The sequence below is a fragment of the Notamacropus eugenii genome, chromosome 5, assembly GCF_028372415.1.
Source record: "Notamacropus eugenii isolate mMacEug1 chromosome 5, mMacEug1.pri_v2, whole genome shotgun sequence".
NCBI classification, from domain to species: Eukaryota; Metazoa; Chordata; class Mammalia; order Diprotodontia; family Macropodidae; genus Notamacropus; species Notamacropus eugenii.
In genome coordinates this window covers 3,900,038-3,972,126 of record NC_092876.1, presented here as the reverse complement: position 1 = coordinate 3,972,126, position 72,089 = coordinate 3,900,038, and the positions used below count along the sequence as shown (strand labels likewise).

General features: G+C 40.5%; 2 protein-coding genes across 7 annotated transcripts in view; one reads left to right on the top strand and one right to left on the bottom strand.

Annotated features, from left to right (window-relative positions):
- LOC140508172 (uncharacterized) overlaps nt 1-7,968 on the top strand; it is a 32,714-nt gene extending 24,746 nt beyond the window's left edge. For both annotated transcript variants that reach the window (XM_072615951.1, XM_072615950.1), the window contains 2 exons: nt 1,218-1,313; nt 5,159-7,968. In XM_072615951.1, coding sequence (XP_072472052.1) covers nt 1,218-1,313; nt 5,159-6,159 — 1,097 coding nt within the window. In that variant the 3' untranslated portion in view covers nt 6,160-7,968. The remainder of the gene's footprint in view (nt 1-1,217; nt 1,314-5,158) is intronic.
- Nucleotides 7,969-41,765: 33,797 nt separating this feature from the next.
- LOC140508164 (uncharacterized) lies at nt 41,766-71,760 on the bottom strand. 5 transcript variants are annotated; one of them, XM_072615937.1, is made up of 6 exons: nt 71,532-71,758; nt 70,132-70,281; nt 54,292-54,439; nt 52,587-52,713; nt 50,573-50,668; nt 41,830-46,657 (listed from the first exon to the last, which is right to left on the bottom strand). In XM_072615937.1, the coding sequence occupies exons 4-6, from the start codon at nt 52,618-52,620 to the stop codon at nt 45,186-45,188; spliced, it is 1,602 nt and encodes a 533-aa protein (XP_072472038.1). In that variant the 5' UTR covers nt 52,621-52,713; nt 54,292-54,439; nt 70,132-70,281; nt 71,532-71,758; the 3' UTR covers nt 41,830-45,185. The 5 variants fall into 5 exon arrangements, with proteins under 5 accessions (XP_072472036.1, XP_072472038.1, XP_072472034.1 ...); XM_072615933.1 differs by lacking the exon at nt 54,292-54,439 and having other exon boundaries at nt 70,132-71,235; XM_072615932.1 differs by lacking the exon at nt 54,292-54,439.
- Nucleotides 71,761-72,089: the final 329 nt, after the last annotated feature.

Sequence of the window (72,089 nt, the reverse complement as noted above, 5' to 3'; positions counted from 1 at the left end):
AGCATTGATCAGTTACTAGAAAGGGAAAAGTGCTGCTGCCTTGTGTCTTAGAGACAGGGTCCTCCTGCTGCCTAGGCTTTCTGTAAAAGGTCAGTACACTGGGTGCAGAGAAGGTGGAGGTTCCTGGTTGCTCCTGAAGCCAATTGCTCCTCTTGCCAAATCTTGAGAGCTTCAGTTCCAGGGTCAGATCAGTGTTGAAGCATCTCAGGTGTGGAAGTCATCCCCCATCAGTCAGTCTAGCCTCTCCCTGGACATGAATTGTGTCTGCCCAATGTCTGCACACTGCTCAGGAGGCTTTGCCCTGTACCCCCTTCTTCTTTGGAAGGGGCCAAGTGAGAAGCCTCAGTTGGTAGCTCCCAGCAGTGCCTAGTAGGGCATGTTTGTCCTTCCCCTTCCTTTCCATTGCCCCCAATTCCAGCCCAGATGGTGGGAAAGGAAGGAAGGGCATCAGCACTTCTGTTCAGCTGCTGTTCTCCGGCTGTTGTGCTCAGTGCTTTCTTTATAATGTGATGTCATTAGGTGATATAATTATCCCCATTTGACACTTGAGAAAACTGGAGCAAGCAGAGGTTAAGTGACTTGTCCAGGAGCTCACAGCTCCTAACTGTCTGAGGCTGGATTTAAACCCTGGCCTTCTGACTCCAGGCCCAGGGCTCTCTCCACTGCTCTACCAGGTGCCTCTAATTTCTAGATAATGGGTACTGTGCAGTGAGTCCTTCCTCCTATGAAGAAGGGACACTAAGACCAAATTTTCTGACTCTGAATTGGCTCCATGATGTTCTCCCCCTCTGTCCTCAAAGTTCCCCAAAATCAATGCTTTGGAAACCTTCCTTGAGGACTTCTGGGCACCATCCTGTGACCTTGCTTGCAGGCCCCTGTCACTGGCAGGAAAAACAGACTGGCCCAGAATCAGAATTTGACTGACTGAGGTTCATTGAGTACCTCAGCAGGAGAATGTCACCAGCAGAGGCAAAGACTCCCTGAACGAACAGGAGCAAGGTTTTTATAGGTTTCAGGGAGTGAGGAGCAGGGTAGGGGCCAGGGCCAAAGCTCCATTTTGCTGGAGCTCAAGGCTGATCTGGCACATCCTATTCTGGGAGAATAAGCCAGATCTGTGTGAACACTATGGAGTGATTCTCAAAATAGAGTTGATTTTCCCTTAAGAGAATTAAATTACAAGGATTTCTCCATCCTCATCTCTGATTCCCCATGCCCAGGGTTGCCAGTCCCTGGAAAAGATCTGATCTCTTATTTGGAGGGAAAGGAAGCTCCCTGGCTGCTGGAGCAAGAAGGCCTGAGCAACTCCTGTCCAGGTGAGTGAGGGGAAAGCAGGTGTGGGGTGTGGTTACAAGAGGCTTCTGGGCATGGGGGTGAGGCAAGTACTAGATCTGGGGCAGGGAGACCTCACTTGGGGTACTTTTTGAGACAGTTTTTAGCAGTGTCATCTTGGACAAGTTACTGAGCCACTGAGCCTCAGTTTCCCCATCTGTACATTGAAGGTGTTTGACATCATGGCAATTAATCTCTCTTCCAGTGATAAATCTCATATCATATAAAAATCATTGTTTGGGATTTGGAGGCAGGAACTCATCTGCAAGGTAAAAGGGGTTAGGTGTTCCAATATGAACCTTAGATCTTTTTCAAGTCCATGGAAATTTATTAAGTGCCTGCTGTGTGCCAGATCCTCTGCTAAGCACCAGGGGCATAATGAGATACAAGGCACATCCCCTGCTCTCCTGGAGCTCATAGACTCGGGGCGAGGCAGGGCAGGAAGGGAGCGGGGCAGAGAACATGCCAAGAACAATATCAAAACCTGTTATGGACAAGAGAAATTGGAGCTTATTTAGAGGGGAAAGCCGAAAAGTGAAGTAGGACTGGAAAGGCTCATTGTAGAAGGTGAGCTGTAGCTGGGGCTTTAGATAAGCCAGGGCAAACATTTTAGGCACAGTGATGGCACAGAATCAAGATGTGGAGTGTCCTGTTCACAGAACAGAAGACAGCACCGTACCAGTGAAGTATAGCATATTTGATGGGAAACTAAGGTGAAAGAAAATTAGAAAATAGGACAAGGGTAGGTGATGAAGGGAGAGGTGATTAATAGCCCTAGACAGTATTTTATATTTGATCCTTTGGCTAAAGAGCCAAAGGTTGTTGATTGCTTGATGATATGGCCAGTACAGAACTTTTAAGATGAACTTTGTCCAATGGGTGGAGGAATTACTGGTGTGGGGGGAGACTTGAGGCAGCTGGAGCAAGCAGCAGGTTCCTACAATACCTCAGGTGTGATGTGATTGGGGCCTGAACCAAGACAGTGGAAGAGTTGGGGAAAAAAGGGACTGTATGGAAGGGATGTTAACAAAGTAGAATCACAGGACTTTGCAGCAGATTGAATATGAGATTCAAGAGTGTGAATGTGTGAGAGTCAGTGAGGAGTGCATGACACCTCATTTGTGAGCCTGCACTGGTGGGAAAATGTCTTGAAGAGCATTAAGAATGTAGGAAGAGGGGAGGTTTGGGGGAAAGAAAATGAATTTACTTTGAAGAATCAGGAGAGGAGTGTTACCAAACCCCAGAGTGAGAAAAAGAGAGAGAGAGACAGCAGGGTGATGGTCTGTGTCAAAGGCTGCAGAGAAGCCAAGATGAATGAGGTTCAATGAAGGGCCAGTGGATTTAGCAGCTCTCTTTGGAGAGAGAAGTTTCCACTGAACAATGAAATTGGGGGCTAGACTGCAGAGAATTTCAGGGAAAGCCAAGGAAAGGAGTTGGAGACTCCAGGTGCAAATGGGCATCTCCAGTTTAGCCCAGAAATGGAAGAAAGATATTGGAAAATATCCCTTGGGTTGAATTAATCAAATGACTTTGTTTTGAGGTTTAGAGAGGAATGGTTTGATTTGTGGCAATTGGGAAGGAGTCCTTAGTGCAGAAATGACTAAAAAGTAGTGAAATCATGGGAAGACTGGAGAGCCTGTATGCTGAGGAAGAAGATGTGCTGGAATGGGATGATTTACACATGGAAAGGAGTTTGCTTTAGCTAGCAGAAGGAGGACTGTTTCATCTGACAGTAGTATCAAAATGGAAAAAAAAGGCACCTGATTTATGAGAGGTGAGGAGGAGATGATAGCTCTTCATAAATATCCAATATTTTTCAGTGAAATATGAGGCAAATTTCCCTGCTGAGGTGAGTTGGGGATGGAGAGTGGGAGCAAGCAGTAAGGGTTCAGGAAGAATACCAAGAATTGGAAAAGCTGCTGTGGTGGATGACTTGGAGAGTCAGTTATGTTGGTGTTCAGTCATTTCAGTCATTTCTGGCTCTTCATGATCCCAGCTGGGGTTTTCTTTGCAAAGATACTACAGTGGTTTGCCATTTCCTTTTCTGCATCATTTTGCAGAAGAGGAAACTGAGGCCAACAGGCCTAAGTGACTTGCTCAGGATCACACAGCTAGTAAGTGTCTGAGGCTGGATTTGAACTCAAGTCTTCCTGACCAGTACTCTATCCACTGTATTTCCTAGCCACTCCAAGGGAGTCAGTTAGGGAGGTGTCAAATGATAGCCTTGCTACAGTGACATTATGTAGACTAAATGTGTAGCGGACCCAGACAGCCTGGTTTTATGATTTTCTCTCTCTCCATTCAGTAGCATCTAAGTAGTAGCAAAGGTTGCTGCTTTACTTAGAATTAATCCAAGGCTCTGCTTTACATTAATCATCAACCTGTGTCCTTCCCCTGATCTTTGAGGCTCAATCTTTGGCCTGTTCTTGGAGAATCATTGGCCAGATTCCTTGAGGTTTCAGCCACTCTTAGTTTGGGGAAATGAGAGGTAGAAACTCCCAGGTGTCCTGAAGCATGTGATACTTGAGGAGCAAGGAAGAAACCTCTGTGATCTTCACTATGGAGTCTGGTCATGTTCCAGAAGGATTTGAACCAAAGGTCACTCAAAATCGACATTATAGTGCAAGAGCCAGAAACAGGATTGGGTCCAAAACCTGCATTTGCCAACTAAGAGACCAGATTACAGGGATTGAGGTAGAGGCTGGGGCCTGGTGTCAGCCCTGGGCGCTGTCAGTCAGTCAATATGCGTGAATTAAACACCTCCAGTTCTTTAGGCACTTAGGTAAGCTTTTGGAAGGAAAAAGCCGGTCCCTGCTGTCAAGGAGCTCCCATTCTGGCATAAAAACATGGAGATGGTTTGAGAAGAAGCAACAGATTGGGAACATCAGTCTTAGCTGGTCCAGGGAAAAGAGGGTGTTTGGGAATGGAAAGAAATGTAGTTCAAGGGGATATATGGGAACTTAAGGACTGAGCCTGATAATGGTTTAAGGAAGGAGGGGAGAATTAGGGAGGAAAGAGTCAAAATCAAGATAAGAACGTTAAAAATACAGGTCCACCTTGGAGATAGTCTGAGTTTTGTTCCAGAGCACTCAAGTAAATTGAACATAGCAACAAAACAAGGCACCTGAATTCTCTTGTTTCCCAGTGCAGATGAAGGCTATGTTTACACTCCACTGTTGTCTGTTACGTTTGCAATGCTGTTGTGTCTAAAGTGTCCATGCCTTAATTCAAAAACATTATTGCTACAAAAATCTACCCATCATCTTGCCTTCATGGAGTCGCAGCCTCGTTGCTAGTGGAAGCTCTTTCCCGGTGTTGGTGGCGGCCCAGGTTTGGGGATTACTGTCAGTTTCTTAAAATAAAGTGACAGTGAATTTTGCACATTGATTCTTTTCACTCGAATACTTAGAGCCCATCATGGGGTTATTAATTGGCCTATTTTCCATATGTGTCTAGTACCATGCACAGAGCATGCCCACTTGCAGGGTTGGAGTTGTAGTCTCAGCTGTTGAGACTCCATCATTCGGAGCTCATGGCCTGACTTGTGAATGTAATGAGAATGCTGGTCCTGCCATTGTTACAGGTGTTCGTGAGGATCCAATGTGATTGTGTGTGAAAGTCTTTATAAATAAAGTTATCCTGCAGATGTGAGCTAATGGCATTTCCAGATGATTGATTCTGTCCATTTAACTTTGAAGACTTTTCTCTTAACCTGGGGATGTACATTACAGATCTGTTAGTTTACTTTATCCCAAAGGAGCAAAGGGATTATAATTATATAACTGTATATGTGTCTCTGTATATATGTTTTATTGTTTGTTTGTTGCAGAAGGAGAGATTAGACCTGAAATGCAAGAGATTACTGGAAAGCCAATCATTTCTGTGAAAGAAACCCAAGAGGAAAGCTTTGTGAGTGGTTGTCCCTGTGACTTGGCTGGGAGACAAATCTGTGCTGTATTTCTTAGAATCCACGCAGGAGAGAAATCTTATGATTATCTTCATTGTGGGAAGGACTTGAATCAACAGTCATCCCTTATTAACCATCAAAAAATTCAAATTGGAAAGAAACCACATGAGTGTCATGAATGGGGTGAAGCTTTTAGAGAACACTCATCCTTCCTTATACATCAGAGAATCCACAGTGGAGAGAAACCTTATGAATGTGACCAATGTGGAAAGGCTTTTAGAAGAAGCTCTCATCTTGTTGTACATCAGAGAAGCCACACCGGAGAGAAACCTTATGTATGTCATCAGTGTGGCAAGGCTTTCAAACAGTGGGCACATTTTGCTAGACACCGGCGAATCCACACTGGAGAGAAACCTTATGAATGTAATCAATGTGGAAAGGCTTTCAGATGCAGCTCCAGTCTTACTGTACATCAGAGAATCCACACTGGAGAGAAACCCTATGAATGTAATCAGTGTGGAAAGGCTTTCAGCTCCAACTATAGCCTTACTTATCATCAGAGCATCCACACTGGAGAGAAACCTTATGAGTGTAATCAATGTGGAAAGGCTTTCAGACTGAACTCTAAACTTGCTGTACATCAGAGAAGCCACACTGGAGAGAAACCTTATCAGTGTAATCAGTGTGGAAAGGCTTTCACACAGAACTCCAGTCTTGTTGCACACAAGAGAATCCATACTGGAGAGAAAAGTTATGAATGTAATCATTGTGGAAAGGCTTTTAGAATAAGTTCTCATCTTGTTGTACATCAGAGAATCCACACTGGAGAGAAACCTTATGAATGTAATCAATGTGGAAAGGCTTTTAGAAGGAGATCTTCTCTTGCTAAACATCAGAGCATCCACACAAGACAAACTTTATGAAACTTAGGAATGTGATAAATATGGAAAGGCTTTCTCCCAGAAGGCTGCTCTTGCAGTGCATCAAAGAATCCACACTGGAGAGAAACCTTTTGAATGTCATAAATATGGACTCCATTTTGGAAGCAATATGTATAAATCTGAAAAGAGTATAAAAGTCTTCTAAATTCAGAAGAAATAAAACAGTAAGGAGAGAGAATTTTGAAGGGATCTCTAGGGGGTAGAGAGAATGAATAGGTTAAAGGGGGATATAGAAGGTTGTTTATATCAGTGGGAATCGGGAGATAAGGGAGGGAATCTCTAGAAGGAAGGATGAAAGAATAGGTTATGGGGGTTATAGAAAGGTAGTTAGATTCATGGGAATAGGAGGATGGGATGGATCCTTGGAGGTGGGGTAGGCTAGGTAAAGAGGGCCAGGTCAGGAAGGATAGGAAATAAGAGTTATGCACAAACAGAAAAACAAAGATCAGGAGTAGAATTTATTAGGAAAAACATAGTTTATATATGTGTGTGTGTATGTATATATATATATATATATATGTGTGTGTGTGTGTGTGTGTGTATTTGTATATATGTGCATATATGTGTGTGTGTATATTGTTGTGTTTGTCTTTCCTTCTCAAAGAGGACCATGGCTTCAGGGAAAAGATGACTTGCACTTGAGTTAAGGTCACCAGCCCCACTTGCACCTCAGAGCCATTTTAGTCTAGTGGCCAGATATTCTTCAGAACAACTGGAGATGGCCCAGGATGCAATGGGAGACCCTGGCCCTTTTAAGCTAAAGTCTTTTGAGGTTATCATTTTGAGTGAAGTAATGCCCATTTAGTGAATAGGCCTCTTTAAGAAGTGAGTAAAGGGATGGCCCCTTTAAAAAAAATTAAAGTGGAAGGAGAAGGCCCTTAGTGTTGCTGTCCCAAAGAGAAACCGTTACTATTTATATTCACTCTGAGCCTGGAGTGCCCCAAAATAGCCATTAAGTGAGGATTGAGCAGGATCTATTCTTGTCCAATTCATGAGCTTCAGAATGAAATGGGTTGAAAGTTTGGTCTTTGAGAAAGAAATCTAGTCAGTAAGCCCCAAGTTAACTAGTCAGCTTTCAGCCATCAAAATTCATAAAAATTCAGTCTAAAAGGCCAGCGTCTCCCCTTGCATCCTGGGCTACCTCCGGTCATCCTCACAGATATCTGACCACTGGACCCAGATGGCTCTGGAGGAGAAAGTGAGGCTGCTGACTTTGCACAGCCCTCCCTCCCTCAAATAAATGTCAACTGCAAATCATATCACCATCTCCTTGTTGTCATGGTCCTCTTCAAAAAGAAAAACACAACCTGTGAGTTGTCTGAGCTGCTTGAATGGGGACCCAGCCATTTGGGTCACGCAGCACATCCTCTCCCTGTGCCTATGCTTGTGCCTAACCTTTCCTCTCCAAAGGAAGGTAAATGCTGTGTATATGTGAATAGGTGTGTATATATCTATATATAATATATCCACACAATTATAACCTTTGGGGAGTGGGAACTAAGGAGGGAAAAGGAGTAAGTAAACAATGGAAAGCAGAGAACAAAAGGAGCTTTCAAGGAAGCAAAAAAAAGATGGACAGCTCTCAGCATGTGTAGCATTTATTATACAACCTTTCTTGAAATGAAAATTCATTGGTACTAATTTTGAATCCCCTTAGGTTCTGCTATGCACATGACCTGCTTTTTTTTCTTTTGTATTTAAGTTTTATGATATGATTTTTCTTTTCTCTATTCTGCATTTGTGTTCTGGTGTTTGAGTCTAAAATAAAATGAAAAGACAAAAAAGAAGAAAGACCCAATCACTGAGTGTTTTTGAAGGGTCTCCTATGCTCCATGTCCTCCAAGGCATGAAGAACAAGGGTACACGGAGTCAAATCAGCCCTGCTCAGATGAGTTTAGAAACTAATGGAGGATAAAACAAGTGCTTAAAGAAGTTCATAAAACTAGAAATCAAAAAAATTTAATTGAAATAATACAAAGGGACAAAATACAGGATGGCTTAACAAGGAGGGGGCCATCAGGTTGGATTTCAAGGAAAACATAGCCCATGGCCTGAGTCTTATGGATGAGAGGGATTCCAAGGTGGAAGGAAGGATGAAGTTCTAGGGAAGGAGCTGAAGCAGTACCCAGAATCCTCTGTATGAAACTGAAGGAACAGGTGACTGAATCTCTACAAGAGGGTGAGAAATGTGTCATGTAACTGGAAAGACATTTGGGCCAGGACATGTAGGATTTCAGAGCTTTAGGAGAGAGTTTGGTATTTGATCCTAGAGACAAGAAGGAGCCCTAGAATGAGTTGATTAGGGTGATCACATGATCAAATCTGTACTTGAGAAAAATGAATGTGGCAGGAGTGTGGGGAAAGACCTGAGTCTGGGCAACCAATTACAAAGATGGAGTGCAAAGTGAAGAGATTAAGGTAAGGGAAATAGATTGTCCTGAAATAAACACAGGAATGTGTCTCTGTCATTGCTGGCAAGATTCTTGCTAGAGTTCTCGTTCAGAAGCTGATCCTTCATCTGGAAGGTGATCATTTACCCGAGAGCCATTGTGGCTTCAGAAAGGGCCGAGGAACAGTCGATATGGTGTTTGCTGCCCAACAACTCCAGGAGAAATGCCAGGAGCAGAACAGAGGTCTGTACACAACTTTTGTTGATGTGACCAAGGCCTTTGATAGTGTTAGTCATGAGGGCTTATGGAAAATTGTCAAAATTTTGTTACCCAGAGAAGTTCATCAGTATTGTATGTTAATTTCATGATAGCATGCTTGCCTGGCTTCTGGATAGTGGACAATGCTCTCGTGCCTTCCCAGTAACCAAAGGAGTGAAAAAGGGCTATGAGCTTACTCCCATTCTTTTTAGCATGATGTTTTCAGTCATGTCAAATGTTTTCAAGGATGATTTTCAAGGTCAACTACTGCACTGATGGTAAATTCTTCAATTTGAAAAGGCTACAAGCCAAGACCAAAGTGGAGGGAGTGTTGGTGCATGATTTTCTGTTTGCTGTTGATTGTGCACTCTGTGCAACTTCTGAAGCTGAGATACAATCAAGTATGGATCACTTTTCTGCTACTTGTGCTAATTTTGGCCTAACAACACCTAGACAACACAGGTGTTCCATCAGCCACCACCACACCATCTGTATGTGGAACCATCAGTTACAGTAAATGGAGAGAAATTTTGAATGCTGTGGATAAGTTCACTTACCTTGGTGTAGTGTACTTTCTAGGAATGTACTCACTGATAATGAGGTTGACACACACTGCCAGAGTTAGGTCAGTGTTTGGGAGACTCTGAAGGAAAGTATGGGAGAGAAGAGGTATTAGACTGACTACTGAACTGAAGGTCTACAGAGTTGTTGTGCTGACCTCATTGTTGTATGCCTGTGAAACATGGACAGTCTACCTTCACCATGCCAGGAAACTGAATCTCTTTCATTTGAACTGTCTTACGAAGATTCTGAAGATCACTTGGCAGGATAAGGTACCAAACACTGAGGTCCTTACTTGAACTTAACTGCCAAGCATTCAAACTATGCTTCAGAGAGCACAACTCAGATGGGTTGGCCACATTGGAATGCCAAATGTATGCTTGCTAAAAAGACTACCTTATGGAGAACTCATGTGGGGCAGGAAATCAAATGGTGGTTAGAAGAGGCGATACAAGGACACTCTCAAGGTCTCTCTCAAGAACTTTGGAATTGATTGTGTGACATGGAAGACACTGACACAGGACCGCTCAATATGGTGTGCCCACATCAGAGAAGGTGCTATGCTCTTTGAGCAAAGCAGAATTGAAGCAACTCAAAGAAAATGCAGGTTGCACAAATTTAGAGTATCCACCCCAAATGTTCACACAAACTATCTGTGGTAGATCATTCCAACCTCATGTCTGATCAGCCCCAGTCGAACACATTGAAACTTGACTTTATCATGGTGATGTCACTTTGGTCTTCTTTGAGAACAAAGGACAACAACCATCCAACCGATGTGACATTGTTTACCCCATTCTTCCTTTCTCTTTCTACCAGTAGATTCCCCTTTCACACGCCTTAATTTCATTTTTTTTAAGATATCCACCTTTCCTATTTCCAACTCACATCCTTACCCTCTTTCTATACTCTTCCTAAATATCTAAATAATAAGAAAGTAATTAGGAATAACAAGTATCATTTCCACATGTAGGAATGTCAACAGTTTAACCTATGGAATCCCTTGTGATTTTTCTTTCCTGTTAGTCTTTTATGCTTGTCTTGAGTCTTGTATTTGAAAGACAGGTTTTCTATTTGAATTTGTTCTTTTCATCAGAAATGCTTATAGATCCTCTATTTCTTTGTGTTCATTTTTTTCACTCCAGAATTCTGCCTCAATTTTTCTCAGTAGATAATTCTTACTTATTAACCTAGCTCCTTTGCCCTTCAGAGTATCATATTCCACACGCTCTGATTCTTTAATGTAAAAGCTGTTAAATCTTGTGTTATCCCCATTGGGGTTCACCAACTTTTTAACTGCTTCTTTCTGGCTACTTGCAATACTTTCTCCTTGATCTGGGCATTCTGTAATTCAGCTATAATATTCCACAGAGTTTTCATTTTGGGATCTCAGGAAGTTATCAATGAGATCTTTCATTTTTTATTTTACTATCCAGTTCTACAGTATCAGCGCAGTTTTCTTTGATTATTTCTTAAAAGATAATGTCTATCTTCTCTTGTTTTAAAATCGTGTTTCTCAGATTGTCCAATAATTCTTAAATTATCTCTTCTTGATCTGTTTTCCAGGTCAATTGTTTTTGCAATGAGATATTTCACATTTTTTCAGTTTTTTTCATCCTTTTGGTTTTGTTTGTTTCTTGATGTCTCATGGAGTCCCCTTGCACAGTTCTTACTTTTGAGGAATTATTTTCTTCACTGAATTTTTGTACATCTTTTTTCCCCCGTGTGACCTGTAATACTTTTTATGTAATTCTTTGCAGTGGCAACTGATGCAGTGGATAGAATTGCAGGCCAGGAGTCAGGAAGACTCATTTTCCTGACTTTAAATCTAGCCTCAGGCACTATTTGTGTGACCTTGGGCACTTAACCCTGTTTACCTCAATTCTTCATCAAGGAGAAAGAAATGGCAAAGCACTTCATTATCTTTGCCAAGTAAAGCCCAAATAGGGTCACAGAGAGTCAGACATGACTGGAAAAATGTCTGAACAAGGAAAAAAACCTTCTGTTCAGTGCATTTTTTAAAATATCTTTTTCCACATGACGAAGTCTGCTTATGATGGAGTACTTCTCTCAGTGAATCTTTGTGTTTCATTTATCATTTGGCCAAAATTTTTAAAGGTGTTATTTTCTTCACTATTTCTTTTTTGCCTTCTTTACCAAGTTGTTGACTTTCCCCTCCTGATTTTCTTCTATCACTCTCATTTTCCCCATTTTTTTCCTCTCTCTCTCTTATTTGATTTTTTCAGTCCTTTCTGAGCTCTTGCAGGAATTGTTTTAGGGCCTCAGAACAGTTCACAGTTCTCTACGAGTCTTTGGATGTGGCAGTTTTGATGTTGTTGTCTTCAGAATTTGTTTTGACCTTTTCTGTCAACATAGTAACTTTCTATAACCAGGTTCTTTGTTCATTTTTCCAGGCTGTCTCTTGAGCTTTAACTTTACATTAGAGTTGGGCTCTGTTTCTGGGATGGAGGGGACACTGTCCCAAGCTTCAGGCCTTTTTTGCTCAGATGTTGCAGAACTAGTTCTGAGGGTCAGAACTGCTCACAAGTACTATCCTGGGCTGTCAATGGCTACAAGCACTCTTTTCTACTCTCTAACTGTGACCAGAGTTCCCATTCCCCTGTGGCTGCAAACTGTCATGTGCTAGTGATTCTCCATACCCTGGGACTGAGATCTGGAACCAAGGATGGGCAATACAACAGTCCTGTGCCCAGTGCCAACAAAGGGTCCCCTGTAATCTCCTGACTAGTTTTCTGACTCCCTTACTTTCTGTGGACTGAGGCTGCTGCTGCTGCTGCTGATTCAATCACCCCCAAAGCCTGCTGCTTTTTTTTTCTTTTTACTATGGTGCCCCTGTGTTTCTATATCCTTTGCACTGCACTCCACTCTCACCCTATTGAAAGAAACCTTTCCCGCCAACTTCACCCCAATGACCTCACTTCCAGCACATGCCACCAGTGAGGCCTTATCATTGCTGACTGGTGGTGAAGCCCCTCCCTAGGGCTGGTCAACAACAAGACCCCACCCATGGGACCTGCCAGAACAGGTAGGCCCTGTTCTCATAGCAGCCCAGTGGCTGAGCCCCATCTTTGGTACAGACCAGCAAGAAGATTCCTACTCCAGGGCCAGCCACCAGGAAGTCTGTTACCATAGCAACCCAGCAGCAAGGTGACACCCCCGAAGCAGACCAGCAGCTAAACCCCATACTTAGAGACATCAACAGGGTATTCCCACCCCAAGTAAAAGGTAGAAGGGGAGCCTACCCATCAATGAAAGCATGCAGCTAAGCCCTGAAGCCCAGTGAAAGCCAGTAGCAAGATCCTGACGCACAGAACAAATAGCTTGGGACAGTGCAGGACTCAACTGTCACATAAAAACACAAGTCACGAAACAAGCAGGAAAAATGAACAAAAAATCAAATTAAAATAGCCTGAGTGTAGACAGTTACTGTAGTGACAGGAAGGTCAAGGCATAAACTTAGAAGTGGACAATGGCATCAAAATGGCTACATGTGAAGCTTGGAAGAAAGGTCTTAGGACTAAAAAGTTTTCCTGAAAGTGCTTTAAAAGGATTTTAAGAAGCAAATTAGAAAAGTAGAAGAAAAATTGGGAAAAGAAATGAGAGTGATGCAAGAGAATCATGGGGGAAGTAAATAGCATGGGAAAAGATATTTTTAAAATTTACTGTGGAAAATAAGTCCCTTGGAAGTCAAATTGGCCAAATAGAAAAGGAAGTACAAAAACTCTCTGAAGAAAACAATTCCTGAGAAACTAGAATTGAGCATGTAGAAGCTAATACCTTTAAGACAACAAGATCTGATGAAACAAAATCAAAGTAAAAAATTATGTGAAATTTCTCATTGCAAAAACAACTGACCTAGAAAACAGATCCAGGAGAGATAATATAAGAATTATTGGACTGAAAGCCATGATAAAAAGAAAAAGCCTGGATAACCTCTTTCAAGTAATTATTACAGAAAAGTGCCCTGATATATTAGAAATAGAGGACAAGATAGAAAGGGCAAGAATCCCCCAATCACTGCCTGAAAGAGATCCCCAAATGAAACCTCCTGCAACATCAGAATCAAATTCCAGAGCTCACAGATCAAGGAAAAAGCTACACTCAGCAAAAAAGAAAAAATTCAATTATTGTGGAGCTACAGCCAGGATCACACAAGATTTGGCAGTTTCCACATTTAAAAACAAAAGCACTTGGAATGTGATATACTAGAAAGCAAAGGAATTAGGATTACAACCTACAAATCCAGTAGAGAAACTGTATTTCTATATGGCAAGATAATATTTGTAACTCTTAAGAATTTTATTGTTAGAAGAGCAATTAGCAGGAATATATGTGTGTTTGTGTATGTATGTGTGCATATAAATAGAGGGGAGGGGAATATAAGGTGACTTTGATGAGTTGATACCCCAAAAAACAAACTAAGAGGAGAAAAAAAATTGCACTGGAAGAAGAAAGAAAGCAGGTTAATTGAGGTGAATTATTCCACATAAAAGAGTTATGAAAGAACTTGTAGTGAGATGAATGGGGATAAATAAAGCTTAAACTTTACTCATCAAAATTGGCACAAAGAGGTAATAACTTACACACTCGGTTGAATTCCGAAATTCATCTTACCCTGCTATGGCCGGCTCAGTGGAGAGACCCCCAACCCGCGGGACGTCTGGATCTCAGATACACAGTGATGAGGTGGGAGACAGAGATGTTACAAATTCTATTTATTATTAGCAAGTACAAGCCTTATATGCTGTGCAGCCTTAAGTTCCATACTCGTGGCAAGCTTGTGCTGTGATTACTTTCACCAATCCTCTTTCATGAACAAACCCATGTCCCAGTGATTGCCTCAGAATGTTTGTCAAATACTAAGATGTTTGCCTAAGACCAGAAAGCCTTGGGGCTATTGTGTAAGATTCCGGAGGGCCAAACCAACAACCCTTGCTCCATTTGCACAATTAGAGTGGGCTTATCAGGCCATCATGAACTCATGGAACTGTTGTGGCCCTCAATGGCTCCCTACATTACCCTTCAAGTTTTTGAGAAAAAGGATGGGGATAATTCTTTTTAGATCATAATGCAATAAAAATTGCATTCAATAATGGATGTTGAAAAGATTAAAAATTAATTATAAATTAATCTAATTCCTAAAAAATAAATGGGCTAAAAACCAGATCATAGAAGCGACTGATAATTTCACTAAAGAAAATGACAACAATGAGAGAACATATGAAAATTTATGGGATGCAGCCAAACTAGTACTTAAGGGAAATTTTATATCTCTTAATTGCTTACATCAATAAAATAGAGAAGGATCAATGAATTGAGTGCGTAATTTAAAACCCTAGAAACAAAAACAAAAATCCCCAATTAAACACCAAATTGGATGTACTGAAATTCAAAGGTGATATTAATTAAATTGAAAATAAAAAAATATTGAACCAATAAATCAAACTAGAATCTGGTTTAAGAAAACAAAAAAACACACAAAAAAAATAGATATGCCATTGGTTAATTTGATTTAAAAAAGGAAAGAAGAAAGCCAAATTACTAGTATCCAAAATGAAAGGATGAATTCACCATCAATGAAGAAGAAATTAAGACAAGTTTAGGAGCTACTTGCCCAATTATATGCAAATAAATTTGACAATCTAAATAAAATGAATGACTATCTACAAAAATCTAAATTATCCAAAATAACAAAAAAAGAAATAAAATACTTTAGCTCATTCTTTAAAAAAAAAGAAATTGAAGAAGCAATCAATGGACTCATTAAGAAAAAATTCACAGGGCCAGATGGATTCACAAGGAAATTTTACCAAACATTTAAAGAACAAGTAATCCCACAATTATAGAAACTTTTTGGAAAAATAGGTAAAGAAGGAGTCCTACCAAATTCCTTTTATGACACAAATATGGTGCTGGTATCTAAACCAGGAAAAGCCAAAACAGAGAAAGAAAATTATAGATCAACTTCCCCAATGATTATTGACTCAAAATTTTTAAATAAAATACTAGCAAAGAGATTACAGTAATATATCACAAGGATCATACTCTATGACAAGGTGGGATTTATACCAAGAGTGCAAAGCCATTAAATGGGGAATGGCCGGACTAGTTGTGGTATATGAATGTAATGGAATACTATTGTGCTATGAGAAATGATGAGCAGGCAGATTTCAGCAAATCCTGTAAAGACTTACATGAACTGATACAAAGTGAAGCCAGCAGAGCTAACAGAATATTATACACAGTAAGAGTAATGTTTTGGAATGATCAACCATGATAGACTTATCTCTTCTCAGCAACACAGTGATCCAAGACAATTCCAAAAGACTCATAATGGAAAATGCTATCCACATCCAGAGAAAGCACTATAGAGTCTGAATGCAGATTGAAGCATACTTTTTTCCTTGCTTTTTTCTTTTCTCTGTGGCTTTTCCCTTTTTTACCATTTCTTTCACAACATGACTAATTTGGAAATATGTTTACATCATTGAACACATTTAACCTCTATCAGATCAGTTGTCATTTGGGGGAGGGGGTATGGGAGGGAAGAAAAAAACATTTGAAACTGAAGAGGTTATAAAAAATGGTTGTTGAAAATTTTTTAAAAAATGAAATAGGGTAGAATTTAAAATGTGACTATATATGTATATATATATATCTCATATATATGTATGTATGTATACGTATATAAAACATAAAGTGGGGAAGTTGGACTTAGTGTCTTCTGTGGTCCCTTCCAACTCAAAATTTGTGTTCTCATCAGAAGTACCATTCATTTCTCTTTCCAGAGTCTCCTCTGGTATTTCAGGAAGGAGATCTAGCAGGACCAAGTAGGTATTCACTGAAACTGTCCTATGCTACTTAAGTAAGAGACTTTATACAAATTAGATGTGTAATATACAAAAGAAAATAAGTATATCCCGTGTTCAACAAATCACAAGACCTCACTTTCTAGAACAAGATTTACTAATCATCACAAAGTGCTGGAAAAATTGGCAAGCAGTCTGACAGAAACTAGGTACAGGGCAGTATCTCACGTTGTAGACTCTGCTTACCTCCAAATGGATACATGCCTGAGATATGAAAGGTTGCCTGAAATAAATCAGAGAAACCATAATGAGAATTCATTTTGTAATTAGGAAGTGGGGAAAAGTGCAACCCCAGAGAAGGGGTGGAGAGGAGTATATGGAATGAAATGGGGAATTTTTATCACATGAAGAAACCAATGCATCTAAAATGTAAAAGGGAAGAAATTAAGTGGGGAATTGATTTGCAACAAGTTTCTGAAAAAAAGTTCTCATTTCCAGGTATTTGAAGAATAGGAAGAGATGTATAAAAATAAGCCATTCCTCAATTGATCTCTAGTCAAAAGGTATGAATAGTTTTCCAAGGAAGAGATCCAAATTTTCAATGACCATATTTTTAAAAATAGTCCGGGGTCTGAGTGCAGATTGAAGCATGTTTTTTTCACTTTTTTTCCTTTCTCATAGTTTTTCCATTTTCTTTTTATTCTTCTTTCACAACATGACTAATGTGAAAATATGTCTAACAGGATTGTACATCCAGAGCCTATATCAGATTGTTTGCTGTCTTGGGGAGGAGAAAAGGGAGGGAGAAAAAATTTGGGAACTCAAAAGTGATGTAAAAGTGAATGTGGAAAGTTTTGTATGTAATTGGACAGGAGAGAGGCCAGGGCCAAAGCTGACTCATCAAGGTCCCTTTTGCTGAAGTGCAAGGCTGATCTGGCACATCCTATTCTGGGTTATTTGCATTACAAGCACTAATGGGAGAATAAGCCAGATCTGTGTGAACATGATGGAGTGATTTCTAGCTTTGTATGCACATTCTTTTCCCTAAAGAGAATTAAATTACAAGGATTTCTCCATCCTCATCTCTGATTCCCCATGCTCAGAACTGTGAGTTCCCAAAGAAGATCTGATCTCTTATTTGGAGGAAAGGAAGCACCCTGGCTGCTGGAGCAAGATGGCCTGAGGAGCTGCCCTCCAGGTGAGTGAGGGGAAAGCAGGTATGAGAGCTGTGATTATTAGAGTTTTCTAGGTGTGGGGGGTGTAGCAACTGCCAGATTTGGGGCAGGAAGACCTGATCTGGAATTCTTTTACAGACATTTTTAGCAGTGGAATCTTGGACAAGTGACTGAAGCACTGAACCTCATTTTCCCCATCTGTAAAATGAGGGAGTTGGACATCATAGCCTTGAAGTTCTTTTCCAGTGATAAATCTCAGATCCTATAAGAAGTCATTATTGGAATTTAGGGGCAGGAACTTCTCTGAAAGTGCAAAAGGGGTTAGACTTTCCAGGTTGAGTTCTTTCTTAGACCTTCTTCAAGTCAAGCATTTATTAAGTGCCTTCTGTGTACCAGACCCTCTGCTAAGCACCAGGGAAGGGTATAAGAGATACAAGGAACTTCTCTTGTTCTCCTACAGCTCACAGACTGGTGGGGCAGACAACATGCCAACAGTAATGTACAAACCTGTGATGGACAGGACAAATTGGAGCTCATTGAGAGAGGGAAGGCCCTAAAGTGAAGGAAGACTGGAAAGGTTTATTGTGGAAAGTGGGCTCTAGCTGGGGCTTCAGGAAAACCAGGTCAAGCATTCTAGGCACAGGGATGGTGAAGAAAGCCTGTGGAGGCAGGAAGTAGAGGGCCCTGTTCACAGATGACAAGGGAGGCCCATTCCACTGAATGATAGCATATATAGAGGAGAAGTAAGGTGAGAGAAGATAGGAAGTATAGGAGAGGGGTAAATGATGAACAGCCCCAGAGAGGATTTTATATTTGATCTTTTTGTTAGGGAAGTTGTTGAGTACATGGTGACATGGTCAGTTATAGAACTTTAAGAAGATGAACTTTGTCCAGTGGGTGGAAGAATGACTGGGGGAGACTTGAGGCAGCTGAAGCAAGCAACAGGTTCTTGAAATACCTCAGATGTGAGGTGACTGGGACCTGAACCAAGACAGTGGCTGTGTTGGGAGAGAAGGGGGTGTATGGGAGAGATGTTACCAAGGTGGAATCTCAGGACTTTGGAGCACATTGAATCTGGGGCTCAGGAGTATGAATGTGTGAAGTCAGTGACAAGTGTATGGTACTTTCGTTATCAGCCTACGATATTGAAAGTATGTCTTGGAGAGCATTAGTAAAGTGGGAAGAGGGGAAGGCTGGGTGAAGAAGAATGAATTTAATTTGGAGAACCTGGAGAGGAGTGGCACTGAAATCACAAGAGAGAGAAAAGGAGAGATAGAGACAGAGACTGTCAAAGGCTGCAGAAAAGTCAAGAAGGATGAGGATGAAGAGATGGGCAGTGGATTTATCAACTTTGAGACTTTTGGTGATTTGGGGGACAGGAGTTTCCATTGAACAACGAAGTTCAGCGCTAGACTTCCAGGAATTTCAGAGAAACCAAAGGAGTTGGAGACACCAGATATCAATGGGTGTCTCCTGTTGTTCAGCTGTGAAATAGAAAAAGAGAAGTGATAGAGATATATTTCTTAGGCTGCATGGATCCGGTGACTATATGTTGAGGTTTAGAGAGAAATGGTTTTATTTGTGGCAATAGGGAAGGAGTCATTACTGCAAGAGAGATTTAAGAATAGTGAAATAATGAGTACGCTGGAGAGGCAATCTACTGAGGAAGATGACATGTTGGAATGCACTGATTTCCACAGGGAAAGGAGTTTGCTTTAGTTCAAAGAGGGAGGCCCAGGTCATCTGATAGTGGTATCCAAAAGGAAAAGAAGGCACCTGATTTATGGAAGGGCAGGAGGATCACATAGTTCTTGTTAAGTATTCAATTTTTTGAATGAAATATGAGGCAAATTTCTCTGCTCAGAAGATAAGTGGGGGGTGGAGAGTGGAAGCAGACAGGGGAAGAATGAAAAGAACTGGAAAAACTGCTGTGGTGAATGAGATACAGAGTCAGTTATGTTGTTATTCAGTCATTTCAGTTGTTTCTGACTCTTCATGATCCCATGTGGGGTTTCCTTGGCAAAGAAACTGGAGTGGTTTGCCATTTCCTTTTCAGGCTCATTTTGCAGATGAGGGTCATACAGCTAGTAAGTGCCTGAGGCTGGATTTGAACTCCAGACTTCCTGAGCAGTATTCTATCTACTGAATCAACTAGGTAACCAAAGGGAGTCAGAGAGAATCAGAGCAAAGGATAACCACGCTACAGTGAGGGCCACACTGAAATTATGTAGCCTAAAGGTGTAATGGACCCAGACAGCCTGGTTTTATGATTTTCTCTCTCTCCATTCAGCCACATCTAAGTAATAGCAAAGGTTATTGCCTTACTTAGAATTAATCCAAGGATATGCTTTACATAAATTATCAGTCTGCGTCCTTCCCCTGATCTCTGAGGCTCAGTCTTTGGCACGTTCTTGGAGAATCATTGGCCAGAATCATTGAGTTGACAGCCACTCTCAGTTTGGGGAAATGGGAGGGGGAAGCTCCCAGGTGTTCTTAGTCTGAGAAGATTCAGGAGCCTAGAAAGAAGTATTTGTGATGTTCATTTGGGTCTGATCAGGTCCCATCAGGGTTAGAACTAGACAGAGGTCACTCACTATAGGAGGTAACATGCAGAGAAGAGCCAGACACAGGGCAGAGGTCAGAAACTGCATTTGCCAACTAAGACAGAGACCAGAGTACAGGGCCTGAGGTGGAGCTGGGGCCTGGTGTCAGCCCTGGGCCCTGTCAGTCAATATGCATGGATTAAGGACCTCCAGTTTTCTTGGCACCTCACTAAGCTTTTGGAAGGGAAAAGCCAGTCCCTGCTGTCAGGGAGCTCCCAGTCTGGCTCAGAAACATGGAGATGTTTGAGAAGAAGTAACAACTCAGGAACTTTGATGTTAGCTGCTCCAGGGAAAGGAGAGTGAAGTGTAGTTCAGTGGGATATAAGGGAACTCAAAGAGTGAGACTACTAATGGTTTAAGAAGGAGCAGAGAATTAGGCAGCAAAGAGTCAAAATCAAAACAAGAATGGCAGAAATTTCCGGCCCAGCTCAGCGGTATCATGGGTTCTGTTCCAGAGCACTGCGGCACAGCAAATATTGCAATCAAGTGAGTCACCTCGAATTTTTTGGACCCTCAGTAAAAAGTTATGTTTACAATATCCTGTTGTCCATTCCACGTGCAATGCAATATTTTATGTGTAAAAGTTATACATACTTATAATTTAAATATTTTGTGGCTAATAAAAGCTCATTGTCATCAGGGCTTTCAGTGAATCATAATATTGTTTCTGGGGGCAGCTCTAGCCCGATGTTGAGGGCTGCTGACTCATCACAGTGCTGGTTGCTCAAGGTTGGCCCCCTTTCTCATTTCCCTTTCCCTTTCCTTCTTTCCTCAGCTATTTAGAAGGTGTCATTCAGACAGCCATTTTGATTCTTTGCTCTCCTTTTCCTTTGTAATATTTTTAGTTGCTGCCTCCTGTACAATATGAAGAACCTCTGTCCATAGTTCTTCAGGCACTCTGTTTATCAGATCTAATCCCCTAAATCTGTTCATTAATTCTACTTCATATTCACAAGTAATGTTCTTATGTTATATTTGTAGGGTCTGATGGTCTCCTGTATTTCCTTGACTTTGAGTCTGAATTTTGCAATAAGAACCTCATGAACTGAGCCTCAGTTAGCCCTTGTTAGGTCATGTTAGATCATGTTTTGACGGACTGTATAGAACTTCACCACCTCTGCCTTTTTGCCTAGAAAATGTTTTAGGTGTTCATAGAACTGAAAACTTTGTCCTCTTTGTAGTCAGTGGTTGGAAGATAGACTTATTACTGTGATGTTGAATGGTTTCCCTTGGATTTGAGCAGTACTTGACTATGCCTTGGAATAATCTTGCTGGAGGTAAAACTAATGGATGTAATTAACAAGGTTAGGTCTCTTGCTGAAGACCTCGTTAGATTTTCCAGTATAAGAGACCACATAAACATCCAAATAACTTACTGTGAATAAATCCCTATAAATGTCATGGCTTTCCCCCCTTAAATCCTGTTTCTTATTTTTTTCAATAATATTCTCTTGAATTAATATACTGTGATTTCTTTAGCTTTTCAACAAGTGATGGGCACTCACTTTGTTTCTTGTTCTTTGCTGACACAAATAGTTCTGGTACAAATATTTTGATAAGTGACTGCAATCAGTCGATAGTATTAAAATCATTGCTGAACAAAGAAATTTTCCATGTTAAGATAATTTGGAAAATATATTCAACTGAATTGAAGTCATGTGATTGGCAACAAGTTTTTGTTTTCAGTTTCTTTTCTCAAAACAATAAGATTTGTTTTAGATCTGTAATATTGCTTTTGTTTTTATGCATCAACATTTCCTTTTATTGTGATTTTGGAAAATTATTTAAAAGAAATATTTTAATTTTTAAAATGATATCTAGAGGTTGATACAGTTGTAGTCTTAGGAAATCAACTCCTTTTGATCTGGATGCTTTGAAATGATGAATTAAACTGTTAGACAAATGTAGTTACAATGTTTAAAATCTAAGTATTTAATTGTATACATTTGGCTTTAGAATAATAATAATAACAGTTTGGAAAAATTAGGAAAGACTTGTAAATTCTCCTTATGCTTTGAGGACAAAGAAAATGCTTCGGTGCCTTCTCTTTGGGCAAGGTCAACCAAGGTCAAATCTTAGCAGCCCTGGGAAAGAAGAGGTTGTCCAATTCTAGAGTAATACAGTGCTTTACTGACTGATTAGGACCTCTAAGAACCAAAGTAGGATTTGGAGAGAGGGATTTTACTACGTTGCTTATAATATCCAAGTTTTATGAGAATTTGTCTGGCCTATGATTATGGAATTATGAAAATCCATCTAGAGTATTATATATGGCAGTTACACCTTTGAACCAACTCAAGCTCAACAGATTCTGCCATATTCAAAAAGAAAGTAGGAGAGAATTTGCAAACAATTACATACATTTACACAAACACATATATATACATACATACATACATACATAATCACTAGGAGATATAGTAGACAGAGTGCTGGACCTGGAATCAGGAAACCTGAGCTCAAATCTGACCTCAAACCCTAGCTAATTTGCCTCCGTTTTCGCTACTGTAAAATAGAGGTAACAGGACCTACATAGTGGGGTTGTGGTTCTGATCTGATGAGATAATATTTGTAAGGGGTTTGTGCCTGGCACAAAGCAGACACTTAAAAATGTTTGTTTCCTTTTTTCCTGCATACAAACTATATACAAGGTAAAATGAAGGAAAAAAAACCCCAGAGATAGTCAACCAAGGAAGCCTTCTTGCAGAATACAGGATTTTGGTGGAGACTTGAAGGCAGTCAGTGAAATCAGGAGGCTGAGACAAGGGACAGCATTCAAGACTTGAGGATAGGGAGGGAATCCGCGAAAATGCAGAGTTAGGAGATGGAGGGTCATGTGTGACAAGGAACAATTCAGATGAAATCCAGTAATAAAGTAAAAAATCTACTTAGTTCTATTTATACTGAGTACCTAATATGATTATGTAAATTTGCCATACAAGAAGAATCAGGGCCATAGCTTCACACTAAGGAGATAACGGTTCCCTAAATTCATCTCAATTCCAGGCAAAAGTTACACAGATAGCCAATTGCATTGAGCCAACGAGAAAATGTCACACTGGAGAAATTGAGTCAGGGGAATCCTTTCTCAGCCCATGCTGTGAATTTCTCCCAACTTTTCCCATGAGAAGTCCACTAGTAGTTGATGGATTTCCATGACATCATTACTCACATCGTGGATTATGGGTTGAATAGTTTTCTTTCATGAATATTCCTAGAGTCAGATTCAGAATAATATCAGTTACAGTCCCATTAGGTCTTAAAGTGCAAGTTCCCATGATCAGCTTCAGGTGGATTCAGCTCTCAAGGATCACATGCCTAATAAGAATTGACTATAATTTCACATTGGTAGCAGTAAAGAGATCCATCTTGAAAAATCACAACTTGCGGTATAACTAGTACTCATGGTAAATAGATGCTTTTTCATCCCTGGGGTCAACTTTACACAACTGACTTTGCTTTAAGATGCTTGATAACAAATAACAAAACACCTGAGATGGTATTTATAAATATAATAATCCCAAATTGTGTACCGAGAACAGCTTATAGGAAAAGTTGTCTATAGTAAAACATGTTCAGTTATTAGTCATGCCCAAATGGATATAAACATAGACTGCTGCTCCCAGAGTCCTTTAAGAATGGGAACATCTTTGAGTTTGCATGCCCTTCAGAATATGCTCTACACACAGGTTCTAATTCTAGATCAAATAACAAATATAAGTAAAATCAGGTTTCTTGTTAAGTTAAACAAAATAACTCAGAAGTGACTCCTCTTCACTAAGATAACTGGCCATACTGAAATCCTATTCCTTAAAGCATAACAAAAGAGGTTCCTGACTTTAACCTCACAACTACATTTTTGTTTCATAAATTTCTCTACCTTTATCTAATTTTGCTTATATCATAGCGAAAGAATGAGATACTTCAGGCACTGAATCTTATACATATGACAAGTTCAAGCACTAATTTAAGTCTTGCTTAGGATATGAAATGGCTACAAATTCAGACCCAGATAGCAAGCTCTTCTTCACTTTAATCAGTTTACTACAGTCATCCAGATGCCTTAGATCTAATCTAATGACTGATAGATCCAGTATTGTAATAGCAACTTCCACTGTTTGCCTCCTCTGACAATAGAAATTTTCTATGCGATTTATGAGCAGGGACACAGTTGTAGCAGCATCAGAGCTGGTCCTTACGGCCTCCTGCACTCTAAGTAGCCCAGTATATGGAAGGTGAGAGACAGATTTCTTGTATGGGAAAATGAATCAAGAAGAGTCCAACTAAGCTTAGCCTTCCCAAGGCAACCTCCCTACCAAGTTTCCAGGGATAGAATTTCCCATCTGGTTGATAGTAAATGAATCCATTGGCAGACCCAAACCTAGGTCACAAATTTGCAGAGCTCAAACTAAAAGGGTAGTGATCAAACTTTGTCCTGGAGCAGACCACTAATAGCTTTCGGATCTCCAGCTTAATCTGTCTCTGAGATTCTGAAATAATATAATCTCAATACCTATAAGAAAGCAACAACAGCACAAGCCCAGACTTTTGCCCCTAAAATGCATATAGCCCAGCCTTAATATCATCTGAACTGGGGCAACTAGGTGGTGCAGTGGATAGAGCACCAGTGCAGGATTCAGAAGGACCTGAATTCAAATCACACCTCAGACACTTGACACTCACTAGCTGTGTGATCTTGGGCAAGTCACTTAACCCCAATTGCCTCATCCTGGGGTCATCTCTAGTCATCCTGATGAATGTCTGGTCACTGGATTCAGATGGCTCTGGAGGAGAAGTGAGGCTGCTGACTTGTACCCCCATACGTCACTCAAAACAAAGTCAAGTGCAAGTCATGTCATCATTTCTCTGATGGCATGGTCTTCTTTAGCAACGAAGGACAAACACACAGTGTGATGAATAGTAGATAGTACCAAAGCAATGAACTAGGTGATACCTTCCCCAATACTGATTGCTTTATGGACTGGAAAAGGTGTATTTTATGGGTTTGTTTTTCTGCATTTCTTGTGAGGTTTCTATGCCATAATATATGGTCAATTTTTATGAAGGTGCCAGATACATCTGAGTAATAAGTATACTCCCTCCTATTCTCATTGAAATTTCTCCAGGAGTCTATAATATCTAACTTTTCTAAAATTCCATTCTTTTCATTTTTTCTTTATTTTATTTTATGGTTACATTCATCTAGGCCAGGAGAGGTGTAAATTGAAGAATCCTAAATTTGCTAAAACAATTTAGTTGTGTGTGTATGTCAATACACACACACACAATCTTTCATACACACTAAAACTAGCAGTTACACTATATTTCCTTCTGTAAGTCATTTAACATTTGCCCCATCATTTTAGATGCTCTGCCATTTTATGCATATATGTTTAGTATGGTTCATTTTAGCAAAATGTAGTTTCCCTGATTATCTCTTTTAATTAAGGCTCTTTTTGCCTTTGCTTCATCTGAGATCATAATGAATGCCCTTTTCTTTTTTATTTCAGGAGAAGCATATTAGATTTTACTCCACTCTCCTATTTTAACCATCTGAGCATCTTTTTGTTAGAAGTATGTATCTTACAAACAACATGTTTTTGAATTCTGCTAATTCATTCTGTTTTCCTCATTCATTTTATGGGTGATTTCATCCCATTCACATTCAGAATAATAGCTGCTAACTGTGCATTTCCTTCCATCTTATTATTTTCTATTTATCCTTCAATTTTTTTTACCCTGTATCCTCCTCAATAGTCTGTTTTGCTAACCTCCCTGAATCTAACCTGCCTCTTACCCTACCTTTCCTTGGACTTTTCTTCTTCTACTTCTCTGCTAGGTAATATGAATTTCTGCATTCAGCTCCATGTTATACTTAAACTGGCACACTAATGCTCTATTAGTGGAGTTGTGAACTGATCTAATCCAACTGATCCATTTTGGAGAGCAATTTTGAACTACATCCAAAGAGCTGTAAAACCTTGCATACCTTTTGATCCAGCAATACCACTGCTAAGTCTATATCCTAAAGACATTAAAAAAAAAAAAAGGGTGGGGGCAGGGGTAAGGACCTATTTGTACAAAAATATTTATTGTAGCTCTTTTTGTAGTGGCTAAGAAGTGGACATCAAATGAATGCCCATCAACTGAGGAGTAGCTAAACAAGCTGTGGTATACAATTATAATGGAATATAATTGTGCCATAAAAAATGATAAACAGAATGATTTCAGAAGCACCTGGAAAGACTTATATGAACTGATGCATAGTGAAATGAACAGAACCAGGAGCATACTGTACACAGCAATGAGCAATATTGCTCATTGAGGAACTGTGACTTAACTATTCTCAGTAATACAATGATCCAAGACAATCCCAAAGGACTAATGCTGAAGCATACTATCTGCTTCCAGAGAGAGAACTGATATTGTTTGAATATAACCTTCCAACATATATCATTCACCACGCAGGGCTAGGGTTATGAATTCCCAACCTCCATTTAAGGAGGAAGCTCATCTCAGACATCTCTTCATTTCTGACCTGGCTCGACCACTTTGGGAACTTTTCAGACTCACTTCTCTCCCCTGCCTTCACAATGGATACTTTCTCCCCTCCCCTATTTTCTGCTTCCCTTTGTTTATTGCCTTCCACCATTAGATGGTCAGTTCCTTGGGCAACTTGAACTAGATGACTCGTTTGAGATGTCTCAAAATCAGCAAGTGTGAAATTTAACTCATTTTCTTTCTCCTTCTTGTCCCTATTCCTGTCAAGGGTCACACTATCCTCCCTATCCCTCAGGCTCACAACCAAGGTGTCCTCCTTGAGTCCTCTCTCTCATCTCATTTTATCCACTTTCTCCTTTGCTACATTTCTGAAATACATCCTCTTCTCCTCGCTGACGTTTCAACCTTCTTGGTGCAGATCTTCATCACTTCACCTTAGGACTACTGCAATAGCCTGATGATAGGTTGGCCTGATTCAAGACTGCTCCACTCCAATGCATCCAAGATCCAGCCATGCTGGTTCCATGCTCAATATTATCCACTGATTCTCTACCACCTCCAAGATAAAATACAAAAATCTTTTGCATTCACAGTCCTTCATGAACTAGGAAGCACTTTTGCCGTCTTCTCACACCTTACTTCTCTTGAATCAGATGACACTTGCTTGCTCCATCTGTGAGCTCCAAAATATCCCTCTGGCTATTGTCCATGGCCAATGTCCTCTTCCTCCTCATTTCTGCTTCTTATCTACCTTCAAGTGCCAACTAAAACCTCTCTTTCTACCAGAAGCCTTTTCCAACCACTCTTCATTCCCCTGTCTTCCCTCTTTTCATTGCATCCTATCTATCCTGTCTAAAGCTCATTTACAACTTATTTGTTTGCTTTTTCTTCCCATTATTTTGTGAGCTTTTTGGGGGAAGAGATTGTTCACCTTTTTTTTAGCCCTCATCACTAAGCATGGTGTCTGACACAAAGCGGGCATTCAGTAAGTATTTGTTGTCTGATTGACTTAGCTTCACTAGAACCTAGGCAGGTGGTGTTATCTTCCTCATTCTGTAAAATAAGGAAACTGAGGCAGGCACGGACTAAGTCACTTGGCCAGTGTTACACACTGGGTAGTTGATTGAGGCAGTATTTGAACTCCGTTCTTTCTGACTCCAAACTCAGTTCTCTATTGACTGGGTCAACTGGATGGATACATACAGGAAACACAAAGAATAGACAGAAGGTAATCAGTATCACAAGGGAAGGCACTAGTTTCTTGGGCATCGGAAAAGCTTTCTGTTAAAGCCTTTTGATGGGAGTCTTGAAGGAAGTCAAGGATTCTTTAGTTTTTAAATTTATTATGAATTTAATAAACACCCCCAAAAGAGAAAACGTTTTCATAAGCAAAATACAAGAGAAATAAATTGATCATAAGTGAAATAATGAATTGTTACTATGTTTGTCGTTAAGTTGTTTTTCAGTCATATCTGACTCTCTATGACCCCATTTGGAGATTCCCTGGCAAAGATATTGCTGGGCTGTATCCTTCATTTCCTCCTGCAGCTCATTTTATAGATGAGGAGCTGAGGCAAACAGGGTTAAATGACTTGCACAGGTTTACGTAGGTAGTAAGGGTCTGAGGCTGGATTTAAAGTCAGGAAGATGAGTCTTCTTGATCACAAGCCCAATGCTCTATCTACTGTGTCATGTAGTCAGCCGTTATTACATTTAGGTGTCTTTTTAAATGTCTATGAAATTTCAGCATCTTTAGCAAAATTCCTTTCCAAGCATTTAAAAATACTTTAATGATCTCATTCATTTTTTTTTTTATTTTTAGTAGGGTGACACTGTTCATTGTTAGGGGAAGCTATTGACTCAATGGATAGAATCATAGTCCTGAACTCTGGAAGATATGAATTCAGGTTTGACCTCAGACACTTACTAGATGTGTGATTTTGGGCAACTTACTTAACTACTGTTTACCTCAGTTTCCTCAACTGGGAAATCAAGACAATAATAACTGTTTCATAGGGTTGTTATAAAGAATGTCAAGAGGATTTGAAGTACAACTTAACTCACTCTATTTTGTCTAGTTCTTTGCTTTTCAGTCAGATGCTTTATGGACAAGCATTGAAGGTCTCCTTCAGGGCCTTCCTGCATCCATGTTGGACTTTGAATAATTCCAGGAACTGACTTCTTCCTCATTCTGCTATTATCTAAGGCCAATGACAGACACACCTGGAAGCTAGGAGGTAGCACAGTGTGGACAATGCTAGGCCTGGCATCTAGGCCATTTGTCTTCCTTCACTTCCTAGCTGTGTGACCCTGGCCAAGTCACTTCACCCTCATTGTCTTCATTTTCAGTGTTCTTTCAATCATTCATCTCTGTAACTTTTCCACATTGTTCCTGGTTTTGCCTTCAGGGCAAAAAACAGTCCCTGGGGTCAAGGAGCTCATAATCTAGTTACAAAAATGGAGAAGTTTCAGATGAATCAACAGATCATGAAGTTCCCTATTAAATGATCCAGGCAAAGGAGAGTGTTTTTGGTATGAAAATACAGTAAGTTCAATAGGGACATGAATGAATACAAGGAGAGAAAAGAATGGTGATTTAAAAAGGAAAGCAGAGTTTGAAGAGGTATGGGGATTAAAATTGTCCAACCTACAGTAAAGCCCTGGTATGGCTAGGCTATTTTACTTTCTTCTCATTAATTTCCTTGATATCCTGGACCTTTTGTTCTTCCAGATGAAATTTGTTATTTTTTCTAGCTCTATAAAATAACTTTTGGTACTTGGATTGGTATGGCACAGAATAAGTAAATTAATTTAGAATTGTCATTTTTATTATATTACCTCAGCCTACCCAAGAGCAACTGATGTTTTTCCAATTATTTAGATCTGACTTTATTTGTGTGAAGTGTTTTGTCATTATATTCACATAGTTCCTGGGTTTGTGTTGGCAGGCAAACTCCCAAATATTTCATAATGTCTGCAATGGAATTGAATGAAATTTCTCTATCTCTTCCTGTTGGACTTTGTTAGTAGTATATAGAAATGCTGATGATTTACATGGGTTTATTTTATATCCTGCAACTTTGCTAAAGTTGTTTATCATTTAAAGTAGTTTTTAGCTTGATTCTCCAAGTATACGCATCATATCATCTCCAAAGAGTGACAGCTTTGTTCCTTCTTCCCTATTCTAATTCCTTGAATTTCTTTTTCTTCCCATTGTTAAAGCGAATATTTCTAGTATAATAATGAATAACAGTGGTGATAATGGACATCATTGTTTCACCCCTGCTCTTATTGGAAATTCGTCTAGCCTATCCCCATTACATGTAATGGTTGCTGATAGTTTTAGATGCATGCTGTTTATCATTTGAAGGAACACTTCATTTAGTCCTATGCTCTCTAGTGTGTGTGTGTATGTGTGTGTGTGTGTGTTTTTAATAGGAATGGGTATATTATGTTGATATAGTCAATTATGCTGATAGTTTTCCTAATATTGAAATAGCTTTGCATTCCTGTATAAATTCTACCTGATCATAATGTATCATCCTTGTGATAAGTTGTAATCTCTGTTAATATTTTATTTAAATTTTTGTATCTATATTCATTAGGGAAATTGGTCTATAATTTTCTTTCTCCATTTTGGTTCTTCCCAGTTTAGGTATTAGCACCATATTTGTATCATAAAAAGAACTTGGTAGGACTTCTTCTTCATCTATTTCCACAAACAGTTTATATGAAATTGGAATTAATTGTTCTTTAAATGTTTGATGGAATTCACTTGTAAATGAATCTGACCTGGAGATTTTTTCTTTGGGAGTTCATTGAGAGCTTGTTCAATTTCTTCTTCTGAAATGGGGTTATATATTTTATTTCCTCTTCTGTTAATCTGGGCAATTTATATTTTTGTAAATGTTCATCCATTTCACTAAAATTGTCAAATTTATGGGCATACAATTGGACAAAATAGCTCCTAATTATTGTCTTAATTTCCTCTTCACTGGTGTAAATTCACCCTTTTCTTTTTTATATTGGTAATGTGGTTTTCTTTCCTTTTTAAAAATCAAATTAACCAAAGGTTTATCTATTTTATTGTTGTTGTTTTACAAAACCACCTTTAAGTTTTATTTATTAGTTCAATAGTTTTCTTTCAATTTTATTAGTCTCTTCTTTTATTTTCAGAATTTCTAATTTGGTACTTAATTGGGGATTTTTTAATTTGTTCTTTTTCTAGCTTTTTTAGTTGCACATCCAACTCATATATCTCCTCTTTCTTGATTTTATTCATATAAGCATTGAGAGATGTAAAATTTCCCCTAAGAACCACTTTCACTGCATCCCGTAAGTTTTGGTATATTGTCTCATTATTGTCATTGTCTTGGGTGAGGTTATTGGTTGTTTCTATGATTTTTTGTTTATCCCACTAATTCTTTAGGATTAGATTACTAAGTTTCCTATTGAGTTTTAGTCTATCTTTCCATGGCCCTTTACTACACTTAATTTTTATTGCCCTATGATCTAAAAAAGATGCATTTAATATTTCTTCCTTTTTACATTAGATTGTGAGGTTTTCATGCCCTAAAATGTAGTCATTTTTTTTATAAGTGCCATGTACAGCTGAGAACAAGGTATGTTTCTTTCTATCTCCATTCAGTTTTCTCCAGAGGTATGTCATATCTAATATTTCTAAAATTTCATTCACCTGCTTAACATTTCTCGTTTATTTTGTAGGTAGATTTTTTTCTCTAGTTCTGAGAGGGGGAGGTTGAGGTGCCTTACTAGTATAGTTTTGTTGTCTGTTTCTTCCTGTAACTCTCTTAACTTTTCCTCTAAGAATCTGAATGCTATACCACTTGGTACATATATATTTAGTAATAATATTACTCCATTTTCTATGGTACCTTTTAGCAGTATGTAGTTTCCTTCCTTATCTCTTTTAATTAGATCTAATTTTGCCTTTGCTTTGTCTGAGATCAGGATTGCTACCCTTGCTTTTGTGAAATTCAGCTGAAGCATAATATATTCTGCTCCAACATTTTACCTTTACTCTGTGTGTATCCCTTCAAGTGTGTTTCTTGTAAACAACATATTGTAGGATTGTTGTTTTTAATCCAGTCTGCTATCCACTTCCATTTTATTGGAGAATTCATCCCCTTCAAATTCACAGTTATTATTACTATCTGTGTCTTTCTCTCCATTCTCTTTCCCCTTGTTTATGCTTTTTTCTGTTCGGCCTTGAGGCCGAAGGGCTACCCGAGTCTTACCTTACCTGTCGCAGGTCTTTGGCGGCCAAACTGGATAAACATATTGAGAGAAGAGACTTTCCAGAGTCGAACAAGGGTTAGGCTTTATTCAGGGTCTTGGTTACATGTGCAGGGGGAATTCTTCCTCAGGAGAGAGGAATCCTCCTCCTCCCAAGGAGGCAAAGATCATACAGCAAGAGAATGGGAGTGGGAGAGGGGAGGGACCTTCTGCCCTCTAAGGGCCCCTCAGCTGGAAGAGCGCCTTCAGGCTTTCCTGACCCTACTTAAGCTCTCTCGCCGCATAGTTTGCATCTGAATACCGTGCCTGCTCTCAGCCTTTAGCTAGTCAACAACAGGTGTGCTCAGACCATGGGTTAATCTCAAGGGTGGGATGCTCTCCCCAGCACGTATCCCACGGAGAAGAGGCGGAGATACATGAGATAGCCCGTGTCTCATGCCTCAATTCCCAGCTTTTCCCTGGGGGGCCTCATGAGAACTCTAAGGTTTAGAAGTCCTCACCTTTACCTGCCCGAGACTGTCCATGTGAAACTGAGCTTACACCCCCAACATTTTTCTCTCCTTTCAACATTTCCCTCTTCACTAGTTTTGCTTTTGACCACCACATTCCTCAATCTGCCCTCCCTTCTATAAACCCCCTCCCTTTTCTTTCTCTTTTCCTTTACTTCTTCCCTTACTTCTATCTGCCCCCTCCCATTTCTTTCTCTTTTCCCCTCCTACTTCCTATAGGGTAAGTCAGATTTCTATACCTGAGTATGTTATTTCCTCTTTGAATCAAAATTAATGAGAGTGAGGTTCAAACAATGCTCATCTCCCTCCCTTTTCCCCACTGCTGTAATAGGTCTTTGTGCCTCTTCAAATGATGTAATTTACCCTTCTCTGTCTCTTCCTTTCATCTTCTCCTAGTACAATCCCTTTTCACCACTTAATAAGATTTTTTATCATCACATTAAAGTCAAGCTCTCTCCATGCCTTCCCCTTCTACATTCTGTAATAAAGATACAATTCTCAGGAGTTGCAAGTATCATCTTCCCATCAAGGAATATAAGCAGTTGCCCTTATTCAATAAAATGGTTTTTTTCCCTTCCTATTTACCTTTTTATGTCTCTCTTGAGTCTTTGTATTTGAAGATCAAATTTTCTGTTGAGCTCTGGTCTTTTCATTAGGAAGTCCCCTATTTCACTGAATATTCATCTCCTTCCCTGAAAGATTATGCTCAGTTTCACTGGGTCCTTGTTTGTAATTCAAGTTTCTTTGCCTTATGGAATATCACAGTCCAAGCCTGCTGTTCTTTTAATGTAGAGGTTTCAAAGTCCTGCGTAATCTTGACTGTGGTTCCACACTATTTAAATTGTTTCTTTCTGGCTGCTTGCAGTATTTTCTCCTTGATCTGATAATCCTGGAATTTGGCTACATTATTACTTGGCATTTTCATTTTGAAATTTCTTTCAGGAGCTGATGGGTGGATTTTTAAATTTTTTTTTACATTTTCACCATGTTTTATAGAAGAATTAAAATGAATGAGAGAAATCATATAATAAACCAAAATGTAATACAAAAGAAAATGTTCCGCTACATTCTGTGACAGAATTCCATAGTTCTTTCTCTGGATGTGGAAGGCATTTTGTCTTAAAAGACCACTGGGAATTTTTTAAGTTCTAGCATTGCAATGAAGTTCTAAGTCTACCAGAAAAAATCCTCACACTGTGGTTGTTGCTGTGTACAAAGTTCTCCTGCTTCTGCTCCTTTCACCCAGCATCATTCATATAAGTCTTTCCAGGCCTCTCTGAAGTCTTCTTGTTCATCATTTCTTATAGCATAATAGTATTCCATTACATTCATATACCATAATTTAGTCAGCCATTCCCCAATTAAAGGGCATCCCCTTGATTTCCAGTTTTTGGCCACCACAAAAAATGCTGTTATAAATATTTTAGTACATGTGGGACCTTTTCCTATTTTTATGATCTCTTGGGGATACAGTCCTAGAAACAGTATTACTGGGTCAAAGGGTATGCACATTTTTGTAGCCCTTTGGGCATATTTCCAAATTGCTCTCCAGAATGGTTGGATGAGCTCACAGCTCCACCAACAATGAATTAGTGTTCCAACTCTCCCACATCTTCTCCAATATTTATCATTTTCCTGTTTTGTCATGTTAGCCAATCTGATAGGTGTGATGTACCTCAGAGTTGTTTTGATTTACATCTCTTGAATCAATAGTGATTTAGAGCATTTTTTCATATGATTATAGGTATCTTTAATTTCTTCCTCTGAAAAGTGCCCATTCATACCCTTTAACCATTTGTCAATTGGGGAATGACTTGTATTCTTATACATTTGACTCAGTTCTCTATATATTCTAGAAACGAGGCCTTTATTCCTGAGATTAGCTGTAAAAATTCTTTCCCAATATACTACTTCCCTCTGAATTTTGGTTGCACTGGATTTGGTTGTGCGAAAACTTCAGTTTAATGTAATCAAAATTATCCATTTTTGCACTCCATAATGCTTTCTATCTCTTGTTTAGTCAAAAATTCTTCCCTTCTCCATAAATCTGATAAATATGCTATTCCTTGCTCCATTAATTTGTTTATAGTATCAATCTTTATACCTAGATCATGTACCCATTTGGACTTTATTGTTGCGTACAGTGTCAGGCATTGGTCTATGCCTAGTTTCTGCCACAATATTATCCAGTTTTCCCAACAATTTTTGTTGAACAGTGGGTTCTTATCCCAGAAACTGGGGTCCTTGCATTTGTCAAACAGTAGGTTGCTGTATTCATTGACTACTGTGTCTTGAGTACCTAGCCTATTCCCCTTGTCTGTCCTTCTGTTTCTTAGCCAATACCAAGTGGTTTTGATAATTGCTGCTTTATAATACAATTGGAGATCTGTCAGAGCTAGGCCACCTTCCCTAGCATTTCTTTTCATTAGTTCCCTTGATATTCTGGACGTTTTGTTCTTCCAATTGAATTTCAATATTATTTTTTCTAGCTCTAGAAAATAATTATTTGATAATTTGATTGGTGGATTTATTCCACCCTGAATAAATAACAGGTGGATTCTTTAGATGACTATTTTACCCTCTGGTTCTAGGACCTCAGCGCAGTTTTCCTTGATGATTTCTTGCAAGGTGCTGTCCAGGCTCTTTTTTTCATCATAGCTTTCACGTAGACCAATAATTCTTAAATTATCTCCCCCTGGATCTATTTTTCAGGTCAGTTTCAATGAGGTATTTTATTTTTCTTCTATTTTTTCATTCTTTTTTGTTTGATTATTGATGTCTCATAGAGTTATTAGCTTCCATTTGCTCAATTCTAATTCTTAACGAATAGTTTTCATCAGTTAGCTTTTGTACTTCCTTTTCCATTTGGCCCATTCATTTTACTTTTTAAGGAGTTTTCTTCAGTGAGTTTTTGCCTCCTTTTCCATTTGTACAATTGTATATTTTAAGGAATTGTTTTCTACAGTCAATTTTTGCCTTTCCTTTTCCAAGATATTAACTCCTTGCATATTTCTCATTTCTTTTCCCAATTTTTCTTCTGCCTCTCTTATTTGACTTTTAAAACCCTTATTGAGCTCTTCCAAAAAGGCTTTTTGGGCTTGAAACCAGTTCATATGCCCCTTTGGGGTTTCAGATTTGGGTATATTGATAATGTGATCTTCTGAATTTATGTTTTGATCTTCCCTGTCCCCACTGAAAGAATCTATGCTCATTGTTCATTTCCACTTTTTGCTCATCGTGTTTGACTGTTTCCTGGTTTTTAAAATGGAACTCCCCTGCTGGAGTGGAGGGGGCACTGTTTCAAGCTACTTGTGCTCAGAGGCAGGGATCTGATCCCTGATTTTGTGTGCTAGGGCCTCAGGTGCTGGTAGCTCGAGTCTGTAGGGGTGTGACAGCTTACCTGGTGCTGAGCTGGGGTTCTAGTGATGGTGGCTGCCATGTGCTGAGGCCATGTGGAGCTTTTCTGTGTTTCCCTGGCCCTACAATGAACTCTGGGAAGGGGCGGGGGGTCTGTTTAGTCCCTAGAGGATGCCTGCCCACCTGGAATTGTGCTTCTTTGAGTTGTGAATTCAGCACAGGGAGGTTGGGCTGCTGGAGAAAGCCTGCCCACTGGTGCAAATGATGGTTTTCCAAGATGGAGTCTACCAGTTCCCCTGCCTGTGCCAAGGCACAAGGGGAGGCCTGGTGTCAGTGCTTGCCTGCTTCACCACCCAGAGGCTCAGGATCTCGCATTGTTTTGTTGAGTTGGGGTTTGCTGCTAGCATGCCTCCTATGCTGTACTCTTCCCCTTCCACCAGAGCCTCCACCCTCAAGCCTTCCAGGCTAAAAGATTGCTGTACCCCTTCTTTCTGCTGGCTTTGCTGTGCCTGGATTTTTCCTGGGGTGACATTTTCTGGGTTTTTAGAGGTCAAGAAGAGTGAGAGGAACCTACTGCTTACTCTGCCATCTTGGCTCCTGGAAGTGCAAGTCCAAATGGAGAAGTTTTGAATGCTATGGATAAGTTCACTTACCTTGTTAGTGTACTTTCAAGGGATGTACACATGATAATGAGGTTGTGCACACATTGCCATAGCTAGCTCAGTATGTGAAGGCTCTGAAGGAAAGTGTGGGAGAGAAGCATTAGACTGACCACCAAACTGAAGGTCTACAGAGCTCAGGTGCTGACCTCACTGTTGTACCCGTGTGAAATCTGGACAGTCTACCAGCTCCATGTCAGTCAACTGAATGGCTTCCATTTGGATTGTCTTAGGAAGATTCTGAAGCTCAGCTGGCAGCATGAGATACCAGACACTGAGGTACTTTCTTGAACTAAAGTGCCAAGCATTTCAACTCTACTGCAGAGAGTGCAACTCCAATAGGGTGGTCATGTTGCCCAAATACCAAATGTATGCTTGCCAAAAAGTCTTATTTTATGGAGAACTCACATAGGGCAATCACTCACATGGTGGTCAGAAGAAATCACACAAGGATACTCTCAAGATCTCTCTTGAGAACTTTGGAATTGATTTGGGTGACATGGGAGACACTGGCACAGGACCACTCAGTTTGGTGTGCCCACATGAGAGACAGTGGTGTGTTCTAAGAGCAGAGTTGAAGTAGCTCAAAAAAAAAATGCAAGCTGTGCAAATTTAGAGAATCCACCCCAAACATTCAAATGGACTATTTGTGCCTGACCTGCGGTAAAGCATTCAGAGCTCAGATTGGTTTGATCAGCCAGTCAGACACAGTGTAACTTTACTCTAGTGTAGTGATGTCAATTTGGTCCTCTTTGAGAATGAAGGACAACAGTCAAGCAACCATATGTAATAGACAAAGAGGATTCCACATGACATAATTTCTATTATTTATTGCTTGATTTTGTTTTTGAGATATTAAAAAAGTCAATATGGCACTTTCAAATTTGTCCAGATTCCCCCCGATCTTCCTCATATTAGTCACTTTGGGGGCTTCACATCTTCATCAACAGTGAATTAATTAAGGTATCTACTAATTATAAATGAATTTGAGCATACATTTTAGCCTTTTAAAATTTAATTTAGATAGTGGAGCAGATAAGATTTCTGTTCCAGAGGGACCTGCAAACCTCTTGCAAAAGGTTCATCGCGCTGCGGATACGGAGCCCAGCCCAGCCCTGCACCGGCTGCGGCAAAGAGAGGAACAGATCCTAGTGGATTTCAGGGATGGGATCTCCAGCGGCCGCGCGGGTCCCTCCACCCACAGGTGACGGGGGTTGGTGAGAAGGTCTCTTTGGTGGGTCGAGAGGGGAGTGGGGTGCCCCCATACTCAGGCCCCTTTGGAAGGCAACAGCGGAGGTGGGAGCAGACCGGGGCTCCCCAAGCAGGCAGGAGCCCAGATCCATTGTTGAAGGTCTCTGCATAAACCCCCTGAGGGAACTGAGCCTGTGAGGCGGCCCTGCCCCCGCCTGAGCACCTGAACTTAATCTCACACTGAATAGCAGCCCTGCCCCCACCCAAAGCACTGAGGCTGGGAAGCAGCATTTGATTCTCAGACCCCAAGGGCTGGCTGGGAGGATCCGGAGGCAAGGTGGGTGTGAGGAGAATATTCAGAGCTCAAGTCACTGGCTGGGAAAATGCCCAGAAAAGGGAAAAAAACCAAGACTATTGAGGGTTACTTTCTTGGTGAGCAGGTTTCTCCTCCCCTCCCTTCTGATGAGGAAGAGCGGTGCTCACCATCAGGGGAAGACACGGAAGTCAGTGCTTCTACATCCCAGCCCACTCAATGGGATCAGTTCTGGGAAAAGGTCTTAAAGAGCCCAAATAATTTTCAAAATCATGATAGAGAGGTGGAGGAAAAACTAGGAAGAGTAATAAAAGACTTGCAAGCAAAGTATGAACAACAAATCAGCACCCTGCTAAAGGAGACCCAAAAAAATGCTGAAGAAAATAACACCCTGAAAAATAGGCTAACCCAATTGGCAAAGGAGGTTCGAGAAGCCAATGAGGAGAAGAATGCTTTCAAAAGCAGAATTAGCCAAATGGAAAAGGAGATTCAAAAGCTCACTGAAGAAAATAGTTCTTTCAAAATTAGAATGGCACAGGTGGAGGCTAATGACTTTATGAGAAACCAAGAAATCACAAAACAAAACCAAAAGAATGAAAAAATGGAAGATAATGTGAAATATCTCATTGGAAAAACAACTGACCTGGAAAATAGATCCAGGAGAGACAATTTAAAAATTATGGGCCCACCTGAAAGCCATGATCAAAAAAAGAGCCTAGACATCATCTTTCATGAAATTATCAAGGAAAACTGCCCTGATATTCTAGAACCAGAAGGCAAAATAAATATTGAAAGAATCCACTGATCACCACCTGAAAAAGATCCAAAAAGAGAAACTCCTAGGAATATTGTGGCCAAATTCCAGAATTCCCAGGTCAAGGAGAAAATATTGCAAGCAGCTAGAAAGAAACAATTCAAGTACTGTGGAAATACAATCAGGATAACACAAGATCTAGCAGCTTCTACATTAAGGGATAGAAGGGCATGGAATAGGATATTCCAGAAGTCAAAGGAATTAGGACTAAAACCAAGAATCACCTACCCAGCAAAACTGAGTATAATACTTCAGGGGAAAAATGGTCTTTCAATGAAATAGAGGACTTTCAAGCATTCTTGATGAAAAGACCAGAGCTGAAAAGAAAATTTGACTTTCAAACACAAGAATGAAGAGAAGCATGAAAAGGTAAACAGCAAAGAGAAGTCACAAGGGACTTATAAAAGTTGAACTGTTTACATCCCTACATGGAAAGACAATATTAGTAACTCTTGAAACTATTCAGTATCTGGGTACTTGGTGGGATTACACACACACACATGCACACGCACACACTCACAGAGACAGAGTGCGCAGAGTGAATTGAATAGGATGGGATCATATCTTAAAAAAAAAAAATGAAATCAAGCAGTGAGAGAGAAATATATGGGAGGAGAAAGGGAGAAATGGAATGGGGCAAATTATCTCTCATAAAAGAGGCAAGCAAAAGATTTTTTTTAGTTTGGGGAAAAAGAGGCGAGGTGAGAGAAAAACATGAAGCTTACTCTCATCACATTCCACTAAAGGAAGGAATAAAATGCACACTCATTTTGGTATGAAAACCTATCTCAATACAGGAGGGTGGGGGACAAGGGGATAAACAGTGTGGGGGGGATGATGGAAGGGAGGGCATGGGGAGGAGGGTACAATTTGAGGTCGACACTCACAGGGAGGGACAGGATCAAAAGAGAGAATAGAAGTAATTGGAAGCAGGATAGGATGGAGGGAAATATAGTTAGTCTTATATAACACGACTATTATGGAAGTCATTTGCAAAACTACACAGATTTGGCTGATATTGAATTGCTTGCCTTCCAAAGGGAGGGGGAGGGGAGGGAGGGAGGAAAAGAAGTTGCAACTCGAAGTTTTAGGAATAACTGTCAAGTACTGTTCTTGCAGCTAGGAAATAAGAAATACAGGTAAAGGGGTATAGAAAGTTATTTGGCCCAACAGGACAGAGGAGAGGATGGATACAAGGACAGAGAGGAATGATGGAGAAGAGAGCGGAGTGGAGATGGGGGCAATTAGAATGCTCGGTGTTTTGGGGTGGGGGGAGGGGACAAGGGGGGAGAAAATTTGGAGCCCAAAAATTCTGTGAAAATGAATGTTTAAAGTGAAATAAAAAAAAGAAAGAAAGAAAAAGAAAATTGCAATAAAATATTTCTTTCTGAGTAAAAAACAAGGCTAAATAAATAAGATTATCTAGGTAGAGAGTTCTGTGCGCCTTACAGGCCCACACTTTCCTCCTGTCTTCTGGTGCTCTTCCCAGGTGACTTAGCCTGTCTTCTCTCCCTATTACCCAGTATAAAAAGGCCATGTATCAGAGAATTATTGGAAAGGCAGAGTGGGAAAAGACTGGCTTTTGAATCAGAGGAGCAGGTTTGAATCTTGTCTCAGCTTCAAGCTTCCAGCATGACTTTGGTTAAGTCTCTTTATTTCCCAGGGCCTCAATTTTCTGATCTGTGAGGTGAATGGGTTGGAGTAGATGAGGAAAACTGAGCTAGAAATCTGTGGATAGATTTCAGGGTATCCGGGAACTTGAAGGGGAAAGAAAATCACAACTTTATTATTTTTACTAAGCCCTAAGAAAATTTGAACATTTCCTTCAATTATTGAAAAACATGAGCTTGAGAGGGGTTCCATAGCCTTCATTAACCAACCCAATGGTCATAACACACACAAAGACTCAAGGTCCAGAACTCAGGACTAGGTGATTTCTAAGGTCTCTCCCAGCGTGAACTCTGGACTTCTCGGTGGCAGTAACTCTCAGAGTGTGATCTGTGGACTCCTGGGGTCCATGAGGTCAAAACTATTTTCATAATACCAAGATGTTTTAATTTAAGATAATTTAATATATAAGATAGTATATATGTGTGTATTCACACATACAGATTTTTGCTGAGTTGTGTCTGACTCTTGACGACTGTACATCTTAGTATGCTGACACAGTCTATGGGGTTTTCTTGGCAAAGATACTGGAATGGTTTGCCATTTCCTTCTCTAGTGGATTGAGGCAAACAGAGATTAAGTGATTTGCCCAGGGTCACCCAGCTAGTCAGTGTCTGAGATCAAATTTGAACTCAGATCTTTCTGATTCCAGGCCCAGTACTCTATCCACTGAGCCACCTAGCTGCTTCTTAAATATGCATACATACACATATATGTATATCTATCTATTTACCTTTTTATCTATTGACATACATACATACATATATGCAGACCTATACATATACACACACAAATATACATATATATATACATACATACATACACACGCACACACACAAATACAGGGCAGAGTGAGAGAATCCAAATCCAAATAAACAAAAGCTCTTTGGGAGGTCCTCAATAATTATTAAGACTATAAAGGGGTCCTGAGATCAAAATTTTTTGAGAATTGCTGTGCTGCATGTTATAAAGTTCAATGGAAAATGAGTTATTATAAGAGCACATTTCCTAGATCAGTGTTCAGGCTAAGATAGATTTCCTCTTGGATGCTACCAGAGAGAACCTTGCTAACCCATGGGCCCGGACCTTGAAGACAGTCTTATCCTGAAGTTTCTTGAGCCCACAATGTGGGGAAACAGTTTGGAGGAGCTGGGACCTGAGCCTGCAGAGGGCACAAGTTCTCTTTCCCTAGAATTTAAAAACAAGAGGCTGGTATTTATTTAAACCTTTTGATCAGTGTTTGTTTTTACACCCCTCCTTCCCTTCCTCTTTGGCATCTACCTGCCTAAAGTTTGTAAATTCGTGGGAAGATGTCGTTCTGTTTATACTGACTTCAAAGAATTTTATTTTCTGGGATTCTCCCCACTGAAGCTGAAGGGGTTGTTTATAATTTAGACACCGCCACAATTCAATTTAATTTAACAAACACTGAGAAATGGTGTTACCTCTTGGTAGGCAGGAAACAAAGGCCCTCAGGATTTCAGAACTGGAGTCATTTAAAAATAACATTATTTTTTTTTTAATTAAAAGTTTACTCATCAATAAACATAAATATTTCCAATACAGAGAATAAAAAAAAAATTTAATTTAATTTCTGAATTTACACATATTCCCCCCCTCTTGATCTTCCCCAGATTTTTGAAACTAATATGTAGTCAAGGAAAATAAATTTCCCCAAATATTTGTCATTTCCATAAATAAGATGAAAGTATGCTGTAATAAATGATGGTGAGAATTGGAAAAGAACCTGGGAAGGCTTATATCAACTACTATGAAGAGGAGTGAGCAAAACCAGAACACTTTACAAATAAAAGTAAGATTGAAATGAAAAATAAGGCCAGAAACTTAAGAACTCTGGTCACTGCAATAACCAACTATGTCTGCAGAGGACAAAAGATGGATTATGTTACCCATGTCCTGACAGAGATGAGGGACTCAGAGCATAGGATTATACATCATTTGTTCTTTGACATGGACAATGAGGGAACACTGTACCATTCATAAATGTTTATGAATTCCCTCTATTATTGGTGATTTCACTTCCTTATCACCTCTACCAATATTAAAATCTTTCCAATTATTAGTGATATGCATTAGCGTTTACAGATGTGGGCCATTTTTTATATATGGTCATTGAAAACTTGGATATCTTCCTCTGAAAACTGTTCATTCGTAACTTTTGAGCATAGAACTACTGGGGAATGGCTCATTTTTATGTCTGTATCCATTCTTTAAATACTTGGAAATGAGACCTTTATTGGAGAAACTCACTGTAAGTCATGTCCTCATCTAGTTACTTCCCTTGTACATTTTAGATACATCAGTTTCTTATGTGATAAAAATTCCCCATTTTATTCCATATTCTCTTCACCCCTTCCTCTGTGGACACACTTTTCTCCACTCCATACTTCCAAAATGAATCTTCATCATGGTTCCTCTGATTTGTTGGAAGTGCCTTTTCATGTCTCAGGAATGTATCTATTTGGATCTAATCCTGGTCTACACCATGAGAGGTTGGTCTATACCTAGTTGCTGCCAGACTGCTTGCCAGTTTTTCCAGCATTTTGTAGTGATTAGTAAATCTGGTTCTAGCAGGTGAGATCTTGGGGTTTGTTGAACCCAGGGTTAGTATACTTATTTTCTTTTCAATATAACACATCTTATTTGTACAAGAATTCTATTTTTCAGCAGCACAGAACAATTTCAGTGACAACAGCTTTCTGCTATAGTCTCCAACTTGGTCCTGCTGAATACCAGAGGCAGTTTTGGAAAGAGACATGAATGTACTTTTGATGAGAATACCAATTTTGAACTGGAAGGGATGATAGAAGGCATTGAGTCCAACCTCTCCATTTTAACTTATGTATTTTAAGTTCTGAACTATCTCCCTTCCTCCATATATGTATATTAGTTTTCAAAATTCATTTTTTATAATATTTTGAGCTTCAAATTTTTCCTCCCTGCCTCCATTCCATTCCCCATCCTGAAGACAGTAAGTAATCTGACAGAAGTTATAGATATACTATCATGTAAACATATTTCCACATTAGTCATATTCTAAAAGAAGAAACAGAGCAAAAGGGAAAAGTCACCAAAAAATGTGAAACCAATATGCTTCTATTTGTATTCAAATGTCATAGATCTTTCTGTAGATGTGAATGGAATCTTTCCATCATGAGTCTTTTGGAGTTGTCTTAGATTGTTGCATTGCTAAGAAGAGCTAAGTCTATCCTAGTTGATCATCACAAAACATTACTATTACTGTGTACCAATGTTCTTCTGGTTCTTCTCACTTTGCTTTGCATTAGTTGATGCAAGCCTTTCTAGGTTTTTCTGAAATCTGCCTGCTCATTCCTTCTTATAGCACAATAGTATTCCATTAGATTCATATGATAACTTGTTCATCCATTCCTCAATTAATGGGCATTCCCTCAATTTCCCAATCTTTGCCAGCACAAAAAGAGCTGCTATAAATATTTTTGTACAGGTAGGTGCTTTTCCCTTTTTTATGATCTCTTTGGGATAAAGACCTAGTAGTGGTATTGCTGAACCAAAGGGCATGCACAGTTTAACTGCCTTTTGGGCATCGCTCCAAATTGCTCTCCAGAATGGTTGAATCAGTTCACATCTCCATGAACAAAACATTAGTGTCACAATTTTCCCACATCTTCTCCAAAATCTATCATTTTCCTTTTCTGTCACAGTCAATCTGATACAACCTCCCCTTTTGGGAGATGAGCAAATGGAGGCACAAAGAGGTTATTCCCCACCCAAAGTTACACAGTGAGAGAGCATCTGAGACAAGATGTGAAGACAAGTCTTCCCAACTCTAAATTCTTCTCCCTGTCCATTACAACATACTGTTTTCATGTACACTCTTTTAAATGTCAATTTGAAGAAAGAAAAAGTGACTAAACTACCCCTATCTTTTAGGCCACACACTTTGCTATGAGACTTATGGAAAAGTAATAGTAGTGAGCTCACAAGTAGTTCACCTTATATAGTGATTTCATACATGCAAAGCACTTGATAAATACTGTCTCATTTGATTCTCTCATCAACAGTGGCAAGTAGGTGCTATTATCATTCCCATCCTACAGATGGGGAAACTCATCCAGGAATAGGTTAAGTCCTTTGTCCTGGGACACATAGCCAGCAATCATCAGACACTGATTTGATGTGATGTCTTGTGAAGTCAGGGTCAGCCTTCTCTCCATTGTGCCACCCAGCAGATTAAAACATCATTACAAAATGAATGTCCAACTGATACTAACCTATTTCTACTAGGGCTTTTTGTGCCAGCCAACATTATGAGACAAAGTGACTACCAATCAAGTGGGCAATAGCAAAAAATACCATGGAATGTTTTAGGGGAGTCATGAAAAATATTAAGATTTCAGAGAAAAATGCAATATAAAATATGTAATGTCTCATGATGACTGTGCTGGACAAAGAAACTTTCTCTCGTTTAATTAGTTCTATAAGTTTTATCTCCATCAAGATTTTTCAAGTATAGATGCATGTATGAGCTCCAGGTGAAGACCTTCCCACAATTATTGCTTTTATAAAGCTTCTCTCCATTGTGAGTATTGTGATGTCTAGTGACCTCCATCTTCTAGGGAAAGGTAGGACCTCACTGAGCACATTTATGTCTTCCCTTCACTGTGAATCCTTGACATAAAGTAAGAGATGATCTCTGGCTGATGGCATTCCCACATTGAGTCCTTATAGCACTTGTTCCCAAGATGAATTTTCTGATGTTTAACAGGCTCCATACTCCATTCGGATGCCTTTCCACATTCAAAACAGGCATTTGCTTTCTATCTCCTGTGAATTCTCTGATGAGAAATAAGGGATAACTTTAGCCTGAATGATTTTCCATGTAGATCACATTAATTAGGTATATCCCGTAGTATGGATTCTCTAATGTTTAGGAAGGAAAAAGTGTGCATTAAAAGCTTTACCACATTCTAGACACTCATAAGGTTCCTCTCCAGTATGGCTTCTCTGATGTACAGTAAGATCTGAGCAATATTTGAAAGCATTTCCACACTGATTATATTCAAAAGTTTTCTCTTCTGTGTGGCTTCTATGATTTTCAGCAAAACTGAAGTTGTTTGTGAAATCCTTTCCACATTTATCACATTCAAAAGGTTTCTCCCCAGTGAGGATTTTCTGATGTTCTTCAAGAGTGGAGTGCTGTTTGAAAACCTTTTCACATTTATCACATTCAAGAGGTTTCTCTCCACCGTGGATTCTCTGATGTACAGCAAGAGTGGAGCTACATCTGAAAGCCTTTCCACATTGATTACATTGATAAGGTTTCTCACCAGTGTGGATTCTCTGATGTACAGCAAGACTGGCCTTTTGAGTGAAAGCCTTCCCACATTTATCACATGCATAAGGCTTCTCTCCAGTGTGGATTCTCTGATGTAGAGCAAAATGGGTCCTCTGTTTGAAAGCCTTTCCACATTGATGACATTCATAAGGTTTCTCTCCAGTGTGGATTCTCTGGTGTCTAGCAAAATGAGCCCACTGTTTGAAAGCCTTTCCACACTGGTTACATTCATAAGGTTTCTCTCCAGTGTGACTTCTCAGATGTACAGCAAGACTGAAGCTGCATCTGAAAGCCTTTCCACACTGGTTACATTCATAAGGTTTCTCTCCAGTGTGGCTTCTCAGATGCACAGCAAGACTGAAGCTGCATCTGAAAGCCTTTCCACATTGATTACATTCATAAGGTTTTTCTCCAGTGTGGATTCTCTGATGTGTAGCAAGACTGGAGCTCTGTGTGAAAGTCTTTCCACAGTAATCACATTCATAAGGTTTCTCTCCAGTGTGGATTCTCAGATGTAGAGCAAGATGGCTTTTATATCTAAAAGCCTTTCCACACTGATTACATTCATAAGGTTTCTCTCCCGTGTGGATTCTCTGATGTTCAGCAAGGTTGGAGCTCTGTGTAAAAGCCTTTCCACATTGATCACATTCATAAGGTTTCTCTCCAGTGTGGACTCTCTGATGTTTAGCAAGATGGCTTTTATATCTGAAAGCCTTTCCACACTGATTACATTCATAAGGTTTCTTAGTGTGAATTCTCTGATGTATAAGGAAAGATGAGGGTTCACTGAAAGCTTTACCACATTCATGACACTCATGTGTTTTCTCTCCAGTCTGAATGTTTTGATGGTCAATAAGGGACGACTGTTGACTAAAGTCTTTCCCACAAAGATGACAATCGTAAGGTTTCTCTCCTGTATGGAGCCTGTGAAGTCCAGCACAGATTTGTCTCCCACTCAAGTCACAGGAACCATCACTCATGAAGCTTTTCTTGTGAGTTTCTTCCACAGAAATGCTTAGTTTTGCAGTAGTCTCTTTCATCTCAGGTGTAACCTCTCCTGAAAAAAAACAAGCAATAAAACACATAAGAGAGAGAGAGAGACACGTACATACATATATAATTATATCCCTGTGGCAGAAAGTAACTGATCTACATCCTGCTTCCCTAGACTAGTAGAAAAGTTCAAATTTAATTGAAAGAATCAACCATTTAAAAATGCCATTACCTCGCACCTGCTAGATGATTTTGATTTACAAAGAGCTTGATGCTCAATCTCACTGGGTCATCACAACACGCCTGTAAGACTCACAGGCCCATCATCCTCATCACGTTCACAAATTATGCCATGAGCTCAGAACGGCTGAGTGCTCTGAACAACATCCCTGCAGCTGAGACTAAAACTCCAACCCTGTGACTGAGCATGCTCTGTCCACGGTACTAGATGGCCTTTCTAGCCTTGTACTTTTCTAATTTTTTTATTGCATGTTGATATATTCTCTCCCTCTCTTTGGGTCTTCCTGTTCCCTGACACACAACAATATTGAAATTAGGCCAATAATCCTGCAATGGGGCTTTAAGTTCAAGGGAAAAGAGGAGTCAATCAATGGGACAAATTTCATGGTTGCCTGATTTTAAGAAATTGCCACAGCCACGCCCAATCCTGAGCAACCACTGCCCTGCTCAGGTGGTAGCCATCAGCAATGGGCCAGAACCTCCACTGATAGCAAGATCGCCACTCACTGAAGGCTCAGATGACAGCTTTGATTAGCAATAACATTTTTAAATTAAAGTATATACATTTTTGGCATAGTGGTCTTGTACATGTAATGTATAATAGGGTGGTGTAGACATAACTTTTATATGTAGTAGGAAATGAAAAAATTCATGTGACTCATTTTATTGCGATATTTGTCTCACTGAGGTGCTCTGGAACTGAATCCACAGTATCTCTGGGGTGTACTTGTATTTTTATCCATTTTAATTTGATTTTGACTCTTTCCTCCCTAATTCTGCTCTACACCATTAGCTTCACTCCTTGGATTCCTTCATTTTCCATTGCACTAATAGGAATTCTATTCCCAAACACTCTTTTCCCTGAATCAGCTAAGAGCAATGCTCCTGATCTCTTGCTCCCTCTCAAACCATCTCCATGTTTGTGTGCCAGACTGGGAGTTCCCTGACAGCAGGGACTGGTTTATCCCTTTCTATGTACCCCCCAAGGCTTAGCATAGTGCCTAGAAAAGTAGAGGCACTTAATCCATGCTTATTGACTGACCAACAAGGCAGAGAGCTGACACCAGGCTACAGGCCTCAGTCCTTGCATTCTGGTCTCTTTCTAAGTTGGCAAATGCTGGTTTTGCCCTCACCCACCCTCGTTTGTGTCTCTTTCTTGAACATTACCCTCTATGTTGAGTGACGTTTGTCTGGTTCTAACCCTGATGGGACCTGACCAGACCCATAGTGAAGATCACAAAGCCTTCTTTCTCAGCTCTTGAAGCATCTCATACCATAGGACATTTGGGAGTTGCTCCCACCTATTTCCCCAAACTGAGAGTGGCTGTCACCTCAATGAGTCTGGCCAATGATTTTCCAAGAAGGGGCCAAAGACTGAACTTTAGAGATGATTCATATAAACACAGCCTTGGATTAAATCTAAGTAAGGCAACAACCTTTCCTACAACTTAGATGCTGCTGAATGGAGAAAGAGAAAATCACAAAAGCAGGCTAAGTCCACTACACATTTAGGCTGCATCATTTCAGTGTGATCCTCACTGTGGCAAAGCTATCCTGTGACATGTCCCTAACTGACTTCCTAGGGGTAGCGCGCATGGATGGAGTACTGGTCAGGAAAACTCAAGCTGAAATCCAGCCTCACACACTTACATGCTGTGTGACCTTGGGAACATCACTCAGGCCTACTGTCCTCAGTTTCGTCATCTGTAAAATGAGGCTGAAAAGGAAATGGCAAACCCCTCCAGTATCTTTGTCAAGAAAAGCCCAGATAGATCATGAGAAGTCAGAAATGCCTGAACAACCACATAACTGACTCCCTATCTCATTCACCACAGCAGCTTTTGCAATTCTTTTCATTCTTTCCCAATCCTCCCTTAATGCTTGCTCCCACTCTCCAACTAATCTTCTCAGCAAAGAAATCTGGCTTGTTTCATTGAAAAAATTAGATATTTATGAAGAGCTATCTTATCCTCCTTACCTGCCAAAAAACAGTGCCTTCTTTTCCTTTTTGACCCCGGTGTCAGATGAAATGGTCCTCCCTCTGCTAGTTAAAGCAAACTCCTGTCCCTCTGTAAATCATTGCATTCCAGCATGCCATCTTCCTCAGCATACTGCCTCTCTAGTATCACGCCCTCCTTTTAAAAAAAATACTTATCAGTCTCTCCCACACTAAGGATTTCTTCCCTAATTGCCACAAATCAAACCATTTCTGTCGAATTCTCAAAACATGTTCACTTGGTTCATTTAACCTTAAGTGGTATTTTCCAATATTTTTCTTCCATTTCTTGGCTAGACAACTGGAGATGTCCATTTACAAATGGTGTCTCCAACTCCTTTCCTTTGCTTTCTCTGAAATTCACTGCAGTCTCGTTCCCAATTTCACTGTTCAATGGAAACTCCTCTCTCCAAAATCACCAAAAACCTCAAAGTTGCTCAATCCATTGACCATTCCTTCATCCTCATCTTTCTTGACTTCTCTGTAGGTTTTGACACAGTCAATCACCTTTTCTCTCTCTCTGGGTTTCAGTGATCCTCCTCTCCTGGTTCCCTAAGTTAAACTCATTCTTTTTCCCTTAACCCTCTCCTCTTCCTATTTTCCTAATGCTCTCCAAGGCATCCTCCTAATAATGTAGACTCACAAATGAAGTGTTGCATACTCCTCAATGACTCTCATACAGAGTCCTGACTCCCATATTCAATGTGCTGCAAAGTCCTGTGATTCCACCTTGGTAACATCTCTCCCGGACACCCTCGTCTGTCCCAACACTGGTTCAGGTCACGATCACCTCACAAGAGCCTGCTACTTGCTCCATGTGCCTCAAGTCTCCTCCCAACACCAGTCATTCCTCCATCCACTTATCAAAGTTCACCTTCCTAAAGTTCTATACTGACCATGTCACCATGCACTCAACAACCTCCTGTGGCTCCCTAGCAAAAGGATCAAATGTAAAATCCTCTCTAGGACTACGGAAGCACTTTGTCACCTACCCCTCTCCTACTCTTCCAGTCTTCTTTGCCCTATGTCTCCATCAATTGTGCTATCATCCAATAGTAATGGGCCTCCTTTCTGTTGTGTGAACAGAACACTCTACCTCCTGACTCTGGGCACTATATGCCATCCCTGTGTCTAGAATGCTTGCCCTGCCTTCCCTGAAGCCCCAGCTAGAACCCACCTTCCACAATAAGCCTTTCCAGTCCTTCACTTTAGGGTCTCCTCTCTCTCAATGAGCTCCAGTTTGTCCTGCCCATGACAGGTTTGTACACTGTTGCTGGCACACTGTCTGTTCCCCTAGTCTGTGAGCTCCAGGACAGGAGGGAATATCCCTTGTATCTCTTATACCCCTGGTGCTTAGCAGAGGGTCTGGCACATAGCAGGCACTTAATAAATGTTCATAGACTTGAAGAAGGTCTAAGAAAGTGCCCATATTAGAAAACTTAGCCCCTTTGGCACTTTCAGGGAAGTTTCTGCCCCCAAATTCCAAATACTGACTTTTTATAGGATCTGAGACTTATCACTGGAAGGGTATTGCAAGGGCATGGTATCTAACATTCTCATTTTACCAATGAGGAAACTGAGGATCAGTGGTTCAGTGACTTTTCCAGAATCCCACTGCTAAAAAGTGTCTCAAAAACAATTCCAAGTCAGGTCTTCCTGCCCCCAGATCTCGCACTTGCTTCACCCCCACACCTAGCAGCCTCTTGTAACCACACCTCTCACACCTGCTTTCCCCTCACTCACCTGGAGGGCAGCTCCTCAGGCCTTCTTGCTCCAGCAGCCAGGGTGCTTCTCTTTCCTCCAAATAAGAGATCAGATCTTTTCTGGGAACTGGTAGCCCTGGCCATGGGGAGTCAGACATGAGGATGGAAAAAACCTTGCAATTAAGTTCTCTTCAGGGAAAAACTACTCTGTTTTGAGAATCACTCCATCATGTTCACTCACATCTGGCATATTCTCCCATTAATGCTTGTAATGCAAGTAATCCAGAATAGGATGTGCCAGATCAGCCTTGAGTTCCAGCAGAAGGTACCTTGCTGAGTCAGCTTTGACCCTGGCCCCTACCCTACTCCTCACTCCCTGAAACCTATAAAAACCTTGCTCCTGTTCATTCAGGGAGTCTTTGCCTCTGCTGGTAACATTCTCCTGCTGGGGTACTCAATGGACCTCAGTCAGTCAAATTCTGATTCTGGGCCAGTCTGTTTTTCCTGCCAGTGGAAGGGCCTGCAAGCAAGGTCACAGGGTGGTGCCCAGAAGTCCTCAAGCAAGGTTTCCATGGCATTGATTTTAGGAGCTTTGGGGAGAGGTGGGGAGAAGATCATGGAGTCAGCCTGGAGTCAGAACATTTGGTGTTAGTGCCAGTTCTTCACAGAAGGATGGACGCTTTGCATAGTTTCCCCCATCAAGAAATGAAAGGCAGCTGGTAGGACAGTGGAGGGAACCCCAGGCCTGGAGTCAGGAAGACAAGGTTTAAATCTTGCCTCGGGAAGATGTGTCACTGGACAAGTCCCTTAACCTCTGTTTGCTACAGGTTTCTCAAAAATGTCAAATGGGGAGAAATCCAGGGGATACCCATCAATTGGGGAATGGCTGAACAAACTGTGGTATATGAATGTAATGGAATACTATTGTGCTATAAGAAATGATGAACAGGAAGACTTCAGAGTGTGCTGGCAGGACCTATATGAACTGATGCTGAGTGAAAGAAGCAGAACCAGGAGAACTTTGTACACAGCAACAACCACAGTGTGAGAGGACTTTTTCTGGTAGACTTAGTCCTTCATTGCAATGCAAGGACTTAAAAAATTTCCAATGGACTCGAGGCAAAATGCCTTCCACATGCAGAGAAAGAACTGTGGAATTGGATCACAGAATGAAGCAGACCGTTTTCTTTTGTATTATGTTATGTTTCATTTTATGGTTTCTGCCATTCATTTTAATTCTTCTATGCAACATGACTAAGATGAGAATGTATTTAATAGAAATGGATGTGTAGAACCTATATAACATTGTATGCTGTCTCAGGGAGACAGGGGGGAGGGAGGGGAAAAAAATGTAAGATATATGAAAGTGACTGTAGAACACTGAAAACAAAATAATTTAATAAAAAATAAATAAAATTTTTACTTTTATTAAAAAAATGTCAAACAGGGATAATAATATCACGTAATGACATCATGTTGTAAAGAAAGCACTTGACACAACAGCTGGGGAACAGCAGCTGAACAGAAGTGCTGATTCCCTTCCTTCCTTTCCCACCCTCTGGGCTGGAATATGGGGCAATGGAAAGGAAGGGGAAAGACAAATGTGCCCTACCAGGCACAGCTGGGATCTGGGACCTACAAACTGAGGCTTCTCACTTGGCCCCTCCCAAAGAGGAAGGGGGGGCAGGGCAAAGCTGCTTGAGCAGTGTGCAGACATTGGGCAGACACAAGTCATGACCAGGGAGAGGCTGGACTACCTTATCGGGGATTACTTCCACACCTGAGATGCTTCAACACTGATCTGATCTTGGACCTCAAGCTCCCTAGAATTGGCAGGAGACAGTTTCAGGAGCAACCAGGAAACCTCCTCTGTTCTCTTCATACAATGTACTGACCTTTTAGAGGAAACCCAGGCAGCAGGAGGCCCCTGTCTTTAGGACACAGGAGAGCAGTACTTTTCCCTTTCTAGTAAGTGATAAATACTCCAAAGCCAGCACACTCAGGAATGGAGATATTCCGTTTGATTGTACACTGAGAAGGGGAAGTGTCCTTACCCAGGGAGAACAGGTTCCAGGCATTCTCCAGCATGACCTCCTTGTACAACTCCTTCTGAGGATGATCCAAAAGGCCCCATTCCTCTGGGGTGAAGTCCACAGCCACATCCTGGAATGTCACCGACTCCTAAACCATCAAAAGTCACAAGATTGAGAGCTGAGACTCTAGAATTCATATAGTCTAACCATCAAATGAGAGGAGGAAACTGAAGCAGAGAAAGATTTACCCAAAGGTCGTACCCTGGATGAGCATCAGAGTCAACACTTGAAGTTATAGTTTTTAAGAGCCCAATGGAATATTGAGAAAAGCATTTGATATGGTCAGTTGGAATAACATTGAGAAAGGCCTTACTATGAGAAATGTCTTTCTTTGGAATCTGGGACAAATTGTGTGTTTTATCTGTGAGGTAGGAGAGTATGTGGAAGAGAGAGACAGAAAATGATGCGAAATTTCTGCCTTCTCAGAACTGATGTGATATGTTATAAAGCAAATTGTGTGTGGAGTTGGTGAGCAGATGGCAAGCACAGTATATACTGAAGTGTGGGGGGGTGAGGGGGAAGGATTTACATGTGATAATAGAAAAGAGAAGAAAAAGAATATATCTTGTTTACTTCCTGAGAGGGTTAAATGAATTCTTATCTAGATTAATCACAAAGAGAATTCCAAAAAGATATTAATTACAATCTAGACTAAACTGAGTGGCATGAACCTTTCCAGCCAAGTGAAGGTGAGTTATCACTTGTTATACTGAGGGCTTGAGGCTCCTTTGGATTTGATGTGTTATGGCAAAACATCTTATGCCTTTTCTTTATGGTTGTTTTTGTTTCTCAATAGCATATATTCCTTAATTATAGTATTCAGTTACGTAGAAATAAGAATAACTGTCATGGAGAAAGGAGGGTTCCTTAATTCACTTATAAAACTGCAATACTTAACAATGTGGGTTGTGTTTGAGCACATGAAAAAGTCATTGCCAGCATCCCCAAGAGAAACAAAAGATCTAAAGATACCCCTAAAATTCTGGGAACTTTGGAGAAAAGTCAAGAGGATGAGTTAAGAAGCCTACTGATGGACGGGATACAGGAGAGGTTGGGCAAATTGGAAAATATCCTGAGGCTGGGCATGGTCATCTATATTTTCAGTCTGCTACATGCACAATGTGCGTTTGGCCAATGCACTTAGAATTTGATGGTGTTCCATTTCCATTAGAAGGATATGATTTACTTCATTAGAGATTCTAATATTTAGGACCAACTCTTCTCCATGTGCACAAAACTGTCTTTTCACTTGTTTATCATTGTTATTTTTTCTTTAAATACCTGACTCATGGTCTATTTTAATTCACATTTTAACCTTCACTGCCTCTGTTCTATTATTTTGCCTTGGAACAACTGAGGTATCTATTGAAATTTTACACTTTTTGTGATGCCCATAAATGTAGAAATCATTCTTTTTCACTCGGGTCCCTTGACCCTCTTCATTGAATAATATTCATTCTGTGGGCTCTCACTATAGGAAGGCATTCCTTTTATTGATCTATAACTGATCTCTATTTTATTCCCTAATTTACACCCAACAGAAGCTATTCCAAACCTGTTTCCTTTTCAAGCTGCTCACATCCTTCTTTCATCACAATGGGGTGGAGTTATTACCTCCAAACCACTGTTCAAGGAGAAAGCTTATCTGTGACATCTCAGTTCTCACCTGGCTGAACTTCTTTGGGACTTCTCTGACTGACTTCTCCACAATGTTCCTGAATCGGATACCTTCTCCTCTCCTGGACCCCTCTTCACCATTCTTTGGTGTGGTGTCTTCCTTGTTAGACTGTCAGTTCCTTGAGGCTAAGTGAGTTCTACAAGCCATCAGGAGAAAGACTTTCAGATACAATGGAAAGGACATTGAAATATACAAGACTTCCAAAGTCACTAGGAATGAGAATGAATGTGTTCCAGAGAGCATAGGAGCACAGGATGCAGCCCAGGGTGAGCTATCCTGCATAAGTGAGCCTAGTGATATGGGGAAAAAAGTGGAAGTTCAAAAACAAAGATAAGTCTAAAGTATTTGTAGAAGGAAAACTAGGGGATATCCCATTTAAAACAGTTCTAGATGATATAAAATACCTGGGACTACACCTGCCAAAACCAACCTACAAATTATATGAACAAAATTATTTTTTTAATTCATGCAAATAAAATCAGAGAGAAATATCAAAGAAATACTAAATATTCACAGACAGGAAGCACCAATGTAATAAAAATGACAATTTTATGTAAATTAATTTATATATTCAATTTCATCCCAATTAAATTACAAAAAAACTATTTTACTGAATTAGAAAAAAAGTAACAAAATTCATTTGGAAGGACAACAAGTTGGGAAGATCAAAGGAACAATGAAAAAAACGTAAAGGAAGGAGGTTTGGCAGCACCAGATCCTAAACTGTATTATAAGACATTTATCGTGTAAAAAGTGACAAAAGGCAGATCAGTGGAACAGAAGAGACACACAATTACAGCAGCTAATAAATATACTAGCCTTAGATTTGGCAAGGATAAAGACTGAAGTTTGGGGACAAGAATTCATTAGTTGCTAATAATTGTTGAGAAGACTAGGAAGTTTTCTGGCAAAAATTGAGCATAGACCAGTATCTTACACAATTACCAAGAAAATGTCAAAATGCATACATAACAGATATAAAGAGAGATATTAAAAGAAAATGTGAAGAACATGGAATATACTACCTATCAGATTTATGGATAGGTGAACAATTTATGAATGAACAATGAATGTATGAATGAGCAGTGTGAGGTGTAAAACGGAGAACTTAGCTTACGTTAAATTGTAAAGTGTAGCCAAGATCAGAAGGAAAACAGAAAATCGGGGGGGGGGGGGGGTTATAGAGCATTTCCTGTACAATGGTCTCATGTCTCAAATATATAAAGAATTTTGTCAAATGTTTAAGAATATCAGTCATTTCCTAATGGATAAATAGTCAATGCATATTAACAGGCAGCCTTCTGATGAAGAAATCTGAACAATTTTAGTCACATGAAAAAATGCTCTAAATCATTATCAATTAGAGAAATGTGAATTAAAACAACCTTGGGATATCATTTTATACCTGTAAGATTGCCTAAAATGATTGAAGGGGAAAGCGAAAAGAAAGAAATAAAGAAAAGCAGAAGAGATTCTTTGCTTCTCAAACACCATAAGTAGCAGAAATGCCAGAGGAGCAAATAATTGTAAAGCACAAAGGCAACAGAGTGACAACAGAAAGACCTCTAAGAGACTTTTCCCTAAAAGAACACAAGGAGATGGGGATGAATGAGGTAATAGTGAAGAGGAGAGAATCCTGGGACATCCTGCCTACAGGGAATGCTTCTTTGGTGAGCCTACATTACACCATAGGAAGATACCTGAAAGGGGGAAGAGAAAGGGGGGAATAGAGAGAAGAGAGTGGCAGGCCAGAGTCTTATCAAGAACTAGAAATTTTCACTTCAATTGAACATCTATTTATTAAAGCAGGCAAGATGCTAAGCACTAGGGACACATAAAGATGCAAAAGAGAGTCCTTGCCCTCAAGGAGCTTGCAATCTAATGGGGAGAGAATATGCAAATGAATAAAACAAAGCAAACTACCTACAGAACACATAGGAAATAAGAGAGAGGGAAGCAGAATAATTCAGAGGGTTCGGGAAGGATTCCTGGAGAAGCAGGAACTTTAGTAGGGACTTAAGGGAAGCCAGGAATGTCAGTAGCCTGACCTGGGGAAGGAGAGTATTCCAGGCATGGGGAGGATCACTGAAAGAGCCTGTAAGTGAGAGAGGCCATGAAGCCAGTGTCACTGGATCAGATAATACATTTTGGGAGAAAGGTGTAAGAAGACTGAAAAGATGGGAGGGGGCTAGGCTATGATGGGCTTCATTTTTTTATTTTTAATTAATTTATTTGTTTTTAGTTTTCACCATTCACTTCCATAAGTTTTTGAGTTTTCAGTTTTCTTCCCCTCTGTCCCCTCCCCTCTCTGCTAGATGGTGGGCAATCTGATACAGGCTCTACATATGCATTCATGTTAAACATATTTCCACGTTACTCATGTTGTAAAGAAGAATTAGAACCAAAGGGAAAAGCCACAAGAATGAAAAAAGAAACAAAGAGAGCAAATAGTCTGCTTCAATCTGTATTCAGACTCCACAGTTCTTTCTCTGGACGTGGGGAGCATGTTCTGTCCTGAGTCTTTTGGAATTGTCTTAGATCCCTGCATTGCTGAGAAGAGCTGAGTCTACGAAAGTCAATCATTGCACAATGTGGCTGTTACTGTGTACAGTGTTCTGGTTCTGCTCACTTTGTTTGGCATCAGTTCAAATAAGTCATTGCAGGATTTTCTGAAGTCCACCTGTTCATTATTTCTTATAGCACAATAGCATTCCATTACATTCATATACCACAACTTGTTCAGTCACTTCCCAACGGATGGGCATCCCCTCAATTTCCAATTTTTGGCCACCACGAAAAAGAGGTACTAAAAATATTTTTGGACATGTGGGTCCTTTCCCCTTTTTATGATCTCTTTGGATTAAAACCTAGAAGTGGTGTTACTCGGTCAGGCAATATGTGCAGTTTTATAGCCCTTTGGGCATAGTTATGAGGGGCTGCTTTAAATGAAAAGTAGAACATTTTGTATTTGATCCTGGAGGTGATTGGCAGCCACTGGAGTTCCTTGAGTAGAGGGGTGAGGTGGTCAGAATTGTACTGTGGGAAAATTACTCTTGTGGATGAACAGAGAATGGCCTGAAGTGGGTGGAGCCTTGAGGTATGCAGACCCACCTGCAGGCTCTCTTAATCACCCAGCTGTGAGGTGATGTGAGCCTGCACCAGGCTGGTGGCAGTGTCAGAGGAGAAATAGGGTATATTGTAGAGATGTAGTGAAGGTGAAATGGACAAACTCTGGAACCATATTAGATATGTGGAGTAAGAGATAGTGGGCAGTCCAGGATGACTCCCATGTGGTGACTCTGAAGGAGGATAGTGTAGCCCTCTACAATACAATGAGAAGGACTGATTGGAGGACAGATCACAAATTCTGCTTTGGACATAGTGAGTTTGAGATATCTACTGGTCAATCAATTTGCAATATCTCTAAGAAATCAGAGATACAAGACTAGAAATGAGCATAGAGATAGGGGCAGGAAAGGGAGATATGAGAGTCATCCACATAGAGATGGTAATGCAATCCATGGGAGCTGATGAGATCAGCTAGTAAAGTAGTGGAGAAGAAGAAGAAGAGGGGACCCAGGACATAAGCCTGAGGGACACCTATGTGTGGTTAAAGGTCATGCTCAGGAGGAGGATCCAACAAAAGAGACAAAGAAGAAAAGGTCAGAGAAGTAGGAAGAAAACTAGGAAAGAGGAGAGAGTCCAAAATATCCAGAGAGAACAAAGTGTTCAGGAGGAGAGAGGGATCAGAAGTGTCATAGGCCAAAGAAAAATGAAGTAGAAGGAGGGTGGAGAAGGCGAGCTCTGTGGTCTCATGACACGAAGGGCATGGAGGGGAGTAGTGAGGAGGGGGAAAGATTGAAAAGGTGGAGAAAAGAAGGAGTCCTCACTTTGGAGGGCACAGAGGCTTTTACTGATGAATGTTCTGATGGGTGAAGGGAGAGAAGGGCCTCACACTGAGCTCTGAGGGATTTGGTGCCTGAAAAGTCAACTTGTAGTGATGGAGTTGGGGGTTTGGAACCCTGGGGACAACTGGCACTTGAAGGACCAGGAGAGCATAGATATTGGGATGAGATTTCCAGGCAAATGTAGAAAAAAAAGGTCAACAGGGGTACAGAAATTGTGTTGTTAAGGATACATGTGGCCCTTTAAATCCTTAAGTGGGACCTTCTGACTGAATCCAAACTATATAGAAAAAATTTACATTTTTTTTACTCTGTAAAATTTGGATTCAATCAAAAGGCCTCACTTAAGGATTTAGAAGGCCACAAGTGGTCTTAAGGTTGCAGGTTCCCCACTCCTAATAGGTGAATAGAATGAGTATTCCTTATCACAAGGGATATATTTAATGTTCAGTATTCTAAAAGCACAGCACAATGGAAAAAGGGAATCATGGTGTAAGTCCTACAAGGCAGTGCCAGAAAGCACCTGGAGGCCAGAGCTTAGAATGGATACCTTGAAGGATTTGAAAGTATCAAGCACATAGAGAAAAGAAAGAATTCAGAGGAACAAAGGGGTTCTGTATCAGCGATGGACAATGAAGAGAAGGAGTAAAGTCCTTGTTGGAAGGGGGCACCAAAAGTGATAAAATTTAAAAAACTAATGAACAGCACTAGCTGAAAGGGAAGACAGGAAGTGGATTCTACATGACTGAGAGGAAAAAAGAGAGCAAGAAATAATAATATGAAATAAAACAGGCGAGATGAGCAAATTTGTACAGAAACTAGAGGTAAAAGACTCAGGGCATCTTCTAAATGGGACAGCAAAGGAACATGCATATTTCTTTGTACTACATGGAACTTTTAGAAAATCTAACCAGGCCACAGAGATGCTGCAAAAAAATATAAAAAGACAGAAATTATCAATATATCCCTTCATCCCATAAAGAAATAAGAATGAAAAATGGTTCAGGGATAGCAAACAAAATATATAAACCTAAATGAAAACTTAACAATGAAATCTTTCATAATGACTGAGTCAGAGAAACAACTGATGAGGGTCTGAATGCAGATTAAAGCCACACTTTGGGGCAGGGGGTTATGTGGGGTTTTTTTCCCTTGTTTCACTTATTCTTTCACAACATGACAAATGTGAAAATGTTTTACATGATTGCACATGTCTAACCTATATTAGACTGCTTGCTCTTTTGGGGAGGAGAGAGAGAAGGGTCAGACGGAGAAGAATTTGGAACTCAAAATTTTCAAAGAATGAATGTTGAAAACTAGCTTTACATATAATTGGAAAAAAAATACTATTAAATCAAAATAATGACTGAGTCCAATAAGAAATCACCAAAATGATTAATCATTTCTAAAAAAAGAAAATGATCATGATGGAGAAATATGCCAAAATTTTGGAGATTCAGCTAAAGCAGTTCCCAAGGGGAAGACATATTCTGACACTTACACATTGAGAAAATAGAAGGAAGACATAAGGGAAATAGATTAATCAAATGAATATGCATTTTAATAAAATAGAAAATCAAACAAACCTAAAACAAGCACAAAAGTGATGATATTCAAAAAGGAAATATTCAAAAAAAATCATAGAAATGATAAATAAAACTAAAAGCTGTTTTTGTTAAAAGATGTTTTCATTCATTTTTTTACATTCATTTTCACAAAATTTTGAGTTCCACAATTTCTCCCCATCTCTCCCCTCCCCACCCTGATATGGCATGCATTCTGATTACCCCTTCCAGCAGTCTTCTCCTCCTCTTTGCCCCCCACCCTTATCCCCTTCCCTCTTACTTTCTTGCTGGGCAATATAGACTTCTACACCCTATTGCCTATACATATTATTTCCCAGTTGCATATAAAAACAATTTTAAACATTTGTTTTTAAAACTTTGAGTTCTAATTTCCCTCCCTCATATCCTAACCCCTACTTATTCTATTTTCTGCTTTGACTCTGTCCTTTTTCATGAGTGTTTGCTTCTGACTACCCCCTTCCCCAGTCTCCTCTCCTTTCTATTATCTCCCCCATCCCCTTTCCCCTTACTTTCTTGTACAGTAAGATATCCAATTGAGTGTGTATATTACTCCCTCCTTAAGAAAATTCTGATGAAAGTTAGGTTCACTCATTCCCTTTCATCTTCCTCCTTTTCCCCTCCATTGGGAAACATTTTTCTTGCCTCTTTTATGTGAGATAATTTACCCCATTCTACCTCTTCCTTTCTCTTACTCCCAATATATTCCTCTCAACCCTTAATTTTATTTTTTAGACATCATCCCTTCCTATTCAACTCACCATGTGCCATCCATCCTATCTATCTATCTATCTATCTATCTATCTATCTATCTATCTATCTATCTATCTATCTTCTTCCAACTACCCTAATACTAAGCAAGATTTCATGAGTTACAAAGATCATCTTTCCATGTAGGAATATAAACAGTTCAAATTTAATAAGTTTCTTATGATTTTTCTTTCCTGTTCACTTTTTCATGCTTCTCTTGATTCTTATATCTAAAAGTCAAATTTTCTATTCAGCTCTGGTCTTTTCAGAAAGAATGCTTGAAATTCCATTTTTTCCCCCTTGAAGTATTACACTCAATTCTGCTGGGTAAGTGATTCTTGGTTTTAATCCTAGCTCCTCTGACCTCCAGAATATCATATTTCAAGCACTTTGATACCTTAACGTAGAAGCTGCTAGATCTTGTGTTATCCTGATTGTATTTCCACCATACTTGAATCGCTCCTTTCTGGTTGTTTGCAAAATTTTCTACTTGATCTGGGAGCTATGGAATTTGGCTACAATATTCCTACAACTTTTCTTTTTGGGATATCTTTCAAGAGGTGATCAATGGATTCTTTCCATTTCAATTTTACTCTCTGGTTCTAGAATATCAGGACAGTTTTTCTTGATAATTTCTTGAAAGATGATGTCTAGGCTTTTTTTTTTTTTTTTGATGATGGCTTTCAGGTAGTCCAATAATTTTTAAATTATCTCTCCTGAATCCATTTTCCAGGTCAGTGGTTGTTCTAATGAGATATTTCATATTGTCTTCTATTTTTTCATTCTTTTGGTTCTGTTTTATAATTTCATGATTTCTCATAAAGTTATAAGCTTCCATTTGCTCCACTCTAATTTTGAAGGAATTATTTTCTTCAGTGAACTTTTGGACCTCTTTTGCCATTTGGGTTAGTCTATTTTTTAAGGTATTATTTTCTTCAGTACTTTTTTGGGTCTCCTTTAGCAAGCTGTTGACTTGTTTTTCATGATTTTCTTGCATCACTCATTTCTCTTCCCATTTTTTCCTCTACTTCTTTTACTTGATTTTCAAAATCCTTTTTGAGCTCTTCCATGACCTGCAGCCAATTCATATTTTTCTTGGAGGCTTCTGATGTAGGACCTTTGTCTTTGTTGTCTCCTTCTGGTATGTTTTGATCTTCTTTGTTACCAAAATAAGATTCTAGAGTCTTGAGTTTTTTTATGCTGTTTGCTCATGTTCCAAGTCAAATATTTGACTTTCTAACTCTTTGCCAAAGTAAGATCCTGCTTCTAGTGAGGGAGGGTATACTGTTCTGGGCTTCAGGGGTTTTGTATCAGCTGCTCCATCCCTCACCATCTGTGGGCTGGCAGTTGTAGAAGCAGCCACTGTTGCCACTGCTGCTGCAGTCACTGGAGCTGGCCTGTATCACCTCCTCCTTCTCCACCCGAGGGCTAGGGCTGGACCCCAGCCAGATCAGGTCCCACAGAATTTTCCAGCTGACCATCTATGCTGTCTTTGGCAGTTTTAGGTTGAGAAATCTGGAAACTGCCACAGCTGCCATTGATCCAGTCCCGTGAGATCTGTTCTAGCCCTGTCTGTTCCAGTGCAGCCCATGTTGCATTGTGTTCCATTTTGTTCCTAGCCCAGTGTAATAGATGCTTCCTATCAACCTTCCAGACTGTCTTGAGCTGCAGATTTGCTTCATTCACTCCAGTCAGTCTGTGGGTTCTGCAGCTCCAGAATTTGTTTAGAGTTATTTTTTACAGATATTTGGAAGGCTTTGAGGGGAGAGCTCTAGCAAGTCCCTGTTTTTACTCCAACATCTTAGCTGCAAAAGCTGTTTTTTTTAAACATTAATAAAACTGATAATCCCTTAGCCAATCTGATTAAAAAGAAGAGGGCAGAAAATTAAATTCACAAAATGAATGAAAAAGGTGAAATGACAGAAATCAGAAGAAAGAAAATGGATAATCAGAACAATGATGAGCAATGTGATGTTACTGACATAGAGGAATGCTTGCAAAAATATGAATTCCTCAAAGTATCAAAAGATCAAACACAGAAGAACAGAAAAGCAAATAGGTCTAGATGTAAAGGAGCTACCGAAGGGGGAAAAAAAGAAACTCCTGGGTTTCCAAACTCACAAGAGAATTTTAGAATTTGTAGAGAGTTGGTACCCAGACATCATAAATAATTCCCCCAAAAAAGAAAGTATCCTCCCAGAATTGTTTTATGAGACAAATATAGACCTGATATTTAAACTAGGGATAGATAAAACACAGCAAGTAAACTACAAGGCAGTATCACTGATGAAAAGTGATTAAAATTTTTAAACAAGAAACTCTCAATACAATAACAACAGAGCAGCTAGAGAATTTCAGAACAACCTGGAGAGACTGACATGAACTGATACAGAGGAAAGTGAGCAGTATGTTGCATATAGTAACAATATTTTATGATGAACAACTGTGAATGACTTAGGTCTTCTCAACAATAAAATGGTCCAAGACAATCCCAAAGGAATTATGATGAGAAGTGCTATCTGCACCAAAGAACTGATAGTGTAGATAGTGTAGTTTTTACTTTCTTTCCATCTTTCATTCTTTCCTTCCTCATCCTTCTTTTCTTTCTTCCTTATTTCCTTCCTTTCTTCTTTCCTTTTATAGTAGAAGTTTTCTTCCACAAAATGACTAATATGGAAATATTTTACATGATTGAAGATGCATAACCTACACCAGATTGCTTACCATTTCAAGAAACAGTTAGGGAGGGAGTGAGAGATATAACTTGGAACTTAAACAATGAGTATTAAAAATAGTTTTAAATGTAATTGGGGGAAAATAAAATATTTAAATGACTAAAGAGAATTAATCAAGAAATCATTCATTATCAAGTGGAATTTATACCAGGAATGCAAGCATACTTGAACATTAGGAAAACATACTTAATCAGATACAAAACTAAAACATCCAAAATCACTGAATACATAAGAGAGAAAGCCTCTGACAAAGTACAACACTCATTTATGTTAAAAATACAGCAGCAGCATCCATTTTTGGTGACCTCTGCCTAAAGCCCCAGGGAGCTGAGCAGCTGACAGGAATTTCAGCCCTGAGTATGACCCTGGGGTGAGGAGGATCACTGGCTAATGGAGCTGCAGGCGATTGTGGAGAGGGAATTCTACTACTCATAGATTCTGGGCAGAAAAGTTTTTGGTTGCTCTCAGACCAATGCACAGAACAGGAGAGGAGTAAACTCCTCTCCCGTGGTTGTGCCACCTTGGAGGAACTGAGAACTTACAGGTCCCCAGAGTATACCTTCCTCTTGACAAAGGACTTAAAGCTCAAGTAACTGGCTAGGAAAATGCCCAAAAAGGGGGAAAAAAAATAAGACTATAGAAGGTTACTTTCTTGGTGAACAGACACTTTCTTCCATCCTTTCTGATGAGGAAGAACAATGCATACCATCAGAGGAAGTCAAGGCTTCCAAAACATCCAAAATAAATAAACAATGGTCTCAGGTCATGGAAGAGCTCAAAAAGGATTTTGAAAATCAAATAAGAGAGGTGGAAGGAAAATTGGGAAGAGAAATGAGAGCACTGCAAGAAAATTATGAAAAGCTAGTCAACGACTTGCTAAAGGAGAACCAAAAAAATACCAAAGAAAATAACACCTTTAAAAATAGGCTAACTTAATTGGCAAAAGAGGTCCAAAAAACCAATGAGGAGAAGAATGCTTTAAAAAGCAGAATTAGCCAAATGCAAAAGGAGGTTCAAAAGCTCACTGAAGAACATAGTTCTTTAAAAATTAGAATGAAGCACATGGAAGCTAATGACTTTATGAAAAACCAAGAAATTACAAAATAAAACCAAAAGAATGAAAAAATAGAAGATAATGTGAAATATCTCACTGGAAAAACAACTGACCTGGAAAATAGATCCAAAAGAGACAATTTAAAAATTATGGGACTACCTGAAAGCCATGATAAAAAAAGGGGGGGGGGGGTAGATATCATCTTTCATGAAATTATCAAGGAAAAATGCCCTGATATTCTAGAACCAGAGGACAAAATATTGAAAGAATTCACCAATCACCTCCTGAAAGACATCCCAAAAGAAAAACTCCTAGGAATATTGTAGCCAAATTCCAGAGTTCCCAGGTCAAGGAGAAAATATTGCAAGAAACTAGAAAAAAACTATTCAAGTATTGTGAAAATACAATCAGGATAACACAAGATCTAGCAGTTTCTACACTAAGTGATTGAAAGGCTTGGAATATGGTATTCCAGAAGTCAAAGGAAATAGGATTAAAACCAAGAATCACCTACCCAGCAAAACTGAGTATAATACTTCAGGGGAAAAAATGGTCATTCAATGAAATAGAGGACTTTCAAGCATTCTTGATGAAAAGACCAGAACAGAATAGAAAATTTGACTTTCAAATACAAGAATCAAGAGAAGCATGAAAAGGTAAACAGGAAAGAGAAAACATAAGGAACTTTCTAAAGTTGAACTATTTATATTCCTACATGGAAAGATAATATTTGTAACTCTTGAGACTTTTCTCAGTATTTGGGTAGTTGGAGGGATTACACACACATACACACACACACACACACACACACACACACACACACACATACTCACACACATATAGACAGAGAGCACAGGGTGAGTTGAATAAGAAGGGATGATATCTAAAAAAATAAAATTAAGGGGTGAGAGAGGAATATATTGGGAGGAGAAAGGGAGAAATGGAATGGGGCAAATTGTCTCTCATAAAAGAGGGAAGAAAATCTTTTTCAATGGAGGAGAAAAGGGAGGAGGTCAGAGGGAAAAAGTGAAGCTTACTCTCATCACATTTGGCTTAAGGAGAGAATAACATGCTCACTGAATTTGGTATGAAAATCTATCTTACACTACAGGAAATTAAGGGAAAAGGGGATAAGTGGGGTGGGGGGGATGATGGAAGGGAGGGCAAATGGGAGAAGGGAGTGATTAGAAGTAAACACTCTTGGGGAGGGACAAGGTCAAAAGAGAGAATAGAATAAATGGGGGATAGGATAGGATGGAGGGAAATAGAATTAGTCTTATACAACCTGACTGTCTTTTGCATAATTACACATATACAGCCTATATTGAATTGCTTGCCTTCTCAGTGGGGATGGGTGGGGAGGGAGGAAGGTAGAGAAGTTGGAACTCATTTTTAGGAATGAATGTTGAGAATTGTTTTTGCATACAACTGAGAAATAAGAAATACAGGTAATCTATCTTGCCCTACAAGAAAAGAGAGAAGATAGGGATGAGGAAAAGGAGGGGTATGATAGAAAGGAGGACACACTGAGGGAAGGGGTAATCAGAATGCAAGGCATTATGGGGTGGGAGGAGGGGAGAGATGGGGAGAAAATTTGGAACTCAAAATTTTGTGGAAATGAATGTTGAAAATTAAAAATAAATAAATAGACAAGAAAAACAATAAAAAGTATCAGTACAGTGGGACCTTCAATATCATTAAAACATTTACGCAAATCCAAAAGCAAGTACACATGTGATAGAGATACATTGTGTTAGGGGTGTAAGCTCGGTTTTCATGTGGACAGTCTTGGGCAGGTAAAGGTGAGGACCTCTAAACCTCAGAGTTCTCATGAGGCCCCCTAGGGAACAGCTGGGAATTGAGGCGTGAAACATGGGCTATCTCGTGCATTTCCACCTCTTCTCAGTGGGAAACTTGCTGGGGAGAGCATCCCACCCTTGAGATTGGCCCGTGGTCTGAGCACACCTGTTGTTAATTAGCTAGGGGCTGAGAGCACACACAGTATTCATGTGGAAACTATGTGGAGGGAGAGCTTAAGTAGGGACAGGAAAGCCTGAAGGCCCTCTTCTGGCTGCGGGGTCCCCTTTGGGGGTCCTTCCCCTCTCTTCTGCATGCGGAGTCCCCTCCGGGACCTCTTCATGCTGAGGGGCCCTTGGAGAGAAGAGGGTCCCCCCCCCTTCCGCTCCCATCCTCTTGCTGTACAATCCTAACCCCCTTGGGAGGAGGAGGATTCCTTTCTCCTGAGGAAGAATTCACCCTGCACATGTAACTAAGACCCTGAATAAAGCCTAACCCTTGTTCGACTCTGGAAAGTCTCTTCTCTCAACACGTTTATCCAGCTGATCCCCGAAGACCTGGATGACAGGTAAGAAAGGCTCAGGTAGCCCATTGGCCTCTAGGCCGAACAACATTGGAATCCTTTTCAATAAATTTGAAAGTGAAGCAAGGATGCCTCCCCTCTCCACTATTACTTGACATATTCTGGAGATGCTAGCAGTAGCAATAAGATGAGGGAAAAGAGTAAAAGGAGTTCAGATAGATAATGAAGAGATCTAATGATCCCTGTTAGATGATGATAGAAAGTTTGCTTGGAAAATCCCAGGGAATAAGTAAAGTTACTGAGAAAATCAATAGCTTAGGCAAAGTTCCAGTTACAAAATAAATCCTCAAAATCAATACCATATCTATTATATTAATAATATAATTATAATACAACACAAGAAAGAATAACAGAAAGAGAACCCCCCTCCCAAAGTACAGCAGAGTCGTAGATTCAAGCACAAAGCAATCCTTAAAGACATGAAGGATGACCTAAGTAGCTGGAATGTCCAGCGCTCATGGTTTAATTGACAAATATAATAAAAATGACAATATTAGTCAAAATAATTTATCCTTTTAATGCTATATTAATGAAATTATGGGGTCAGCTAGGTGGTATAGTGGACAGAAGGCTGAGTCTGGAGTCAGACAACTGGAGTTTAAATTTGGCCTTAATCCCTTTCTTACTGGGTGACCTTGAAAAAGTCACTTAACTCTGTTTGCCTCAGTTTCTTCATCTGTAAAATGAGATGGAGGGGATAATGGCAAACCATTCCAATATCTCTACCAAGAAAACCCTAAATGGGGTCACAATGAGTATGAAAGGGCTGTAGAACAACAAACATAGAGTTAGGAAGGGGATATTTTTCAAGGCTGAATAAAACCATACCAAAATTCATTTGAAAAACAAAAGATCTACAAAAGGAAGTGAAAAGATGAAAAGAAGTAAGGACAAAGATGGAACAACATTTCCAGAACTCAAATTATTTAATAAAACGGCAGTCATCAAAACCATCTGAGTTTGATAAAATAACAAAGAGAGGGAAATCAATGGAAGAGATTAAATACAGAGATGGAGAAACAAGAGAACCCAGTAACCCAGTGTTTGATAAAGTGGAAAACAACTACCTTGGGTAAAATGAGTTATTTGGTTTAAAAAAACTGCTGAGAAAATTAACAAGAAAGTCAGGGAGGAAATGAGCCTTAGACCAACATCTTACACCACACTCTACAACACATCCACAGGGATGTCTCTGTTGATGTCCAGTTGTTTCAGTCATGCCCTATTTTTGGTAATCTCATTTGGGATTTTTCTGGCAAAGACATTGGAAAGATCTGCAGTTTCCTTCTCCAGCTCATTTCACAGATGAGAAACTGAGTCAAAGAGGTTTAAATGGCTTGCCCAGGGCCATACATCTAGTAAGTGTCTGAGGCCAGATTTGAACTCAGGTCTTTTAGACTCAAGACCTGGGCCTCTGGGCACTTTGTCATACAGCTGCCTCTTCCAAATGAATATGTAACCTTAATAGTAAAGATTACACTATTTAAAAAATTAGGAGAGAAATAGATCATGTACCTTTCACAGGTAAGAGTAGGAGATGCATTCTGGGCCAAACAAAAGACAGAAGCAATTATAAAAATAGAAAACTTTGATGATTTGAAACTGAAAAGCTTCTTCTGCACAGACAACATTGTCCAGGACAAGAATCCAGGATAAGAAAGTGGTTGAATGGGAAACAAAACCAAACACTTTGGTATGAAATTTCTGTGATAAGGGTTTGGTGTCCAAGATATACAAACAATGAACAGACATAAGACTAACAGCCATTCCCTAACAGATAAATGATCAAAGGACAAAAACAAAGAATTCTCAAAAGAAGAACTGCCACGTATTCTCAACCACAGGAAAAAATGCTCCACGCCACTAATAAGGGAAAGATAAACCAAACAACCTGGAGGCTTCATCTTATAGTTTGTAAAATTGACAAAAATGACAAAAACTGGCAGCAGTACATGTTGGAGACGTGTGGAAAGATGGGCACGCTAAGGCAATGTTGGGGGGGCTAGGAAATGGTAGAAGGTCATGAAGATGAGTTCAAATCCAGCCTCAGACACTAGTTATGTGACCCCAGTTGGTAACTCATTGAACCTCTGTCTGCCTCAGTTTCCTGAACATAGTAGACACAGGTAACCAGCCTCAAACCTCTTTCCAGTCTTCTTCCACCTTCCTCCTCACCTCTCTGACCCAGGGACACTGGCCCCCTGCCTGCCGTCTCCTGACTCTGTGCCTTTCCAGGGGCTGTCTCTCATGCTTGGAATGGCCTTCCTTATCACCTTCTGGCTTCAAGTATCAACTAAGAGCTCACCTTCTTAAAAACGGATTTTCCTCCGTGAGCCTCTAAGGTATCTCCCTTCTGTACTGTAGAGAGCTTGTGTGGACAAAGCTGCTCACAGGTTTTCTCCCCCATCAGAATGGGCAGGGGGCGGGTTTTCCTTCCTTTGCATACACAGTAGGTTGGAGTAGCTAGGTAGTATAGTGGATAGAGCATCAGTGCAGGAGTCGGGAGGACCTAAGTTCAAATTTCACCTCAGATACTTGACACTCACTAGCTGTGTGACCTTGGGCAAGTCACTTAACCCCAACTGCCTCATCCTGGGTCATCTCCAGTCATCCTGATGAATTTCTGGTCCCTGGATTCAGATGGCTCTGGAGGAGAAGTGAGGCTGGTGACCTGCAAACAGCCCTCCCTCACTCAAAACACAGCCAAGTGCAAGTCATGTCATTATTTCTGATGGCATGGTCCTCTTTGGCAACAAAGGATGAGCACAGACACAGTAGACTAGCACAGTGTCACTACCCTTTCTAAATGCTTATAAGACATGAGAAGTGGGAAGGATTCAGAGAGACCTGGGAAGGCGTGTGACCCGAGGCAGGAGGATGGGAGCAGCACCGGGAGGACAATTTCTTCTCTGCTGACAGCCCTGCAGAGGACCAGAGCTGGGGGAGCCTCAGGGCTCTGCTCCAGGCCTGGCCAGGCAAGACTCAGAGTCAATGGGTGTCCTGTCCCTTCACTTGGTACTGGAAGGATCTTGGAAAGGAAACAGAGAGGAGGGGGGAGAAGTTCCACGGAGGTGTGGGGGAAGGGAGTGACACAGAAATGTGAACCCTATGGAATAAAGAGAAATGAGTGATGTGGTCTTCCTTGTGACTCACGGATCATGAGGGAAAACATTGGATGGCAGCAGTTTGGCGGAGTGGGGAGGACTGTGGGACAAGATGCTAAAGTTTCAATGAATCAGTTAAAAAATCCAAAAGGAGGGAGCAGGGCAGTGTTGTTGCTACCATTTTCAATTTCCTGCCTGTTTTTGTAATGAAGCAGTCCTTAGGAAAGGTATCACAAGCCTCAGAGACAATTCTCTAGGTCTGCGGAAGAGGTCTCATTGGTTGATGATGGTCAAGCCTGTGAATGGACTACACTCACCTGGGCTGGGGGTCTGTGGATCCCAGGGGACATTCCCTCAAGCTCCAGGCTCACTGCTTGGGCCAGGCCTTGGTCTGCAGGCTGAGCTGAGGAGGGAGGATCCCAGAGGTGCAGAGGTCCTTCCTTTTTCTTCCTGAGCAGGAGACTGGCCTACAGGGATTTACAGAAGATGAGGTCCCATAGAAGTTACAAATACCTTGGTTCTGCCTTCAGGATGGAGACCCCAACATACAGAGGCAGGGAAAAAGCAGGCAGGGGTAGTTTGGAAATGGAGGTGGTCTGAACAGAAAGACTACTTCCCTCCCTGTCCTGCTCCTTTTCCTTCTGTCCCCTTCCCCTGTGCCATTCTCCTTCAGAGAACCAGGAGTCAGAAGGGGCTTGGGATCCCAAGGGGGGATGAGACCAGTCAGTACTTTAATGGCACCTGAAGCAGAGATGTCCCTCCAGCTTGTCCTTTGACCTCCCTGCACCCCATCTCCCCAATTAACACACACACATTATCTAGACAGCAGACTGACTGCTTGATCTAGGGAGGAGGGAAGCTTAGGAAGGTGGGGGTGGGGCTCTGGGATGGAGCTCCCAGGGAATGTCCAGGAGAAGCCTGAGGCTGGGAGACCAAATTCAGTGTGGGATTCAGCACCCTAGCAAGGGGCCTGAGGGCTCTGAAAGAAGGGGCAGGGAAGCAGGAGGCCTGGGGAAGGGGAGGCCAGGTAGGGTCTGGTAGGAAGACATTCTACCCCAGGTCATGGCAGGGAGGTCAGGGACACTGCAGTGACAGAAGGGCTCCAGGGGACATGAGTCTAGAAGAACAGGAGGCCTGTGTCCTGGGGTCTGACTAGGAGGTCGGGAGGACTCCTAGGACCCTCTGGGAGAGCTCAGGCCTGAAATCCCTCCAGGAAGTCCAGATACCAGGAGCCAGTGGCTGGGTTCTGATAGGGAAGCAGCCCAGGAGCTGCAGGTCCAGGTAAGGGGGGCCAGGCACGAGGTTTGGTTCCTGTTTCCAAAGTGGGATCCTCGAGGCAGGCAGAAGTTGTGGATCCTTACATGGGGCTTGGTCAATCTCTAACCAAAAGCTGGGGACAGGAGATGCAAGATTTCTGGGTCCTGATGGGAAGACAGAAAACAGGTGTAAAGTCTGGATTTGGGGAAAAGGAGACCCAGTGTTAAGACTGGGGAGGGTGACCTCAGATCTTTGGGGGGTGATTGGAAGTCTGGAAAGAGTTAGAGCTGGGAGGTCGTCCAGTAGCCAGGCCTGGGGGGGAAGGGGGAGGATTATTCCAGGTAGACCAGAAGGGCACTCACCACGTGGTCAGAGAGGAGGATGAGATCCAAAGGTGAGAGCTGCTAGCGGAAGCCAGGAGGTGGGGGGTGTGAGTGGGAGGGGGCAGGCTCAGACCTACCTGGGACCTGCGTCCACAGAGGTAGTGTCCAGCCGGCAGAGAGATCTCAGCTCCAAGAGAGGCAGGGAGAGCTCCGTTTTAACGGAAGAAGGCAGCGCAATCTTAACTCGAGAGAAGACGCAGAGATCTCAGCTCCCAGGGAAGGGAGAGATAGTTCAGCCGCAAAGGAAGAAGGCAGCCCAATCTCAGCACAAGTTCCTGTTTTCAGCCAGCCCCCCTGGGGAGGGTGGGGAGGGTGGGAAAGGGCCCACCCTCTGCCCGCCCCCGAAGCCCCAGGGTGGGCCCTTTCCTCCAATCACACCGAGGGCCAGGAGCTCCGCCCCAAGCCCCGCCCTTAATCATGTCAATTACCTCCCTCCCTGGGATGAGCCCTCCCCTGCCCCAGACCCCTCCCAGGCCTCCAAACTCCACCCCCGGGCTCTGATCCACCTGGGACATCACCCACCAGGCTGGGCATCTCTCAGAGCCCCTCCTCCCCCATGCCTCCACCGCCTGATTCCTCACTGGAGGAAAGAGTCGGGACTTTAGGGGGTGGGAGGGGGAGAGCCAGGTTGATTC

What these genes read in the sequence shown, in the direction of transcription:
- LOC140508164 (XM_072615933.1), bottom strand. Translation starts at nt 70,164, where the DNA reads ATGTCCCCTGGGATCCACAGACCCCCAGCCCAG. An exon ending in CTGGAACCTGTTCTCCCTGG is followed by an intron (nt 50,669 to 52,586) that starts GTAAGGACACTT and finishes CCCCATGGCCAG; the next exon opens with GGCTACCAGTTCCCAGAAAA. An exon ending in CCTGAGGAGCTGCCCTCCAG is followed by an intron (nt 46,658 to 50,572) that starts GTGAGTGAGGGG and finishes GTTTTTTTTCAG; the next exon opens with GAGAGGTTACACCTGAGATG.